The 72,089-nt window shown below is 38.6% G+C and overlaps 2 protein-coding genes across 4 annotated transcripts in view; one reads left to right on the top strand and one right to left on the bottom strand.

Moving 5' to 3' along the window:
• Window positions 1–24,842, bottom strand: part of VIRMA (vir like m6A methyltransferase associated) — a 30,241-nt gene extending 5,399 nt beyond the window's left edge. The window contains exons 1-20 of one of the 2 annotated variants that reach the window (XM_087706853.1): window positions 24,741–24,842; window positions 22,346–22,461; window positions 20,941–21,027; window positions 20,473–20,521; window positions 19,576–19,744; window positions 19,034–19,156; window positions 18,248–18,556; window positions 15,545–16,694; window positions 13,885–14,376; window positions 12,230–12,384; window positions 10,967–11,049; window positions 10,039–10,132; window positions 9,230–9,774; window positions 8,536–8,771; window positions 7,395–7,647; window positions 5,552–5,769; window positions 3,993–4,125; window positions 2,608–2,760; window positions 1,600–1,760; window positions 851–947 (exon numbers count right to left, since the gene is read on the bottom strand). In XM_087706853.1, coding sequence (XP_087562979.1) covers window positions 851–947; window positions 1,600–1,760; window positions 2,608–2,760; window positions 3,993–4,125; window positions 5,552–5,769; window positions 7,395–7,647; window positions 8,536–8,771; window positions 9,230–9,774; window positions 10,039–10,132; window positions 10,967–11,049; window positions 12,230–12,384; window positions 13,885–14,376; window positions 15,545–16,694; window positions 18,248–18,556; window positions 19,034–19,156; window positions 19,576–19,744; window positions 20,473–20,521; window positions 20,941–21,027; window positions 22,346–22,461; window positions 24,741–24,803 — 4,686 coding nt within the window. In that variant the 5' untranslated portion in view covers window positions 24,804–24,842. Of the gene's footprint in view, window positions 1–850; window positions 948–1,599; window positions 1,761–2,607; window positions 2,761–3,992; window positions 4,126–5,551; window positions 5,770–7,394; window positions 7,648–8,535; window positions 8,772–9,229; window positions 9,775–10,038; window positions 10,133–10,966; window positions 11,050–12,229; window positions 12,385–13,884; window positions 14,377–15,544; window positions 16,695–18,247; window positions 18,557–19,033; window positions 19,157–19,575; window positions 19,766–20,472; window positions 20,522–20,940; window positions 21,028–22,345; window positions 22,462–24,740 lie in introns of those variants that run through there. The other variant, XM_087706852.1, reaches the window with a different exon arrangement.
• A 6,357-nt stretch (window positions 24,843–31,199) lies between these two features.
• Window positions 31,200–70,816, top strand: ESRP1 (epithelial splicing regulatory protein 1). Of its 2 annotated transcripts, none has more exons than XM_087706850.1 (15): window positions 31,200–31,627; window positions 32,519–32,647; window positions 35,014–35,127; window positions 41,150–41,264; window positions 48,649–48,747; window positions 50,026–50,080; window positions 52,958–53,068; window positions 53,649–53,781; window positions 53,872–53,914; window positions 56,121–56,422; window positions 57,711–57,929; window positions 60,827–61,013; window positions 62,426–62,594; window positions 65,488–65,592; window positions 69,625–70,816. In XM_087706850.1, the coding sequence occupies exons 1-14, from the start codon at window positions 31,496–31,498 to the stop codon at window positions 65,576–65,578; spliced, it is 1,899 nt and encodes a 632-aa protein (XP_087562976.1). In that variant the 5' UTR covers window positions 31,200–31,495; the 3' UTR covers window positions 65,579–65,592; window positions 69,625–70,816. The 2 variants fall into 2 exon arrangements, with proteins under 2 accessions (XP_087562976.1, XP_087562975.1); XM_087706849.1 differs by having other exon boundaries at window positions 60,827–61,025.
• Window positions 70,817–72,089: the final 1,273 nt, after the last annotated feature.

Below are 72,089 nucleotides of genomic sequence, written 5' to 3'. Positions count from 1 at the left end.
ATACTAATACTCAATATAATTAGAATGGAAAATATTCTACACTACAAAATAAAAGAGGAAGAAGACTTACGAGAGTAGCAATGGGAATCCAAATCTCCTGATCAGACTATTCCTTTAGAAACTATACTATAATAACATGCAGATTAGGTGGAAATTATCTGCAGATATAATCCCTCCAGAATTATTAGTTAAAAGTTTGAGGAATGTGTATTAAAGGCATTCTTTAAAATAAAAGCTTTTCATTTACTTCATTTATTAAAATGAAGGCATTTCAAATTCAAAACACTCAGTAGAATGTACCATTCAGATCTGGCACTGACTGGACAGATTTTCAAACTTGATCACTGACCACAAGAATGTAGAAACAACAGTATCAACTGAGAGGCATAGGACTTCTAATTGAATAGTCACAAATTGTAGCAAATCTCTATAGGTAAATCCCTCTTTGTCAGCTTTTTCAAATCAAAGAGATTTTGCAAAATAACACTGGAATCAGCTATTAGTATCAGCTCTGTCCCCAGGTTGATTGAATATATAAAATTACTACGCCTAGAGTCAAAAGTAGAAAAAAGGTCACATGTACTAAAAAATTACATGTATTGTAGTATAAGAAGGTTTCTATGGAATCTGGTAAATTGTTTTTCAGACCAAAGGGGTTTTCCAAAAAGATGCTGAAATATATAATTCAAGATGGGGGAGAGGATGTTGAATATGAAAAATAGAAATAGAATATAAAATGATGTTGGATAAACCCAAGTGCTAGCAAGATTAACATAGACGTTTGAATGCAATATTGTATTACTCGCAGAGTTGAAAAATATTACCCAAGAATTACTTTTTAATTATTTACCATGTCAAGGTCAGTTTCAATTTCTTCAGCCTGGAATGGTGAGAACCACATAGACTTCAGTTGGTCATCCATAACATCTGCCAAGATGTACATAGTCCTGCAAGGTAAAACACAGCTTTCATTATTGGTCAATATTTGTTGAAGTTACTAAATTCATTAAAAACTTTCAGCTCTTTCCCCAAACTACATATTTACTAACCCTTGTCCTAAGTCCAAATTCTAATTACCCTGACAAAAATCTTCTTGCAGCCCAAACTATTACATCCTTATAAAGATCTGTTCTTAACCAAAAACAAAAGGATAGCCTATAACTAACACAAACTGTTGCCATTTTCTCCTTCAGTTGCAACTATTAGCTATTTTATTATTTTAAAACTATATCACATCATTTTACCTGCCAAATTTGACTTACCTTCAATACATGGTATAATAGTAAAAAAAAAAAAAGTTGAAAAGTAAAAGGAACAGATAGAACACTAGAAATAAAAATAAACTTGTTTGATATGCAATTCTGGAAGAAAATTAACGGAAAGAAGGAAAAGGTTGGACTCCGTGTTTTACAGAGATAGGAAATTAATAATTTGGTATAATAAATATAGTTTTAATAATTATACAATAGTACTTAAGAATTTCTATTGTGTACCACAATCCCCTTGAAAATAATCTGATTTATTTAAATGTGATCCAAATATACCAATTCCAAATATTATAATTCTCTTGTCCATGCAAATGTATTTTTGTTATTTTACCTATTATTAAATAGATGTTGGAGAGATTCTGGAGCAGGCAAAATTGGTTCCACATCTTGATCACTTAGAGGACAAGCCTCTCCAGCAGATTCCAACATCTGTCTAAGTGCAACAACATTATCCAGTAATGCTTCCAGGGTCTCTTCTTCCTTAGAACACTCCTAGATCAGAAATTCTACTGTCATCAATCATATAAAATCTAGCATTCTGGACAGTTAACAAGATACACAGAGAGAGCATTTCACCAGAATATATTTATTTTGGATTCCCGTTAGAGATGATGCACTACAAAACAATACAATTATAAGAAGCAATTGTATTAACGTAATGCAACAAAAGGTGGCATTTTAAAGGTGAACAGGTTTATTAAAAATTTGTGTACCATAGAAGCCATTTAATCTGATATAGTGCAAAATGCTATTGACAGGTTATGTAAGATCAAGAAGATGTGTAGACAACAAGACCAAATAACCATCAAGACTGATAGATGCAGGCAGAGAACTAAATGAATGCAGGATGGTAACCATGATCAAGAAAATCAGGATGGCTGTGTTATCATCCAAAAATGTGATAAGATTAATTTTATATTTCTCTCATTAGCTACAGTAACTATTCAGTCTGAATAATACACACACAATACAGACAGTCTGCGAATTACAACAGTTCATTTAGTGACCGCTCAAAGTTATAACATCACTGGAAAAAGTGACTTATGACCATTTTTCACACTTTACGACCATTGCAGCATCCCCATGGTCATGCAATCAAAATTCAGACAGTTGGCAGCTAACTCACATTTATGAAGATTCCAGTGTCCTGGGATCATGTGGTCACCTTTGGCGACCTTCTGACAAGCAAAATCAAACCAGATTTACTTAGCAGTCATGTAATTAACTTAATAACTGCTAGGGTTCACTTAACAACTGTAGCAAAAAAAGGTCACAAAATGGAGCAAAACTCACTTTATATTAAATGAATATATTGTTTTTTTAGTGAAAGATACATTACCAAAACCAGTTTCTCCAGTTCAAGGAGCAGGTTTTCAGGAGTCTCTTCTTTGCTCTGCAGCTGATATTTTAATTCTGCAGTGCTAAGACCCAGTGTTCTGGTGGGATGACTTCCATCTACTTCCACAAGACTCCCATCATCCCCACAACATCCCTGAAGAACATGAAGAAGTAGCTAAGTGAAAAAGTACTGCAAAAAGTATAAAAAGCCATCTTATATGCAACATAATGTTGCCAATGGAGGACACATAAAATAAACATTCAACATAATCTCTAAGCTAAACAAGAATAAGAATTTTTATATAACAGTGTAAAATATAGCTTTGGGTACACTTGTTTTCATCAAAAAGAATGCACTAATTTGTTAGAGAAATTGCTGAGATATATATTAAGCATGCAAAAGTAAAAAGTTGAAGCTGTAATCTTATTATTTCTATCTTACCACTCTGAAAAGAGTCAGATATTAATGCTTTTTTTCTCCTTTATCCTACACTTCTCTCTCCTCCTTTTACCACTCCCCATTTTCCCACTATTTTCATTTTTATTTGTATTTTATACTTTGGAAAATTTAATAAAAATTATATTTTAAAAAAAGGAGTATGCACTCATTCTGTCCTTTAAGACAAACCTTCTTTCAATACTAAATAGATCAATATGAGATCTCTTTCCTTTTCAGTATCCATGTGGAAACATGCTTACAGAATATACATCACAGGGATTTTGTGAAATGCTTTTTTATACTTGTAGATCCATCATATGAAGCTTTCTCAAAACCATGTTAATCGTTGACAACGATCATACATAATTGTTCTTAGAACTTTTTATTTCTCTATAATCATAATTATGGGTAGTATTTTCAACATTCTGAGAATAGTAGTTTGAATCACTTGATGAATAAATTTATTTATTAAGCAACTCTGGGTGGTTCACAAAGTAAGAAAAAATAACGAACAATATAATAATACAGTAATAGTAAAGGCAAATGAATAAAAAGATGGTAAAACCAATAAGCAACAACAAAATCATGCAAATACTACTCAAAAGGAGCTTCAACTACCTTACCCAAAAGCCTGGAAACATTCCCTTAGTGAAAACCATCTGTTATTCCTTTCATTTTATGTTTTATTATTTCTTGCTTTGATGGGAGTTATTGTAGAGAATTAAAAAGAAAAGAGGAGACATGCCTTGCATATTTTAGCAACAGAAAAGCAAGTTGTAAATTTTTTTCAATGAAATAACATTAAAATCAATATTAAACTAAATTGACACTTTATTTAGAAGGCACCTTAACTATTTACATAGCATTGTGGTCTACTTCAAAGATATTTTGCTAAATTGCAATACAACGACAATATTGCTGAGAAATATAAGCTTGTATTTACTTACCAAAGGATCTGAATTTAGTATCTGTCTCATAAAATCCAGAAAGGAAGAGGCAAGTTCTCCTGTGTCTTTACTGAAGCTGCTTACTATTCTCTTCAGTACTGTTTGCAAAGCACCACAATGTTTTGCCAGAGACCTAAGGTTGTTTCAAAAAAGAAATATTTTACTTTACGTATTAAATTTAATGTAGCTCGTAAGTGACTAAGAGACTAAAAAGCAGTTAGTTCATATATTCATAAAGGAGTATTACTAGATAAAATGTGAAGTAATTTCATTGTACTTAATATTCTTAGGTGTAGCAAACTCTCAGACTGCTACAATACTTTTAGATCAGTCAGCCAATTGCAATACCTAAACTAGATACAAAAAAATATTTTAAATTGCAGAACTGATCAACAGAATCTGTCATCCATAAGGCAATTTTTATCCCTTCATTTGCATAAGAGGTCTCTTCTAAAATATGTGCCATAGCAACTGATAGCCAAAACTGTCTCTATCAATACTCTCTAAAAGACTGGCTGCAATTCTTATTGTTGAGTAATATTCTTATCTCATTTCCTTTATAACATTGAAACCAAACACCAGCAAAAATAAAAATGACAGAGTTGGAAGGGATCTTGGAGGTCTTCTAGTACAACCCCCGGCTCAAACAGGAGACCCTATACCAAGGGTCAGCAACCATAAACACTCAAAGACCCATTTGGACCTGTTTACCACATAAAAGAAAATACTGGGAGACCCAAAACCTTTCCCGTGTTGACTTGAGCAACCACAAAACTAGCATATGTAGTTGAATTAAAAGTTCTGTTTTCTTCTGAAACTTTTCTTTTTTAGGATTTAGCCATGGTTGGCCTACTGGTGGTCAAAAAGCTCAACAAATCGCATGTTGGCATGTGTCACACATTGGCGGTTATGACGCATATTTTGAGCGACAGAGAGCCACAGCAGAGGGATGAAAGAGCCACATGCAGCTCCAGAGCCGCAAGTTGCTGACTCCTGCCTTATACCATTCCAGGCAAGTGGCTGTCCAGTCTCTTCTTGAAAGCCTCCAGTGATGGAGCATCCATATGATACATGAAACCATAAGAGCCAACCCACAATCTTTCCATATTAACCATTACAAATGGGTTCATCCACCACCATGGCCCAATGCATGGGAGAAAAGAAGCAGGATGCAGACTACTTCATTCTCTTTATAAATCTGCAAACTGATGCAAATGGGATAACATCACTGAGCAAAGTACACACAGTCAACTAAGTTTTATAGTCCCAATTATCACCTCTGGGACAGAGTTTATATATCATGTTCTTCCAAGATCAACTTTCAGAATTTCAGGGAGGAATTTTACTGGAATATTCATCTTAAATTTTAATTGTAAGAAACAGGACATAAACAACACTGGAAGATAGGAAGCTCGCTTTAGGAAGCTGATTTTTCAGGGACTGATTTTCACTGTTTCTTTTAGTGTTGAACTAATATGACTAATCTCCACTGAAAATGAATGGGAGTTGCATAAAATTTACAGGTACTTTTAGAAACATTTGAAATGGGGAAATGATACCTTTTCAGGTGATAGAATCCATAATTGTGCTCTGTAAGGAACATCATTGTCCTGATACAAGTCAGCAAGCAGGTATAGCTGCTTTCAGCATTAATAACTGTTTCTATCAGGCAGTCACAGATGGAAGCCATGAGTTCCTTGCCTGGCAATGAATTGGAAAGCTGCTCCAATTCAGAAAGAGTGCTTTCTGAGGAACTGGGCAAGATCAAGGCGATATCCTATAAAAAAAACAAAACACAATGTATTACTGAAAGGCAGGGGCATATTTTATAATTATGGCAATGCAAGCCAATAGCTGGGACTCAAAGAGCTAATTTAGAATGTGCCTTAATTCATGAAGAATGCCTCAAAGATTGTCTTTTTTTTCAAATAGCAGACCAACACGATATAATTCAAAAGATATCTGAGACTCCCTACGGTAGTAATGTTATTGGCACAGAAAACAGATTTACTGCTCACAATAAGTTAATTGACTAATAATAGATAACTCCTTTAGGTTAGTGGGCACATTGGGGTTTTGAGAGCATGTTGTACACATTCTTATAAAATGACAACTTAGTGGAAACTGCCAGTCACAAAATGCCAATTTTGTAACATTTATCTGGGATCCGAAATAAAAAAACTTTGCTTTTCTCAGCAGATGATCGACATGCTGGACTCAACTACCTATCATTTTTACTTTCAAATAATACCTATGAAATGTATAGTTTGGGGGACTTGGGACATCTAGTGTTGGAAGTCTGGCATATATCAACATAAGCATCTGTAAGCATAATGACTGAGGCCTATTGCTGCATTATTTCCAATATAAAATTTTCTAAAGAGGGAAGTCTTTTGGCTCTTGACTAGTGAACTTAAGAATGTCTACTATATTCTATATTAGCGGCTTTTTTCTAAGGGAATGCTCATTTAGTATTATTATTTGCACAGATGCAGCAATTGAGATTTAATTCAGAAAACTCAGCAAAACTAAGCCATCTAAAACTAAAATATCACTAGAATATGCAAAATAATAGAATAGAAAATTTTAATTATTGTAAAACTTCAAACGGGGAAAATTAAAAAAAATTAATATACATAAATTTAGCATATTAGGAATTATGACATCTTAAAACACATAAACAAATTAATCCAATTATTACACAGCCCTTCAGTAAACTGTAAATCGTTATAATTCATTCAGTTGATTCTGTTTCATATGGTAAATTCCGTGGGGGAAACTAATCTGAAGAAATGACAGCATTTAATTTTGGGAAAGTTTCCAAGGGAGGAACACACACATACACAGACAAAAACCAGAATGTAAACATGCATAGGTTGGTTGCACTAACATATTACAATAGACAAGATTCTGAATCTGTTCTGATGTACAACACAACTGTTTCCAAGAAAAAGAATGTCTTTGGAAGTAGTCCTAAGGACCCAAATTGGCAACCAACAACCCCATCACTAAACAAGACATAATGTAACTGCAACAGACTTATGACTTTACTTCCACCTCTAGTCATTAAATAAGACATCATTTGATTTTACTGCTGGATTCTCCATTGATTCTGTTTGTTGGAACTTGGCTGTGAAGCACACAAGTTGTGATTACATGACTGCAGGATGCTGCAATTGTCATAAATATGAGAACCAGTCCTAAAGTTATATTTTTTCAGGCCTGTAATAATGTTTGCGGTCACTAAACAAGGCAATGGTTTAGCAAGTCCATTCTTTCACAGCCTACCAATGTATAACAGTACATTTATGTACCTATGTATGTGAAGACATAACCATGGGAATATGCAAAGAATACAGAAAATTAAATTAAATTCTTCTTTAGATTTTCCATTTTAAATACCTGGTCACAGAAGGACTGTAAAATAGAAGCTAAGTATTCTGCACACTGCTGATGAATTATGTTTTCTCCTGCAGTTTGCATCAAAGACAAAAGTTCCAGGAAAACCTCCGTATATTTTTCATCGCCTTTAGCAGCTCCATTAATCAGGTGCAAAATAGCTAATTTACAAGCTTTGTGGGAAGCCAGGGCATCAAATAAAGCAAGTAAGCGGGTGGTCTGACCAGTGTATTGTTTCTCCTTATCTTCTGGGCTGCTGAAATGGTGAGAAATTTCTTTATTAGAAAGATATCACACTAGGTAGAAATGCAAATAAAAGCAAACATACAAGTTTGAATATTCCCATTCATTCATTCATTCACACACACACACACACACACACACACACACACGATGTTCATTCTTGCATAACTGTCAAACTGCCACCTACATGAAAAGTTACTGGGATTACTAATGACACTAGAAATAATACTATTAGTGGTGTTTAAGTGACTTTAATGAAAAGCAAATATTCAGGAAATAGAATTAAATTTTGGAGGGTTTTCCCCCCCGTTTCACTCACTTCTCTATATTAGTCACTAACTTCTTGTTGTTCTAGGATGGAAATGAAATGAAACGAAATACTTTTAGGTGCATAGCTACCTAACACTTGACACACTATTCAAAAACCAAAACTTAGTCTTGCTCTCCCACCCCACAATACAAATTGGTGCTACAGAATGTTTGGCTGGACAATCACATGACTGAAGCAACAGAAGGCATAAGGTCCAAAGCAATATGTTATGGAGATTCTCAATCATCCATGTCTTGGTTGTTCCAAAGATGTTTCTTCTCATCCAAGATGCTTCTTCAGGTCTCACTTCTGAAAGAAGCTTCTTGGATGAGAAGCAAAATGTCCTCAACGAAAAACAAAGGAAGTTTGGTTGCCTTTTCAAAAAAACCAAACATCTTTAGTCCAAAGCATATGATTAAGTATCGAGTAAGACAGGAAAAGGGACCATAACCACAACAGGACCTTTTAAGTCTACATTCAATTGTGAGCAGGCAAAATGGTGACCAATGAGATCAACTTCTCTACTTTGGACAAATCATTAGACAATAATTGTCTTCTTTAGGTCATATTAAACAAAATATTGAAATGTACCTTTGCAGATCTTCTACAAGTAGATCTAAGACAGTTCTCATAATAAGGAGAGCCGTTGGTGAGGCCAAGTCACACAACTGTACACAAATGCGCCTTAGCATATGCTGAATAGGCTGGCAAGTAGAGCCAGAAAAGGATCGTACTATTTCTTGCAGTAATTTTGCTTGAACATGAAGATGCATGCTCCAAAGTTTTCTAGTATTGAGAGCTACTGATAGGTCATGTGGTTCAATAACCTACAGAAAACAAAATTAATCCCTTGAAATGCACAATAATCATACATTTGCAACATGCTGTGCCAGTCTCCACTCTGGAATTTTATAGAAAATGTATGTGAATAGAGTGAGGAGTTCCAAGAAAAATTGCCAAGGAGAGTATGTCAACTGGCATTCATACTCAAAATTATTCTCACAAAACAGCCCTATAAAGGCACATAACTTGAAACAAAGAGTACACATGAGTATTCAATACAAATATCCCTGTGGTACCTGATCCTATATTTTCCTTGGTTCTCCAGACTATTTTGTTCAATGATTCTAAATAAAACCAAGCTAAGAGTGTATAACAATATAACTTTACTTTATATATACTTTTAACTTTAATAAAAGTAAAATTCATAAATATGTTTCATAGCTCCTCAACTTTCAGGTTAGCTGATTTTTAAAAAAAAAATCATTTGGTAGTTCTTATTTACCTGAGTGGTCTGCATAGGCAGAGGAAGAGGCAGTAGTTCTGAAAGCAATATAAGGCCAGAGAAAAATCCTTCTGGGATTCTTAGAACAGAAGAAAGAACCTCTTTGAGCATTAGTGACCAAGTATTATTGGCTAGAGTTTCTTCAGAAATAGTTAGCTTCTCATTAACACCTTGGGTGAAAGTCAACAAGATATCAACAATATCATTCTGGATTTTCTGTTCATCACTGTCCAAACGCCCAGAGAGGGTTATAGAACATAAAAGCATGTGTAAAGAAATAAGTGCTGAAGGAACACGCATATCTTTAAATTCAAAGGATCCTCCCCGTAGCAATTCAGTTAACATGGTCTTCAAAAGTGTGAGAGTACATCGGGCCATGGAGATTGTAGTGACTCTGTGAAGAGTTGTTCCCATGTTGACATGGAGTCTCCAGGGCTGAATAAGAATGCTGTTTAGTTTTTGCAGAACTCTGATAAATGTGTCCATTCCTTCAGAAGAGAAGAGCTGAATAACTGCAAGGTTCCATTTAAGGTCCTTTTGCTGACCTTTATGAATGATAGGAGAAATAAAAAGAAGAAAAGTCTTTATATTTTATTTTCAACTTCATAATGAATAGAAATTAGATGCAATGATTTTGTTGGTGAAAAAAGGTAAATATTTTAACGTACTTTTTTCACTCAATAAAATGAACTGAGAATTACTCCAGAGTTTATACCATCAGTAGGCAAAGAGCAATATATTTTAGAATGTTTGTGTGATTTAATGCAATACATTCTACTCAATGAGAACTAAGAGATTAAAGATTGTACCTTCAACAGGTGGTGGAGGACAAGCAATATGACACAAGACACGAAGTGCTGTAGGAAGACCAACTCCTTCCTGAGTCATCAAGCTATCAATGTTCTTTAAAGTAAAGAAGTAGATAATGATTAAAAACATAAATATTCAAAATGGATATATCTGATTTAACAGACCAACACTGCTTCTGCACAAGCTATGGATAGATCCATTTAATTATTGTATGTAACCAAAACAATTACCCAAAAGCCGCAGTTCCCCATGTTGTCTAATAGTGTAGATTTTAGGACTTGAAGTTCACTTATATAGAAAGCACAGGGATACGGAAAGCCTGACTTATGTAACTCTTCAGCAGTCCAGCAATGGATTTGGTTCAAGATTTGGTCCTTCCTTATTGTGCAATACATCCAGCTTTGTTTTTAAAAAAGAACAATTTGTATGTGTTCTGTAAGATCACCATTCCAATATTTAGATACCAAACTAAATGTTAGCATGTATTTATTGTTTCATGAATATTTAAGTAAAACTATAAATACAATAAAGGGGACTAGGGTGGGAGGGCCAAACTAGATCCCATAAAGGAGACTATTTGTAGCTCAGAGTTGAAATGAGGGACCAATCTAGCAACTTAAAGTGAACAGCAAACATAGAATTGCCAATCCATATTTTTCCCCTTCCCAAAACATTTTAATTGAACAGCATGTCTATTTTCAACAAAATCTGAATCAAAATTAACTTCAAAATACATTTGTTCCAAAAGATGAGGAGTTTGCTATTCTAAGGTCATACTTATTTTTACTTTTTATTTATTAAATTTATATGCCATTAATCTCCCTGTCCAAGGATGGCAATGTAAACCATGTAAAAATTACGAAATTTGTTACATAGTACAGTGAAAACACACTCCCCCGTATGTTCTTACTTATTTATTTTACTGACCTGTTTAATATATTCAATGAGATTTGGGATACAATTAATTTCAAATCGGATTGTTTTCAATGGCTCCAACCATTTATTAAGTTCTAAAAACAAACAAGATCATTTGATGAATGTTACATGAGGCATTCAAGAAAATGTGAAAACAATTAGAGTGGTCAGCCTTTTGGTTCTAAAATTGATTGAATCTTAACAATGGGAACATATTTCGTCACATATGCACACTAAGAACACAGTAAATATCTCCTTTATCACTGAAATCATATCCTCCTTCTCCAAGATTCTCATTCTGCCTGACTACAAGTCACTGTTGTTCTGAGGTACTACATATCCAAAGGACCAGACTGTATAACTCTAAACATCTCCATTTCAGCCAGTTTGCATTCAAAAGATTGGACCTTTTCTCTGACAGACAGCACTGTTGGACACACTCCCAATTTATTTCCAACCCTTATACTTGATATGTAAAGTTTTAGAACAAAATAATAAAACAGAAATATTGTTTTTCTACCTAGATTTATTTAACAGCAGATGGAAAAATATTCCATACAATTCTGAGACTTCTTATTCATATTGTATTCAAAAGCATCCTTACACCAATTAAGTATAAGGCACATAAATTATATCAACCACCAACCTAGATAATTTATGAAATACCATAAGCAGCTACGGAAATTGGACAGTAGTACAAGTTAAAATCATTAATACAAATAAAATTAAGATGATTTAAAATATTATACTTTAAAGAAAACAAAATGCCTGGAAGTACACTTCATGCATGAAAGAAATCAGATGTATCTATCAGGATTGCTTTTTCCACTCAGTAGCAGAGTTACACAAAGCTTTGGACAGCACTTTTGATATTAACACAAATCAAATTTATAATGTTGAGAAACAGCAAGTGATAACTTCACAAGGAACAAAAATCCCAATACTGTTTGGGAATGTAACACCAGCACACTTCATTTTAAAGCTGTACAGGAGTAGGTGATGTGGAAATAAGAATTGATTTAAAGAATCTGTGATTCATCAATATAGAATACAAGTCTATATATTTCTTTCAAATTATGGCATCTGTCCATGAGTAGTATATTACATAAATCAGGAATATTTTTTTTCTTTAAAAACCAACTTCATAAGAAGACTGCTAAAGATCTTTCAATTATAGTATCTAGTAATCTTAATACATGCAATAGTGAAACAGAGTATTAGAAATATTTCTCCTACATCATTTAAAACATTGTCCAACAATAACAAACAGTGTACCTTGTAACTTGGTGTTATTTTCATCCGCTTTGCAAAGCTTCAGCAGGGGGGCTGAGTACAGCTCAAGCATCTGGACATCACTTGAAGACTGTATCACCAGTAGAACAAGGATGCAGGCGTAATTGTAGGCAACTGACTTTTTTGATTTGGAATCACTGTTTAAAACAAAAACCTACAACTTACTAGTTTGCTTCATATTACTTCATTTCATGTTTTAGTCTTCATACTAAGCATAAAACCCAGAGATTAAGTTTCCATCACAGGTTTCCCACTCTTCAGAGATTTAGTGGGCACACAGAACTCACAGAAGGAAAAACAACTGTGCAAGAGGATTCTCACTTGCCCAGCACAGTATTCCATTTATATTAAACACAGCAGACCAATATAGTTATCATTAAAGTTCACAGAGGTTTTATCAAGCCATCCTATTCTTTCATAATCCTTCTACTTTTAAAACGTATTACGGTCCAAAGAGAACAGTACTTAGAAGCAAGCAGTAATCTTTAGAATAAAAAATTAATTTAAAAAACAGTATTGTTCTGAACTGAGTTGAGAGTTTCTATCGATCCTATTAAAGACAGTTCTCACGCTGCAACTACAATTGGAATCAGAATTGCAGTCACTATGCAATGTGGTTATAAACCATATCATATGACTGCCCCGCTTAGTGACTACATTCCAGGCAATCCTGGTTGATGTCATAATTCCAGTTGCATAGCAACTTAGAAAGAAAGCAGGAGTCCCAGGTAAAGAGCATGGAGGTGGGGTGAGGTGGAGGCAGTGCAGTATTTGCATGAGTTGGGAGAGGAGGGTGTTGCAATATGGCTCAAGCCGAGAAAGATTGGGAGGGGAGGGGGGAAAGTGCAGGGTGTGTATGAGCACAAAGATGTAAGAAAACAGGGTACAGCATGCAAGAGAAGGGCAAAATGAAGACATAGTGCAACGGTTACCAACTGGTGGTCCATGGACCACTAGTGGTCCATGAGAAAATTTTGGTGGTCCTCAGAACAATTTTTTGCATTTTTTTATATTGCACTAAATACTATTTATCTTTTTAAAAAATTCATATTGGTGGTCCACGGGATTTTAAATTCATGGTCCCGGAGGTCCGAAAGGTTGGCGACCCCTGGCATAGTGCATACAAACAAAGAATGTTGGGGAGTTGGGGAGACTTACCAAAGCGACTTCTTTCTCTTTCCTAATGCCTTCCCCATTGACTTTGCTTGGGAAAAGCCTGCATGGAGGCTCACAAATGGCAGTTATGTGACCATGGGACACTGCAACCAGTTTAAGTGCAAACTGTTTGCCAAGTGCTCAAATTTAGTTCACATGACCGCAGGAGTGTTGCAATGACCAGAACTCTTGAGGACCAGTCTTAAGTCCCTTTGTTCAGCACCATCACAAGTTCAAATAGTCACTGAATGAATGGCACAACTTGAAGACTATCTGTACAGGAGCCCTCAGAGATATTGCTTAATGTATTATAACACTTAGTGATGAGGTCAGTCACACTCTCTCCACCCAACCAACCTCACAAGACTGTATCTGTGGATCAAGTAGAAAGAAGCAGCATTGTGTACATTTTTTTTGAGCTGCACAAAACAAAGGCAGAATATTGCGAGCCAGCCCATATAAATCTAATAATAAATCATTACCCTAATGCTTCTTTGGAGTAGAACTCCATTAAAGTAATAAGACTCTGGAGATTCTTCTCAAGACTGAAGACATGGGCAACAGCAGCTCTTCCTACTGGGTTAAAAGTGATCAAGTAAAGATTATGAAGGGTTCCCAGGAGATCTGAATGGTCAGTTTCATCAGTGGCTGTGCAACGCTGGAAGTGGCTGAATAGTTCTGAAATGCACTGCAGCGTCTGGATCGAATGAAGAAGCCATAAGGGAAATGCTTCATCGCCTGCCCCGTCGGTTTGCAGGCCTTCTTCTTGATCAGGATCTGAAAACTGACAAAATGCTCGAACCAGCAAATTGGTGGCTTCATATTCAGAAAGGAAAAAAAGGAGACCTTTCTGTGACTGTGCTAAAAACCTCAGAATATCTCTGACAGATTGAAGCACTCCAGGATGCACATTTGTTATTGGATTGGACAACAGCAAAGTGACAGACTCCAAAAAACTGTGGTTGTGAAGATACCTGAAGAAATGAAGAGAAGGATAAATAATACTAAGAAATAACATCTATCCACTACATTTTCCCATAAGATAGCTAAACTGCAACCTCATACAATTCTGTATTTGTATTACAGGGTACCCTTGTGGTTTGGAATAGAAAACAAATCCCACAAATATGAAGTGGGATTAATTACTATCATACTAATTAATATCTCCAATTTAAAAGGAAAACTGATATCCATCTTCACTGGAGAAAGTAATTATGTTAGAGTTAGAGGTAAAAGGAAAGCAGGCCCTCAAAGAACACGGTGGCTGGACACCATCAAAGGTGACACAAGAAAGAGCACAGAACAATTCAAAAGGAGTAATGCAAGCTCGGAAGATTAGGAGTGATTTGACCAATAGAATTGCCAAGAGTCAGACACAACTCAATGGATAACAGCATCAGCATTATCATTCATCTGAGCCTGAATTTAATTTCAGTAGATCTATACCTGTTTTATATTTTTGCATTAAAAACACAAAAACAATGTTTCAAATTTTTACTGATTGCTATATATTCATTCAATCCAAGAAATCAAGACTACTTGTTAAAAGTTTATTTTGCAAATCAGATGACCTGATGTTCCTACAAACTTAAATTAATGAAGCACAGGGCTAATTATTACTATTTTTATCAACGTAAGTAGAAAGCACCACCATGGTAACAAGGAGATTACTACAATTTTCAATGGCTACAAATTGGAAATACTGAGGATATTCAGGGAATAGATTATGCACAATCTTCTCTTTAAAATTCTGAAACACTCAGAATAGCACAATGGTTAGCAAGTATTAAGAACTTGCAAATTACCTATAGGTACTACCTATTCTTCAATTCTAAGTAAACATTTGAGGACTCAAATCTTTTTAATTTAAATGAGGAAAGTGAAATAACGTTAAGGAAAATGTGAAGAAACAAAGAAACGGAAATGAAAGTAGTAAAGAAATTAAAATATTTCCTATTAAATCAACAATATTTATTAAATAATGGACAAACTAGTCAAGTTTCAACTCCAATTAGACCAGGTTTCGCTTTTAAATATGCTGTGCAGTAGTGAAAATCTGATGAACATATATTGAAGGTACCAACTAAAAAAACCAGAACACGTATAACTAAAGCCATCTACCAAAATCAAAAATATACATACCTGAACAGAACTGGAAAAGGATCATCCCTTTCTGGAGGCCCTGTAATACGTGCTGTTGTTGGAAAAGATTTCACAGGTGGCTGCACCATGCTGTGCGGGGCTGTCTCCATCAAATGCAAAATTTCATCTAAAATGTTAATGAGTTTTTCAATTTCTCCTTCATTCATAGTGGAGGACTCCAAAATATTGTCCATATCCATTGGAGCATCTACATCGTTATCATATTCCTGGTTGCCTCTTTCAGGTCCAGCATCTGGATCCTGCTCAGACTCAGAATGATTTGGAAGGGATGGAGGATTTTCTGCTAGCTGGTCACCAATTTTTTTTACCTCGGACAGAATCTCATAGAAGTGACATTTCTGTAAAATGGCAGAACCTGCAGTGACTACCCTTACAGTCTGATCCAGGAGAATAAGTTCCAAAAGTCTCTGATAGCCACTTTTTTCACTGGCCTCCAAACTACTCCTCAAAAAAACCTCCATTCCTTCAGTCATGCTAATAACACTATCCAAAGCTTTGAAAGCATTAAGTTTAAGGGAAGAGGACACATGATCCGCAAAGAGCAACTCAAATAAAGAATCAATTACTCCCCCTTGCAAGAGTGCTTCTATTCCTCGAGTTCCACATTCTGCCAGTGAAGAGACAAGCTTTGTCCCAGCTTTCAGCTGACGGACGTTCAAAGCAATTGGTTGTCTCAGGGCTACTTGAAGATTTAAAGACTGCATTGTCCAGTCAACCAACTGGCTTAAGTAATCCTGGCTTGTATCCTTTAATTGCAAGTAACTTAGTCCTTTGACTACTAAACTGGGTATTTCTTCCAAAGCTGTGACCCATTTTGCACCTCTTTCCTCCTGATACAATTCAAGGAGCTCAGTCAATTTAACGGAACTCTCTACTGCCCCACTGTTTTCCTTCTCTAGATCTTGATCTCTCATCTTGGCAACTTCCATCTCAAAAGTGGTCTTGTAGGAGCAACTGAAATATAGAAGGGGTCCAAGATCCCTATCAAAAGGATCATAGGTTACAGGTGGCACTCTGGCCAAATCTTCAGCAGTATATTCAATGTCAAAACTTGGGTATTTAAACGTCTCTCGTTCCAAGTCAGCAATACCATCTTCATCACTTGAAATCTGTTCATAACCATCATCTCCTGAAACAAATATTTAAAAACATACTATAAAATTCATGTTTTAACTGTTGATTAGATAAAATACCATATTGGCTCCCACTTTGTATGTGTGTCCTTCTACACATACATACCCCACCGAAGCAATAAATAATGTATTATTAATCAAAGCACACATGAAGAACATAAGGCTATAAAATGCTATGTAATAATCTTCCCACATCTAAGATTGTGTTTTTATTCCAAAAGTTTCTATATGTTTCAATCAAATGGACATCTAAAAAGGTGCATGTACCGCAAAAAGAACGACTGCCAAGTAAACAAGACCAAGGTCAGACTTCAAGCATTCAAAGAGAAAACAGAGAAATACTTTGGCTAGCAATAGTTTCTCATGCTTATAAAAGCTGATGCAACTAACTCAAAATAGAACACAGGTGCTCAAATATACATCAATATGTAGAGACAAATTCCAAGTGTCTTGGCAAAAAATATTTGAATTTACTGGCCTACAATCCCAACAGCCCTTCCAAAGATTGCAAACCATCTTTATTGCAGCCATACTGAAAAGGTTACTAAAGCACAATGAATAGCTTGTTTATTTTCTGGCCCTTATTCAGAAGGAATGCCTATGTTTAGAGCTTTTTTGCTCCTACTGTATCTTTAACAGGACAGGGGAAAAAAATATAACATATAAGAAAATATGTATTTAAAAAGAATGCAGAAATGTTGCTAATCTGAGAACATCTTGTTACTAAATGTCAAAACAAGGACTAATTAGTCCTAACAGAATGACACTAACTAAAACACTCACTAGTTGGTGGAGTGAGGAAGGATATAAATACAACAAATAAATACTGCAATTTAAGCTTTGAAAAAATCAAATATACTTTTAAAGGAAACACTAATTTGGGGCTTATCAACAGCTCACATAAATGACTAAATTATTGCAAATTATTATTTGATTATGTACTCAATTATTCCCTTTTCACTTACAAATATTGGCAGCATCTTATAAAAATGCATACATTTTTTTTTCATCCTTTTCCAGAAATTAACAGTTAAATCTTCCTTCCTAAAATTATGTGTTTTCAAAATTGGTTCTTAAATACCATACTTTCAGCTTGCAGGTAAATCAAAGATTAACTGTTAACACCAAGCAAGGATTCAATTGTATGCATTGCAGTATGAAAAACTCTCTGTTAAGAAACCAAATATATTTTTGTGCATCGTGTATTTGGTTCCCTAATTTAATCATCAAAATATACCATAGTGAAGTTATTTTAGAAAGATGCAAAGTTTTTCCTCTCAGATGTGACAATAATGAGAACAGAATTTCTTCCTGGCTACCTGATACAGGCATTGGCTCATCTTCTTCATCATCACGTGGAGGGAGCCCAGGTGGGGTTCTTGGTCTTCTATGTTGGCCATCATAGACTAAGTGAAATAAAATTTTTATACACTGCCAACATTGTTTCAAGAAAAGGGTCAGACCAGATATTTATCTGCGAGTCAATGATTATCAAGCAAGAACAACATAATGTATGCATGCGTGAATCTAGTTGGTTGAATTTGCCTACCTTCACCTTCTTCCTCTTCATCACCTTCTTCCTCTTCTTCATCATCCTCATCCTCATCCTCCTCATCATCATCGTCCTCTTCATCATCCTGAATACTATCTACTGTTTGACCATCGTCATCCTCTTCTTCATCCTCTTCCTCCTCAACATCCACACCTTCTTCATCATCATCCATTTCTTCTGCTTGTTCTTCTTCCACTTCTGCCTCGTCAGAATATGGTCCTTCTTGATGAATGGAAGTCCGATCAGGAGAAATGGGCTCAAAATAATCTTCTCTGTGATCAACATCGTCTTCTTTCTCTCCAGCAACTGAAAATAATGAAATAGCAGGAAAATAGCAAGAAAACAATGCTTGAGGTTTCAATACTGAAAAGTTACATAATTAAAGTTAAGTAACAAAGATATCTGATTTAAAGTTAAGTTGAAATATAATATTGACCCATCAGATACTGCACCACCAGATTCAGTTTTACATAATGTGGATGGGGGATGTGAAGATTTTTAAAAAATGAATGTCAATTTTTTTTATTAAAAAAAAAATTTATTAAATTTTATTAAACACAGAACCATGTACTCTAAATTATGAAGTACCGTATTTGGGGAGGAAAATTCTTAACCCAATGGCAGGATGCAAAACACTGTCAAAAACCCAAATATACTTTTGTGCATTGTATATTTGGTTCTCTATTTTAGACATCAAAACATGTATTAGTGAAGTTATTTCAGAAAGATCCAAAGCTTTTCCTCTCAGATGTGACTATAAGAACAGAATTTCCTCTTGGCTACCTGATATAGGCATTGGCTCATCTTCATCATCATCCGGAGGAGGGGGGCCAGGTGGGGTTCTTGGTCCTCTAGGTTGAGGCCGGGGAGGGCTGCCATTGAACTGTTCCTCTTTCTCTCCATCAGCTGTAAAAGATGTTTGAGCCAAAGAAAAGTTATGTATTTTTTAAATCGTACTGCATGATAAACAAAGGCCAAACTGTTTTTGCAATTTCATTCAGATTCCAAAGCAGCGGAAATGAACTGCCGAGAGCAGGATGGGAGAAATGACATTTAAATTAATAAGAAAACAAAACCCTGTGTCTGATAACACCACCACCCCCATACCCTTAAGGGTTTAAATTGGAAAGAGAATTATTCGGAAAAATTCTGAAGCATGCGCTACTGTACTGATACTCATACTCATGAACTTACAGAATGAATTCCACTGAAAGTAGTATTGAAAAACAAATGTTTAGGAAACTACGCTTGACTGCTATGAAAGATTTGATTTTCTAACCAAAACATTTTTGAAGAGAGTTAAAAACTAGAACAGAATTGCTCACTTAATTTTGGAGTTCTTTTCAAAGCTTGTTGTTGCTGAGGAGGTGGAGGAGGTGGTGGAGGAGGAGGAGGAGAGTCTCTGTCGTGGCCTACCACTCTATCAACAGAGCCATATATTGCCAGTGTTAAGCAGTTATACCAGCCTCTTAAAACTAAGCCATCAGTGTTAACCTGCATTATTTAAAATAAAACACAAATTAAACATGACTTGCTGCATTTGAATTAACAGTATCAATTTCATCAATTGTTTTATGTATTGTTAAAGCAATACTTCAGCTTTAAAAATCCTATATATCCAAATTCTACAGCAGTTCTGAAATATGCTTTTTATTTCAAATGTTTTCAGCTCTCATTACGAGGATCTATCTAAAAACATGAAGCCCATTTTTGCTAGGAACATCTGTCTATTAAACTAAATATCATACAATGCTATGACGAAGAATGAGATTTGGGAAAAAATATCTTTGCCTCTCTTCTGAATGATTGTAGTATAATGACATTCAACAATGCCATAAAGTATAGAGAAATCACAAATCATCATTACACACAGCATCTCCTAAAATTTCAATTTGGTAACCAATTGCACCAAACGACTCCCCAGTTACATTATAGATGACTCCCATATCCAAAAAAAATGCAAATAAAGTATCAACTCATAAGATCTAAGGTATTGTGTAAACAAAGAAATTTATGTACATATGTATATATTTGTGTGTATATACACATACTTCGTAACCCTTCAGCATCCATTGAACCAACTGATGATTTTGAGAAGACTTTGATGGAATACACTGAAAGTAATCCAGTCTTTGAAGAGTACCTCTGCCCAAAAGGGTTTTTTTAAAAGTTATGATATTAACTAACAAGAGGGACAGCATCACAATTTACATAGTAATTACCTTTGCATTGGGCCTGAAAATAATTGAAGAATTTTCATCATACTCCAGGCTATTAAGTAGAAGAAAATTAGATATTAGGTAATAAACACGTATATTTTTCTCCAACATCTTTTCTTAGTAGCTAGTCTTACAATAGGACTTCTTACAACCTGCACTTTTAGAATTAGGCTAACCATACATGCATTAAGTGGCATAATACAGGAACTCTGTATCTGCATTTTATTCATTTTCTGTAGACTGTGTATCTCAAGGATTGCTTGTTTAATGTTATGCAATAGTACAGTTGGACAGAATTTGGCAACGTGACAGCTGAGAAGACCACAAAAAATAATGGTTACAGGAAATGGTAAGTATGCACTATCAGAATCACTTTTCATGAAAGAAGTAACAAGTTTGTTTTCTGTGTTGCATAATTTTATGGTTTCTGGTATATTCAGTGTTTTATGAAGTAATGTTTTTAGTACTTACCTTCCTAGCCTGTCAAATACAGGTGCACTTGGTTTGCTGACATTGTTGAAAAACAGGTCTAACTGAAAGGTATGAGGAGATGTCTCACTGGGAACAGAGTCAAAGTGGAAAAAATATCATTTTTTAAATCAAAATCTGGTTAATGAGAAAGGCAAGTCTTAAAAGACTGCTAAGCTATCTGCAGGAAGATAAAGAGTTCCCAACTATTAAAAATAGTAAATATTTACATTATTAAGCTATTATAGCAATAGCAGTTAGACTTATATACCGCTTCATAGGGCTTTCAGCCCTCTCTAAACGGTTTACAGAGTCAGCATATCAACCCCACAGTCTGGGTCCTCATTTCACCCACCTCAGAAGGATGGAAGGCTGAGTCAACCCTGAGCCGGTGAGATTTGAACAGCCGAACTGCTGAACTAGCAGTCAGCTGAAGTGGCTGCAGTACAGCACTTTAACCACTGCGCCACCTCGGCTCTTCATTATATATTTTGTAAAACACGGTTCATACTTTTCTCAAATATGAGCATTCTTATCTATGTATAATATAGATAAAACTACCAATACTGGTAGAATAAAAAAATGTTGTTTTTTTCTTTCGTACAACAATTTCTATGACAATTTCTTTGGCAGTGTGTAATACTATTCTTTAATCTCAGGTACTTCACTAGCTTTCTGGCTAATCTTGAGCACATGTATGTCCACATAAAATCCTGACATATTAAAATGTTGTCTTTACATTGAATCCCTTGACAATGAGATGGCCAGCATATATATTAAATAAATCAAGTATTGAATGCAACTGTCAATAATCCCTTTTTCCAACTAGTGGAAACTGCTTTTGAAACGAGTGTAAGCCAAAATCTCAGAAACAAACATCCATTGCTTCCTCTTCTTTTTTTATCTTGAGTCATGATTTGTAATATCTGAATTGGGCAAACAAGAATTGACATTAGCCAGAACTGACTTCAAACTATGGCTGACAAATCCAGAATTGACTCCAAACTGTAGCTGGCAAATCCAGCTCAAAAAATTATTTTCTCAGCAATTATTTTGCTTTTTTATCATCATTTCATACATCCTGCCATTACTTATTCAAAACTGAAAAATTATAAGAGCTATATTTCTTGTTTCAATTAATAAACAAATCCTTTTCAAAGTTCTTTTATATTTTGGTTTCTTAAAGCAGAAGTATATTCCATTATATAATGCTGGATGAACCCAGGAAATCTCAGGTTCAAGTCTATTGCAAATTCGGGCACATACTTTCACTCTCTGATTCAGTACGCCATTTTACAGAAGTTAATATCTCTTCTTATAAAAATAAGGGAACATCATAAAGCACTATGTATGTTAAAAATGACCTAGAAAACAGTGTTAGACAATCTCTTATATCATTTTTGCTTACCCATAAGCTCTACTTTCAGGTAAGTTAGAGTGAGCTCTTATTCCTGGAGGAATCACACGCACTTCATTGATGTAAACTACACAAGGAAAGCGAACCACGTCTACATTAGTGCTTTGCTAGAAAAAAATGAACAAAATTCATGAATTTTGAAGTGCAAAGTATCTTTGTTTTGTTTCATGAGCACTCAAAAATCTGTCAAAATATGCATTTCACATAATCCAGACCTTGCCTAAAAGTAACAAGTGGTATAACCATAACCATCCATTCCAGATGTAACATGCTATTTGCAACAGACAATACAATTAAAAACAATACTGCAGAATTCATTTTAATTTGGTTTTTGTCATTTTAACAGTGCCCCATTTTTTATGATAAACATTATAACAAGATGGCAATGAAGCAGCAGCTTCTCTGCTGAATTCCATATGATACTTTATTTGTGGTAAACAGTCAAAATGATCAAACTCAAATTATAATAGCTCCGAACATTATGTGAAGATCTAGCTGTCTAGAAAAGGCTCTAATATTGGGAAAGGTGGCAGGAAAAAGAAGACCAGAATGATCAAGGTGGATGGTCTAAGTGGCAGTGGCAATAAGTGAACTATTGAGAGACTTGAAAGAACTGATAGATTCACATAAATAGTCAGACAGACATATGCTTTGCATACATTCACAGGACTGCAGTTAATAGAAACTGAACGTAACTAGTGAATATCTTTTCTTTACAGGATATGTGACTGGTTTTATCTGATGATCAACAAAGAAATTCAATTCTGATAATATGTCAGCAAATTCTTTTAACATTAAAGAGATAATTCTTAAAATAAAACAAAAACACTTTAGGAACCTCAACTTTTTATAATTTTAAACATTGAATGCTTTTAAATTCTACATACTCTAAGAACTCTTAATTAAAAGGTGCATAAACAAAAACATCTAAACATTATAAAATCTTTCCCCAAAAACATAGTTTAAGGTTCCTCAGTAAACAATCAATTCTTATGCAATTATATTATTGATATGCTAGTAATGTTAAGAGTATCAATTGGAAAGATGGGGTACTATTTTAACAATAAACTTGTAATAACCAGATTGATCATTTAGTTGGAAGATCTTAGAGGATATTTAGCCTAACCCCCTGCTCAGGACAGGATTCACTACTATTGCATGTTTGATAGATGACTATCCAACCTCTATTTGTAGACTTTCTTATGTCTATCCTGAACCTATGTTCTGAACTAGTTTTGACCCACTGGTTCTGTTCCTACCAATAAAGAATAAATCCTCTTCATGTGACACCTTTCTGATATAGACTAAATGATCCCAAATCATTTAACCATTCCTTGTTTGGCTTGCTCTCCAAATCCCTCACAGTCTTTGACATAATTGCTTTTTCCCCATTTCAATATACTTCATGTCCTTTTTAAAACTGAGATCAAAATAAACTAATGAAGTTTTACAAGCTTATAATAAAATGTACTAAAATAATGTAATAAAAAATCAACATTTGCTAGATATGTATATCTTGATGGGCAAAAAGCATATTAAAAACCACAGGGGCTGGCATTCTCCTGATACATTTTTACTACAGTACCCAAAATAATTTAAGCACCTAACATTGGGCAAAAGGATCCTTTTACCTATTGCTTAGCATAAATTTTAAATTAAGTTCTTATATCAAAACTCCAAAGCTGCATGCATATATCCACACTAATTTCACATAAAGCAGTATACCACCTGCACATGAATATCTTAGAAATCAAATAGCACACAAATCCAATGATTGTATGTTGAGAAATGTATATTCAAAGACATTTGATTTATTTTTGCTTACTGTCTATACAATATTTCATTGAATCCCATGATTTCTTTTATCTTTATCATGAATTTAAGAAAGCTACATGTTTTTAAATGTTGATTAATACTGGATGGTTTTATTGCCGTCATTATTTAACTGAATTAGTCATATACCGGCATTTCGCCCTTCAAAGCTTTACTAGGGGAGAGATAGGAACAGGAATTATATCGCTATGAACTACAATCGGGAGGCACACATTTTGATTGAAAGATAAGATTTGGAGGGGGGGGGGGTGTTGAGCGGCGAGGTTATGCCAAAACAGCAAAAAATGGAAATACCCACCAAATCTATACACGTCCGCATACCTCAACAGTTTGTTTTATTTTATTTTATTTTTAAACCCACTATCGCTACCGTTACGTGAAGCTGATTTCCTTTGTGGAGTCTGCAGACGGAGCTCTGAAATTAAGAGCCCACTATTTCCCTTCTCATAATGATTATCTTCTCTCAGATCCCAATTCCATCCTATCTGGAAGGCTGGGGGCGGCGAGGGGGAATGGGAGGTGGGAATGGAGAGACCCACGTCGCCTCCGTTACCTCAGTGCTTTGGTGTTTGAAAGTATCCAAAAAAAGCAGCTCCGTTGTTGCATCCGCCGCCATCTTGCGTCGGCGGAAGCGCCGAATCTTCCATGGCGAGCACTTCCGGGGCAAAAAGAGACGGGGGGGGGGCGGTTGGCATTTGATTTGCATAGCTGCCTTTGCCCGTCTCTTTTATCTGTATAAAAAGCAAAACAAACCACCAGTGACCGGAGGTTAAAAATCAGGAAGGCGGGCATATTGTTTTTGATTATTTTTCTCCATAGACCAACAGCAGCTCTCCTGCTACAACGTCTGGAGATTGACAGCGAACGGATAGGGTCGACTATATTGTTAAAACCGCCGTAAAAGTCTTCTCTTATTATTTAGGAACAGTATGATTTGCCTAGGATTGGTTCCACGTGAGAATCTAGCTTTAAGAATTTTTTTTAGTAACCTTGCAACGAGTGGGGATGATTTTTTTTTCTTGGTATGTCATTTTATTTCCCTTTTACATTTTAAAACTTCATTTTTTGTAGATCCATTGAAACATCTTTGCCAAGTCATTCTTTTGCATGTCATTTGTTTGAGAATAAGCAGCCCCTATAATAAATTGACTTCTGAGATATCCGGCGCCCGGCTCAGGGTGTCTTCATTCAGGTACAGTATACCTGTAAACTAGCATTGAACTGAGAAAAGCCTTTCTTTAAATCCACCGAAGGAACCGATGGCATCTTTGCGGAGTACCGCATTTTATGAAAAGACACCAGGTTCCCCTCTGTATCGGATGAGGTGAGCTGTAGCCCACGACATAGCTATCTTTTTAATAAAAATGTATTTGGAAAAGGTGCTAACTTCTGATTTTTGTCTATCATTAACATAACTGTCATCCTACTTTAGTCCTAAAGTTAGTTGAAAATAAATCTCAGGCACTGGGCTTAGTTGAAGCTGATCTATGAATATCACTGCTCCTCTGTATTCTTCGGGGATTCTGACTGGTGATGTGTTTGTTCCCTGAGCACTTAACAGCCGGTATAACATCCCAAATAGGATATAATATTACAAGCTAGATTCCACGTAAAGTCCGGAAAGTAATTTAGATACCAGGACTTTTAATGCCAGTGGTAACATCTACACAGTAAATAAGGAAAAATATATCAGCTTGCAAAAGGTGATGATCCGATGGGCTTCTTCATGAGTCAATTTAGGATGACTGGAGACAAGTTTTGACAACTGTATTCTCTGCAGAAATGTGCAGAGCGACTTCTCAGTACAGTACAAGATCTATTCTGATTTATTGTATTTCCTCTTAATCAAGTCTTACCTAAGTTAACATCTCCAAATGTCCTGTAAGGCTCTCCACACACAGAGAAAAGTTTCTAAACTCTTAGAACTAAATAAAAAGGGAGCAATTTTGTAAGCCAACTCAATTGGAATGCCTCGAGGAGAAAAATGAAGAAAAAATATAATACATAAAAAGGATTTCTGCATTTAGATTTTCCCCTTCCGCTAGGCAGATTTGTGTGGGGTTTATTTTACCAGAAACAGGAAGCTTTATAAACAAACCATAAAAAACAGTTGCCAAACCGAACAGCCATTAAAGTGCTTCTGAATACAGATGGTTCCTAAAAATTTCAAACCGGTACCATACCATGCCATACAGTTCCGCCCTTAAACATAAAATGCAAACTGGAGCTATCCCCTATGCTACCCTTTATCAACTTGGTACCTTCCAGATGCTGGACTAACTCTCAAAATAGCTAGGCTAATGAATGTATGGGGGGAGAGATTGGGAAGTTGAAGTCCAGCAGAGAGCAACAGGCAGGGGAAGCATTCTTCTTTGTTGCACATTTATTGCATATTTGTAACCTATACCTATTATTAAGTGTTGTACCTTAGGATTCTTGACAAATGTATCTTTTATGTACACTGAGAGCATATGCACCAAAGACAAATTCCTTGTATGTTCAATCACATCTGGCCAATAAAGAATTCTATTCTTATTCTATTCTATTTAACTCTAATTCATTGTAATACTGGTAATAGCTGTTGCTAAAAAGAAAAAGCAAGCCGGGTAGAAAGAAATCCTCCTTAACGTCTTAAAATCACTCCAGAAACCCACTCAAATCTTCTGCGATCCCTTTTTTACTGCATTCTGTAGCAATCTGGGCAAGGAGCTTAGAGCTCCGTTTCTTTACCCTGCTACTCCCGGGGCAGACGTAGCAGCAACCTGTGGCCAGGAGAGCCCCTGCGCAGACTCCAGAAGCGCGATTGAAAAGATTTTGATCGCTTTCTTGAATGGCAGGCAGGCAATCAGCAAGGGAAGAGCTGCTTCTTTCACCCCGAGGAGGGCGGAGCAAGCGAGAGTCTCCGCCCCTTCCAAAGCAAGAGGCGCTGCTTCCTGCAACGATTTGCTCTGCAAGAAAGAGGTGATTGGTGGGGCTTTAAGCCTCCTGCAGCGACGCTGCCATTCAGCCACCTGTTTTGGGCTACCGCAGTTTCTATCGCGGGCGAAGGTCTTTCTTGCCAAGTGCAGGCGCAGCGAGGCGATGGACAAAAAGAGCAGATAGTTGTAGATGGATGCGTGACCTGCTCCTCAATCCAACGTGGATTGCGGAACCCTTCAAACAAAACGATGAATTCCACCGCTCTGGAGCTTCGGCGCCTACGGTTGCAGCCAAACGAAAACATTCCCATCAAACGGACTTGCTTGGAAGGCAGGGGTCCAATTCCCACCGTCCTCGCCAGCCTCTCCAACTGCTGGAGAAGATCAAAGATCAAACTTTCTCCAAAGTTGGTTGGAGAAAGGCTGGCTCCCCCACGAGGCTTCACCCTCTGGAATCTGCATGCGCCCTGGATTCGCAGTCACAAACCGCCTTGTTCACCTGGGGGAAAGAGAGGGCGGCGCCTTGAACGAAGAAAGCGAAGACAAATCAGAATCTACCGCGCGAAAATGCGCCCTTCGGAGACTTGACTTTTCTTTCCCTGATTGGGCTGGTTCCTTCTGTTGCTTCACGGATGCTTCCTCCGCAAACTCGCACGCTCGCCATGTTTAATACCGTCCAAAAGGCCGAGCTGTCGGCCGTCCCCGCTTCTTGGCTGTATTTTGAGTTAGCCAGCCTATTCGGAGCGAATCTGATGTTCTTTTGGTAATTCAATGTCTTGCTAGAATTCAAATATAACTAGGTTTTACAATAGTACTTTCACTGTTTTAAAGGCAAGCTTTCTGTGTCCCAAGCCTGTTCCCTCTGCTTGTCTTTCAGTTTTATCAGGTGATCCTATTTTAACATTTTATTTCAAAATAAGGTGGGGGAGGCACAGAAGATACCTGGGCTGCATCTTCGGATGAACAGAGGACTTACTCAATTCACTGGAAGAGAGCTCACTGGGAAGCAAATTAATCACCTGCCATGTTTACACAATACATAACTTTAACATGTAGTTAACTAACTAGTTTATGATTCAGTGAATCAACTAGATTTGGAAGACTGCAGGTGCTTTACATTCAATCCGTAGTTGCTCAGGAGGGAGACCTGCTGAGTTGAATGGCACTTATGGATGGCACCCTCAAGAAGGATGAGTTTTAAAAGCAAATGCGATGTATACTTATTCCAAACTAAGTCCTACTAGATTCACTGGAACTTGCATATCAAATCTGCAGCTTGTTAAATCTACTGGATACAGGGCTATTGCCGCCCTGCACATACAATGGCCACCTATTCCACTTCTCAATTCTAAATGCCTTGGGTAGCTACTATAGCTCTTTTTGTGCCACTCCCTTTCAATTTAACCACCTTTTATCTCATGACCCACTCTACGAAAGCTTTTGGATTGCAACACTGAAAGTTTGAAAAGGAAGCACACTCTTCACTGCTTTTACTGCAGCAGACTCAGATAACATCTTACAATATCTAAAATTGAATGGAGTTTGGTTTCAAGTACCTGAAAATAGCTTAAGCCCTCTAGCATTCTCACATAGTAATATATTTTGACCTCTAAGCAAGACTACTATAAGCAGTAGTTTAATGTTGGGTGCATTTAAACAGAGCTTATTTCCACTTGGGATTACTGGCAGCGGTTTAATCAAGTTGACACAAACTTACTCCAGTCATTTCAGTATAACAAATGTCTATATTTAGAGATAAATTGCGTTAATTATATAGGTGCAATTTATATCTAAAGTATCCATTAGCTTGGATTGTTTCCAGCCCAACTTTTCTATATTTTTCTAATATGGATATAGTAGCTCTATCAGGATTATTCATCTATTGCTGCTTAACCAAGCAATTTAACATTTCCAAATTTGTTGAACTTCAAGTCAGAGTTGGCTCCTGGCATATGAGCGGATTAGTCCCTGCAGTTTTCTTAGCAACTTTTTGGAAATAGTTTGCCATTGCCTCATTCCAAGGGCTGAGAGTGCTTGACTGGTCCAATTTTACTCATTTGGCTTTATGCCTAAGGTAAGACTAGCACTCATTGTCCATGATTTTTAAGCCTTGTGCCTTAACTACTACACCAAATTGGCTCTCATAATTATTATTTTAATTAAAATTACAGGAGCTAAAATTCAACATAAAGGGCCTCAGGTTGAGACAACATATTTCACGTTCTTCAATCTTGCTTTGACATACATGGTCTTTGTAACAGTCAGCCTGTTTGTTTGGGTGTAATCATATCGATTTCAAAAACTCAGTTTCAAGTAACTAAGTTTAGAAGTAAAGCCCTATAAATGCCTCGTTAATTATAACTAGCCTCAGGGACTTGCCCACACGCTATTCCCTTTATTTCTCCCATGATTCCACATTTTATCAGTGTCTCTTGTTCTCCATGTTCTTCTTCTCATTTATAACATAAGTAATCATCATGATTTGTGTGGCTCTGTGTCCCACCTTTATGGCATTCAGGAATTTTTTGAAGATCCTGTTGTGCTCCTAGACCTTGAGGTCATGACAATTGTGGAACCCCTTTGTTTGGTTGTATTTGCATTTTATACAATACAGTATGCAGAAAGTCAGTTTGGTATAGGGATTAAATCAACAGATTAAAAACCAGGAGACCATGAGCTCAATTCCTGCCTTAGACATGAAGCCTGCTGCATAGCCTTGCCAGACACTCTCTCTCTCTCTCTCTCTCCCTCTCTCTCCTCTCCCCCCTCCCCCTCCCCCTCCCCAGGAAGCAGGTAATGGCAAGCCAGTTCTCAAGTTGTAAGGTCTCTTGTTAAGCAGCCTATACCCATGATGAACCTATGGCACGTGTGCCAGAGGTGGCACGCAGAACCCTCTCTGCTGGTATGTGCGCCGTCATCCCAGGTCAGATCTCCGTGGCATTTCTTTTGTGACCTTCTGTTTCCCTGAAAATAACTAAATGGAAGCTCAGGAAAGAAAGATTGTACCTTTTGCTGCGCTGCTGGTGTTGGGATGCCCTGCTTCCCGGTGGCCAGCTGGTCTTCGGGTCTCTGCTGCACATGTGCGCAGGCGCGCACATGCATATGCACCTTTCAGTTTGGGCATGGATGCGCAGTTTGGACACTCGGTGTCTAAAAGGTTTGCCATCACTGACCTATACATTTAGTAAGAAAATAATACCCAACGAGGAACCAAGGCTTTTCATCATAATGCATTTCTTAATTTACATCATCTATATCTTCATCTATATCTACCATGTTGCATGTATGAATGGCCTTTCCAGTGAAATTTTCAATGTTTATACTTTCTGCATTTATTATCCTTTGAAAATCATAATTTCCAACTAAGAAAAGACACTACGCACAGTATCCATTTGCAGCATAATGCAAACATATCAACTTAGTTAGTTGGAAATTTGTGGTATTGATAACATATGAATAATAAAATGTCTTTTGAAATGCCACAAGACTCTGCAGTTTTGCAACAGGGCTTGCCACAAAGATGCCAACCAAAGCAAGGCATGGTTTAAACTGCAGTACAATATTTATTTGCAATATAAAATTCTGGCCAAACTTGTGACACAAGTAAAAGTAAACCACTCCTCCTCTAAATTCTAGCAACATTAGGCCAACATCTCATTCTCAACTATTCTGACTGCTTACACACCTGGAAAGCACCTGCTGGGTGGGACATTATAGTGACAATTTCCACTATACAAGAAGAAGGCAATCAGCTGCTTTACACTGACAGTCCCTTTGACCCCACATTCTGCATGCCTCACTAGCCCTCAACCAGCTGCGGTCTTCCTGGCTGGAGCTCTGCTCCCCTATAGTGAGCCCTTAGTCCGCCCCCTCTTATTGCCACGTCCCAATGGGCAAGAGCCAATGGGCGGGCTCCCTCAGGTGTCTCCAGCGCACTCGGTCTTACCTGCACCACGTGGGGAGGGGAGGAGTGGGCAGGTAGAGCCACCTCCCTAAACAGCCAAGCCCGCAGCCATTGCGCGCTTCCGAGGGGGTGTAGCCGAACTTATGCTTCGGAATTGGCTCCCATGTAATTAAGTTTCTCCCCCCGCTCCGAAAGCCACACGGGGCATGCGTCTCTCTCCTAAAAGAAGGACCAGGACGGAAAAGCAGGGGTTTGGTGGCTGGAGGTGGCGGCCAGGGAGGGGGCGCTTTCTTTCCCACCTTCCTTCCTTCCTTCCTTCCTTTTTTTTTCTTACACTAGAATTTGGGCTCCGAAATAGCGGCTGGCTGGCTTTTGCGGGGAGGGTGTTTTCTTTGCAAAGTTTGGTAAAAAGTGCGCGGGGGTGTTGTTTGCCTTGCCTTTCCTCCACCCCAATTTCGGGGGGCTTCTTTCTCCTCCGCCCTCAGCATGACGACGTCTCCCGATTACCTGGTCATACTCTTTGGGGTCACCGCTGGGGCGACCGGAGCTCGCCTGGGCTCAGATGAGAGAGAATTAATCCAGCTCCTGTGGCGAGTAGTAGATCTGGCCAACAAAAAGGTATTTTTGCCCCGCGTGGAAGTTGGTGAGTTAGGAATTTACCTGCACGGAGCGGGGGGGAGGGGACTTTATCTTCCTCTTTCAGTTAACTGGCTCCCGGATCGGTTTAAGATAATAGTTAAAAGAGTTAAAACTATGAGGCAAGTCCCATCCGCGTTTATCGGGGGAGAAAGCCCCTGCTCTCGATTTCGAAAGATTAGTAGAATTTTTGCCCGAGCTGTTGTAAATCGCGGGGATGGATAATTCCACAGAGGAACTATAATCAGCGGGGGAAAGGCAGATAATTTAAACCCGTCTTTTTGCACTGCGATGCGCAACGCTGGTTGGACGTGTTGGGAGTTTTCTTTCGAAGGGGAAAGTAGGCTTGGGTGGGTGGGTGGTGTGGGGAATCGGGGAACGTTGTTGGTTAAATGTGTTTTCCTCTCCCCCCCCCCAAAAAAAGGGGCGGGGTTGGAGCCAGGGACTCGAGATGGAAGGGCTCTATCCCCGATTTTGGATTTCAGTTTATTTTGGGGAGAGGGGTATAAATGAGCCCCCTGATTCTCCAAGGGGCTCTGGGAAAAAACCCGTGGGATGACCAGGGGCCCTGCCGTCCCTCTGTCCCTCGAGCAAGTGGAAGGAAGCAATTCCAAAGGAAAAGCTGAAGTTTTATTGGGAGTCTGTCTTAATGGAGAAAACAACCACTTTTTCCTTGGGCCAAGAGAACGGGCCTTTAGAGATACACACACAAACACACACACACACATACACACACACACACACACACACACACACACCGCCCTAGCTAAGAAAACCACCTTTGCCACCATCCCGAATCCTCTTCCAGATCCTGAGGGACAAACTGATCTCTTCCTTTCCTCCCCATCCCCCCACCTTTATTTTCCCCTGGAGGTGGGCAATCTTCATCACGTCCTGATTGGGCCTGATCGCCTATCGCTGACGGACGAATGCCGAGAGGAGACCGGCCTAGATGAGGACATCCTGGCTCTCGCCCCACAGCTGGAACAAGCCCTGGGGCAGGTAGGCGTGACCCACTAGCCCCTTTTTTTCCTCCAGGGCCGAACCTTGGCTTGCTTGCCTCCTCCTCCCTGCCCTACCGAGCTTTCTGGAAATCGGGGTGTGCAAGGCGCACCAGATCACTCCGGGGTTGGGTGTGTTGTGGGAAGGGAAGAAGATTAGAGGTGACTCACAGCCAGAATACAGGAGAGGCAGATGGCTTCTTGCCCACGTGGGCTCCCGGTACCCTGGCTGCTGGTGCCTGAACTGGGATGGCTAGCCTAGTTGAGTCAGCAGAAAAAAAGAGACTTCTGATGCTAGTGACCTGACTGTCACTGAGGTCAGTGATGCCTGCTGTTATCAGCTCTATGGTACTTACAATCACTTCCTCATTAATGACCCCCAGAGTCTTCTACTCTGACCTAGTGAAGAATCTAAGGGGGGAGAGATGTTCAATAAAGTCAAAAGGACAGTCATGACTATGTGCAGCCACCATATTGATTTGGATGCTCCATGTCACCCAGCTGACCTTGAGTCATATCCTCTTACTGCTACGTCAGAATAACAACGATTGGATGACCCCCTAGGGCAGCGTTTCTAAACCATGGCAAATTTAAGGCAAGAGGACTTCAACTCACAGTGCTGGCTAGGGAATTGTAGAAATTGAATTGGGTGAATTTAAGATCTACACCTCTTAGAATGGCCAAAGTTGAGGAACACTGCCCAAGGATATGCAATACGTCGGCAAGGAAATACCCCCATAAATAGTATTCCATCTCATGTGACTAAGAGCTGGCAGAAGATGTAACTGAACTCTTGAAAAGTTTCTGGTTGGAATAGCAGTGTAAACAAACAAGTAGCTTACGCTGTAATGATTTGGATCAGATGCCTCTTGTTGCTTTCTAACTATCTTGGATTTCTCACTATATTTCCTAGACAGCAGTGGATTTCTGACTCTACAGTCCAGCACATTAAAAAGGCTGAGGAAGTCTGATCTAGTGTCTCCATTAATGACTTCTTCCTTTTCATGGTGCTAATGATGACTTTGCCATGCTCTTGATGGTTGAAGTTGATTACTACAAATCAGAGGTCTTCAAACTTGGCAACTTTTAAGACTTGTAGACTTCAACTCCCAGAATTCCCCAGCCAGGTCTGCTGGCGGGAGAATTTTGGGAGTTGAAATCCACAAATCTTAAAGTTGCCAAGTTTGGGGACCCCTGCTATAATTAGTACAACTAATACAGTTATTCTAGCTTTTAAACTGAAAGGTACAGATTCACTCAACCTGAGGTTAAGCACTGCTGATTGCATGGGAATATCAACCAAGGTTTTTTTTTTTGCAACAGTACAAGAGTGATTTGCCATTATCTTCTTTCTGGGAATATTTTCTGCTTTCCAGTTAGCCTAAAGTTCTAGGGATGTCCCATCTCAGTTTGGTCTAGTGGTTAAGGTACGTAAGACTAGAAAGTGGGAGTCCATGAATTAAATTCCCATCTTAGCCATGAAAGTCAGCTTGGGTGATTTTGGGATCTGTCATTCTCTCTCTGCCTAATCCATCTCACAGGGTTGTTGTGGGGAGTGGGGGGGGGATGAGAGGAAGGTGTGTTGGATATGTTCACCAGCTTGAGTTATTGTAAAAATTCCAAAAAGTGGAATACAAGTAAATAAAAATTAAGTAGTTTTAACCGTGTTCCTCTTTTTTCACCAGCCAGTTAGGATAGATACAACTCCACACAAGCCACCCTGCAATTTGTTGCACCAAGTGTATTTCATTACAATTCTCAATTATTGTGTTTTCTGGAAGACTGGAGAAGGCTGATTTAGGCGATCTTTTTAGATGCAACAGCTTTTTGGAAAAATATTGATTGTGATAAGACAAATCAAAATAATTCACAAGCATTAGCTATGCCCAAATAGGCTGACACAGCTATTGTGTGTTCCAGTTTCTACAATTATTATCAAAGAGTTTGAACTGATACCAATTCCTATGACACTGGAAAAAGGGGCTTCAATTAAAACAGACTTTCTGTGAGATGCTGGGAAATTAGAGGACTCCAGCCAAGATGTCATAAAAAGTATGATAACAATTCAAGTTACTAGAGCAGTGTTTCTCAACCTTGGCAACTTTAAGACAGATAGACTATGGTGGCTGAGGAATTCTGGGAGTTGAAGTCCACACATCTGAAAGTTGCCAAGGTTGAGAAACTATTAGAAAGCTAGAGTGGAAGAAAATGAGGAACTTCCCATTTCAGGTGGAATTGTTTGACATAAACAGTGCCTCCAATTTACATTTAAGATGTGCATCCTTAGCGAAAATATACAAATATTAATTTTGCAGAATGCACTTTCATATCATAAATGGGTCTTTCTGCATTGTATCCTTTTTTTAGTTCAACCAGTCTGTGAGCAACGAACTCAATATTGGCGTTGGTACGTCCTTCTGTCTCTGTGCCGATGGGCAACTTCATATCAGGCAGGTTTTGCACCCTGAAGCATCAAAAAAGGTAAGTGTGCTACATTCAGTCTCTCTCCTCCCCCCATCAAAATCAGGCTGTGATGGAGCACACAGGTTTTTCCTTAAAAACTCATATTTACTGTCACATTTTTGCTTATTAAGGCTTATGACATTACAACTGGAATCACATTAGTGACTCCCCAGCTGAACTTTTCAGGTTTCCTGGTGTTTCAAATATTAAAAACAATGTGCTATATTTTATTATTCACAGGCAATGTTTTTGCACTTCCATGGTACAAAGAACTAAGAACTGATTTAATCTTTATAGATTTGTGTTTTGCATCAATAGCAGATCTTGCCCATGAGTAGGTATTGAGGAGCAGAAGGAAATAGCTGAGCAAAACCATCATGTCTTTTAGATGCCTGGGAAAAGTTTTTAACTGATCTTAGAACAGTGCTTCTCAACCTTAGCCATTTTAAGATGTAGTAGGGACTTCAAAATCCAGAATTCCACAGCCAGCCACAGAGTTTTGAAGTCCCTACATCTTAAAATTTGCTAAGATTGTGAAATAGATAATTCTTGTTCAGACATATTGTTTGGGGCTTATTTGGCTGTACTGCTTTGTTTTGGATTTCTTGCAAATTATCTTGAAATTTAGGATAAATGTGACACCTGTAACCATGGATAATATATCTTTTAAAAGTTTATAACTCAGTAATGATTGCTTGTAATATAACAATTCTCTATAAGGAACTGTTACAATTCGTCTTTTAGATATGGAGTGACTTTATATTTGGCTGCATTTAGTGTATTTCATTGTTTTTATCACTCTTCTGTTCAAAGAGATTAAATCTCTCATCTGCATCTTCAAAAATCACATTGCTGTAGATCTTGAAATTCTGGTAGTGAACAGTATCTATTCCCCAAGCATTTCAACTGTCTCGGTGTTAATGTCTGTGACAAAATTATGCATGTGGCATGAATTGATACAATTTTAGAAAATAAGAAAGCATGCCACTCATCCTGTATGTCATTAATTTGTCATTTTTTCCCTTTATTATAAATAGAGTTGTTCTTAATGTGCAGGTATCATTTATCATAAAACAATTGAGTTCAAACTGTAATTGATAAGTCTCAATCCTTGCTAAGATTCTGCTCTTTGTCCCTGCCACTGAATAAAACACATTCTTGAGGGATTAAACCCAAAATAGTGCTTATTTCATCCAACCAGACTTGGTCCTCTTTTTAATATAAAGGTCCAACAGACTACATATTTTTAATTTTCTCTTGTTCCCACAAAATGAACATATTTTGTTATCTTCTTCTGCATTGTTTATATATTCTAAAATCCTACACACATCTTCCAGCAAAGCTGAAGATCTCTCATTTTATAGTGGCATTGACAGTATTTACTTGGCTGTTCTTTAACAGAGAAAGTGGTGACAAATAAACTGATCTAGCTGGCAAACTCTTGGGGAAAATTAGTTTACATTTAGTCATAGTTGCTACAAACGTATCACTCTCCGAGCATGATGATTTTCTATGCAGCCTCTGAGCAAAATTAAATTGATGACATATTTTCAGTGCTATCCAGATGATTTCATCTATCCTGTGAAGCCCAGCTTACATTCAGCCTGTAACAAATCAGTCTCCTTCAGCAGAGAATTCCTTCCAGACATCTCAAGGGGCTTGAAGCAGGTGTCTGTCAATGTATCACAAAACAGAGATCAATCATTCACAAAAGCATGCACTTCATCTCCACTCCTTTCTCTCAGCCCTGCAAAGAAATAGTGCTTGTCTGGAGTTTATAGTTGGACAGAGCATCAACTAGCTTCAGAAAGCAAGGAAAAATCCCTCTTTACAACTAGAAGATGGAAGACTTCCCGCCCATCTTTTTAAAATGTGGCTGCAAAAGGAGAACAGCTGTTTTCAAAGCTGGGAAACTATGGAGGGATGAGTTGCACTTTTGTTCCACCAAAACAAAAACTCTACAGTGGTTATGTCACAAACATGGCATTTTGAAATAAAATGAAATAAATTAATCTTGAGACAAATCCGTCTTAAAATGACAGGGCGAGAGGGATTGTGTTGTCATTCCTTTGGGATGAGTTCAATTGAACAATCCTTGCATTGTGTCAGTAATGGAAGCTGTTCCATGTGATGGCATTTCCTAATTTCCTAGGGCAACTACATCAAATCATACATCTTTATGTTGTTTTGAATCACAGTGAAATGGGTGTAAAATCTTATGAAATGTTATGGTGAATAAGACAGCATGATCGATCTGGTTAAATATTTTATGTAAACCAAAGAGAAGGCTTGAAATGGATGTTTGCTCATGGGCTTTTTTATAGAAATATTGTTCAAAGTAAATATTAAGAAGGAAGTATGGGTATTTTATTTACTTTTAGTTTAAAATCATTTACACTATAGGCAAAGCCTGAAAAGTCAGAACTGCTGCCTCAATTGCCAATTCTGTGTTTAGACTTTTCAAAGGGCTTTTGTAAAATATATTAGACTCCATACTTGGGTTGCTTTATTACACTTTTTAAAAAACCCAGTGCTAAACAAACCAGAATACCTAGGTACACACAATACACTAAGCCGAAACCAACCAAACCACTTTGTGAATCTATCAGTTTATAACTTGGCAAAATATGTAAGCACAGCAACCATCCTTTTTTTCTGTAGATATGAAATTGGTAATTAAAGAAAACTAGAACCTGAATGTGTTTAAGGCAGATTAGTTTCTCTTTTAGCTGTGTTCTTGAAATATAGACACCTGATCATATATTTTGCCTGCAGGTAATACTTACAACCATTTGTTTGGTAACTGTTCAGAGTTACAGTGGCACTAAAAAAGTGATTTATGACTGGTTTCACACTTATGACCATTGCGGCATCCCCATGGTCACATGAACAAAATTTGGGCACTTGGCAACTGGCATGTATTTATGATAGTTGCCCTGTCCCAGGGTTATGTGATCACCATTTGTAAACCTTCCCAGTTGGCTTCTGACAAACAAGGTCAATGGGAAAGTCAGATTCACTTTAACAACTCTAGCAATTCACTTAACAGTTGCGACAAGAGAGGTTGTAATATGGGACACCACTCACTTAACAACTGTCTTGCTTAGCAATGGAAATTTTGCATTCCAGTGTGGTCATAAGTTGAGCACAATTTGTATTGACAAAAGATAAATCTGGTTTTTGCAACCAGATGGTTGCCAGATACATTGGATTAGAAAGAATCCTGATTGATCCCAGCTAGTAAATGCAGTGATTTGCCAGCTAGGAATAGGAGAGGTTTAATAGATTTGCTGGTTTTAAAGAGGTCTTTTTGGCCAGTGATGTCCAACTTTGCTCTGGGCTGGAATTACTAAGGAGATCGTAAAACCCTTCTTAATAATTGATTCCACTTTTTTTTCCAATTCCAGGTTTTTTATCTTTTTAATACAAATTATACACATTATAGGAACAAAGCATTGTCCAGGTCTTTTTTTTTTACATCCTCTCATTTACATAGTCCATTTTACATCATAGTTTTGTTTTCACTTTCAGCCAAATTATTCTGTTCTATTATTTTCATCTTTATACCTATTGTTCTTAATACATAAACAATATCTTCATTTGTCCAAAGTTTTACTTCTTATTTTCTTCATTTATATATTTTACTATAAACAACAAATATCTTCTGATTCACTATAATTGATTCCACTCTTGCAATGCTCTTTATTATTAAGAAGACTCTCAAAACTTTCAATCAGATATAGCTCTCCTGTAACTATTGTTCAGTACTCTTTTCTAGAATGCTAGAGAACAGATGTTGACTTTTTGTGTGTGACATCCTTTCAGGTATTGATCGAGTTCTATCATATCCGATTTGTCAAAGCTTAACATACCCAATTCCTTTATTCTTCATACCCACTTTCTCCTTTCTTCATCATAAGTTTGTTTCAATTCTCTAATCTTCCACACTGCCCTCCTTTTTTTACCTGTTCCAGTTTCTACTTCAACTGTTTTTAAAGATAATGGAGAGAAGTTAAACCAGACTATCAACAATTTCCTTCAGTGTCCAGATGTAATTCTTATTTGGATTTGTTCAAGGACAGGAAGCATTCCCTGGTTAGAATTCTATCAAACTTGGGATTTTATTCCTCCAGCCATTTGTTCATAAATGCTTAGCACAGAGGTCTTCAAACTTGGCAACTTTAAGACTTGTGGACTTCAACTCCCAGCAGAGCTGCCTGGAGAATTTCTAACTATCTTGGATTTCTCACTATATTTCCTAGACAGCAGTGGATTTCTGACTATACAGTCCAGCACATTTAAAAGGCTGAGGAAGTCTGATCTAGTGTCTCCATTAATGACCTCTTCCTTTTCATGGTGCTAATGATGACTTTGCCATGCTCTTGATGGTTGAAGTTGATTACTACAAATCAGAAGTCTTCAAACTTGGCAACTTTTAAGACTTGTAGACTTCAACTCTCAGAATTCCCCAGCCAGCTCTGCATCCTCTTCTTGAAAGGACCAGACCAGGTTAGGAGCTGACTAGATCTGCCTTTTCATGGTTAACTTTGGTCCTTTTGACCATTTTATTTTTTACAAAGCAGTTGGGCCAGTGATGTTTTTCTCATTCATTTTGAACATATTAGAAGAAATAATTGTAGTTGTTAGCTTTCCTTGTTTATTCAGCTCATTTTGATCTTAACCAACATCCAGGAAAATATACCGTGTTTCCCCAAAATTAAGACAGGCTCTTATTTTCTTTTGACCCCCCCCCCTCCAAAAAAAAATAAGCACTTGGACTTATTTTCAGGGAAGTCTTATTATTTTTGAGGTACAAGAGGCAGCGAGTGTGGTCACTTCATGGCTGCTGCTGTGTTGCAATATTTTGGGGGAGGGCTTATTTTAGCGCATGTGCTCAAAAGCCCGATTGGGATTATTATTCGGGGAGATCTTATTTTCAGGGAAACTGGGTACATTATATAATTTTACTTTTCCTTGATGACCTGTCTCTTTTCCAGTTCCTATATACAGGCAATCCTCAGCTTGCAATCATTCATTTAATGATTGTTCAAAGTTATGACAACACTGGGAAAAAAATAACATGGCTGTTTTTCACACGACTGTTGCAGCATCCTGATAGTCATGTGATCAGATTCAGATACTTAGCAACTGATTCATATTTATGACTTACAATAGTTCAATTAGTGACTGTTCCAAGTTAGAGAAGAACTGAACAAAACGACGTATGACTATGTTTCACACTTAACAACTGTTGCAGCATCCCCATGGTCACGTGATTTATATTCAGATGCTCATATTTATGGCGGTTGCCTTGTCCCAAGGTCATTTGGTCACCGTTTGCAACCTTCTGATAAGCAAACCAGATTCATTTAACAACTGTGTTACTAGTTTAACAACTGCAGTGATTCACTTAACAAATGAAGCAAAAAAAAGTTGTAAAATGGCACAAAACTCAAGAAATTTCTCACTTAGGAACATAAATGTTGGGCTCAATTGTGGTTGAAAGTTGAGGACTACCTATGGTGTCTTTTTATTAGATTTTCACCAGCTTCTTACAGAGCTACACTGCCTTCTTCCGTTTCTTTTCTGCTGGTATTGTGTTTTAAGTGTTTTTGCTATCTATCTTGGATTCCTTTTCCTACACTATTCTCCTGTCATGGAATCCTTCTCTTTTCTTGTGATCATCCTCTACAATGCAATCAACGTCCAAAATCTTCATTTAACTACAGTTAGCTTTAGGTTCTGTTAATTCAGGGATGTCATGATTACATTGGCCACTTTCCTTGAAAATTATGTTTCCACTTGATCTTGGTTAAAGTCAAGAGTCGCTGGTTCCCTTCTGCCTTTCTTCACCTACTGATGAAGAAACTTGCCATCAAGATAGGGCCAGAATTGCTTCTTGGAAGAACTCTGCATGGTAAATGTGTAATAACTCTTTGTAAGTGGGTGGTCAGTTAAGTTAATTGGGTATGTTATCAATTGACAGTTTGCACTACAAACTGTGATTACTTTGGTTTATTAGATGTAACTTGTTTTGCAGAATATTTTGTTACCTGAATGCTTCTACTCATTTTTTGATCTCCGAAAAGAATTCAAGAAATGTTGTCCTGGGTCACCTGAAATTGACAAATTAGATGCTGGTTCCATGATACAATGTATCCTTTTAATGAATATATATCTGTATATTTCTATAATGTTAAATGTTTATTTATTGCCTTTATCTCACCCTAAATATTGACCTGCCAAAGGCTTTTTTTTAATGAAGAAGTAGCTACAGAAAATCAAAATAGTAGATCCAATGATAGGTGTTAAAACATACAAAACTAGAATGAAAATTGGAAAACCGATAAGATGCAGAACCAAATACACTTTGTTTGTGTATGTGTGTGTCTTTCTGTGTGCATATATGTACGGTATGTATGTAACCCTTGGATAAGCTGGCATATTTTATTAATTTATTGATGTTTATTATGAAATCTTCATTGAATAGGCTTATTTTAAAGTCATGCTAGTTGACAGATGTTAATACTGTATGCAACAAAGTGATGATTCTGAACTCACTTTCTAAAAACAAATGTGCAAGAAATAATACCAGTAAAAAGCAGCATTAATATGGTGCCATTTACTAACTATATTCTTAATTGTGAGCAATGCCTATAGCAACATTAGTTCAGCTTTTGGATAATTTCTACATCTTGGTCTGTTGAATGGCTTTGATCCACCATTTGCTTGTATAATGTATCATAGATCTTTTGCCGAATCAGTTGCTTGTCTATGTGCTCTGTTTTGAAATATCAAGGATTATGTGATATTTTCTGTGGATCTTTTAAAAGAAAAATATTGTTACAGATTGTTCAAGTCTGAACTGCCGTCATTGTAAGTGAAGCTGATTTTGTTACATTACCTTCCAAGGTAGAGTAGAGAGCTGAAAAGGCTGCCTATGATGCAGGGATAACCTTAAAAAATTTCAGCAATGGCTTCTCTGCCTGGTTGCTGGGTGGGCCATGGCGGGTGTGGCCTAGTTGGCCTCTTGCACCACAGTGGGGGGAACGTTTTTGCCTTCCCCAGGCTCCAGAGGCTTTTGTCGAGCCTCTGGGAGGGTCAAAACTGCCTTCCCGGGCTCTGGGGGCCCTGCAGAACTTCCAGGAGGCCCATTTTCCCCCTCCCTGAGCCTCTGAAAGGACTCTGCACTTACCTCACATCCAAAATGGGCCACGTGGAGACTCCTAGGAGGGGCCGGGCCAGCCAGGGGTGGGATTTGGAGGTTCTCCGAACTGGTCATAACGTTAGCTATGGATTCTCCCGGACCAGTAGTAGCCCACCCCTGCTATGATGGGTTGCTTGCAAGTCCAGGGTTCCTGCCTATCATCTGAGTTACAATAATTGAAAAGCCTGGTGGGTTGAACCACTGGCCTCTTTCTGCATTCAAGGCAAGCGGAAATTCCTCCATGCCAGAATGAGTTTTTCCTTGGCCCAACAATTTATGGAACAAAAGTAGCATTGAAGTTGAAGCGCCGGTCTGGATAAAACCATAACAATTCACTGTTCCCCATTTCTAGGGGACACGTCCTAACATGTAAAGACCTTTGAGATATGTAACAAGAGGATGGGAGGTTCTGTATATGTTAATAACCCTAAGAACAGAAAGACCGTTGCAGCTTCTGTTGAACAATATGTAGTGGTGGAATGAGATTGGAAAATATGCACTCTAACCGGTTGCTAAAACATGTTTACATGCAATTAAATAAAGCCTTTGTAGGACTTGAAAGGTAGTCCCAACCGGAGACCATACACCTTTCGTCCAGAGGGCCAGGAGATTTGACTTGGAAGGAAAGTCTGATTGAAAGCAGTTTCTCTCCATTTTTGTTCACCATTTTATTTAAAGAGATTTACTTTTAAACTCAACTTCCTTTTTGAAGAAAGATGTTCACTCTAGTAGACATCTCAAAAGTAATAGCAATTTAAACTTCTTTAATAAATGCTGTTAGATTCAGGCATTTCCCATCACCCAGTACAGGTAGTCCTCGACTTGGGACCACAATTGAGCCCAAATTTTCTGTTGTTAAGTGAGACATTTGTTGAAGTGAATTTTGCCCTATTTTATGACTTTTTTCTTGCCACAGTGGATAAGTCAATCACTGTTGTTGTCAGTAACACGGTTGTTAAGCGAATCTGGCTTTCCCATTGACTTCGCTTGTCAGAAGGTCGCAAAAGGGGACCACATGACCCTGGGACACTGCAACCATTATAAACATGAATCAGTTGCCAAACATCCAAATTTTGATCATTTTGAGAAATTTGCCTCCCTCCCGTGCCCCATGTTGGGTGTCAGAGTGTTGCAGGAGGCCGTCCAGGCTGAAAACGGGGTGGGGAGGATGTGTGGGGGCCCCCATGCCCTGAGTTGGCTGGCAGGATGCTGCAGGAGGCATCCATCCCATCTCCTCCAAGGCCGGCCCATGGAGGAGAACTAACATGCTGATTTGGCCCTTGGAGAAATCCAGTTTTACATCCCTGATCTAAATTAAAGTCTTCTCTTTGCAAGATTTTATTAGAAAACAAGACCAGTGTTTCCAATGGATTGAAAGCAATATCACAATTAGATATATAAGCTCTTTATCTATGCATTTATGATTACAGTCTGAGCAAAGTTAGAGAAACTTCATTGCAAATGTTTTATAGATAGTATTTAATGCAAAAGGAACTTTACCTGATAAATTCTAGCATGATACGTTGGAGAAAACATGAAGAAATAAAAACATATCAGGCCATCTGGTAACTTGTTCAGTCAACTTTTGACTGAGCATTTTATTAAAAGTTGCAAATTGAAAATGAGGCTACTCTATTAAGCCTTAAGTTATTACATTGCTCGATAATTGCCATAATATCTAACAGCAGGTTTTCCCCAACTGTAAAGTATACTCTCTTGGGGAGTCATAGGCAGAGTCCGTGAAAAACCTTTACTTTTTATATTTTTTTGGTTCTTAAAATAAAATTTCATTGTATTAATTGTTCATTTGTCTTTGTTACATGTTCGGATTTTTAGGTTAGGTTTAAATTGTAATTAAAATTACGCTAAAAAGAAGTGTGATGGCTAAAAGTTTAGGAGCCCTTACCTTAGAGAGCATGAAGAACTCATTTTGCAAGAGCAGGGCGTTAATTGAAGTCAAACAGAGACCATGGCAAGATCTTGGAGAACTGGAAAGAATTGGTTTGTTTCCATATGACGGCAAATATTTAGGGAAACCATTCTAGTGGAAAAATTTCAGGGGGGGAAACAAGATATCAGAAGTAATGACGATGCAGATAATAACTTTCTTGGTTTAAATGTAAACCATGCTTTATATATAATTGTAGGTAATTATTAACATGGTTGCTATCCAGTTCCAGATTTCTAGATAGTTTAGTTACGTAACCCTATATGTATTCTGCTTTTATTTTTATAGGATTGATTGATTGATTTGATTTATATCCCACTTTTATTTATATCACTCAAAGCAGGCATATGTAAAGCTCCCTGCTCTTGTTTTCCCCACAACAACAACAACAACAACCCTGTGACTGTGAGTGATTTGGACTGACAGGGTCACTGGCCAAAACTGGAGGTCAATAGAGAGGTGGAAATTTCCTGGTGTTTACTCCAGTATCATAGCCACCATATTGACTTTCCAGTTCTAAAACAGTCCTCTTTCAATTACAAAAGTTTGTCAAGTGATTTGAGCCCAGTGACTTGTTTCCTACAGCAATCTACCTCACCGGAGTGGGGGTGGTGGTGAATTTCCAAATAGGATTTCTAGGGAGAATAAATGTAAAGTTAATATTATATGTTCCCCTGTCTTTCACTCATAGAAAAAAGACAGCAAGAAAGCGATGTTTGCACATTATGACAAAACTATCGGGAAGTATCTGGTAGCACTTTTTCCAAATTACATGGAAGCTCACAAGAAGCTTTTGTTAGTCACAAAAGGTACTAATAGACACATCTTACTTTTTCCCCCGAGAGCAAAAGTGGGATATAAACCTTAATTATAGCCTTCATAATATATCCCAGCTTTATTTTTCCTAGAGTGTAGTCTGATTTTCATCATTAAGGTGACAGGTATAGCAGGCCTTGTTTTTAGAAGTTTATAGTCCTACCAATCAGTGGTGGGTCTCTATTTTTTTTTACTAGTGGTTTCTCATGTGTACGCATGCGCTCTCGCATGATGCTTCTGCGCATGCACTCTCGCACGATGCTTCTGCGCATGCGCTATTACATGACACTTCTGCGCATGCGCTATTGCATGACGCTTCTGGACATGCGCAGAATCATCTGGGCAGAGCCTCCCCCTGCCGACATTACCGGTTTGGCTGAACTGGGCCGAACCGGGAGCAACCTACCTCTGATACCAATCAATCACACTTCTGTATGGCAGAAGCATGTTAATAAGATTGGAGCAGTCCCATAATTCAGTGTTTCTTAACCTTGGTGACTTGAAGCTTGGGTGGACTTCAACTCCCAGAATTCCTCAGCCAATACAGCACACTGCTATAATTGATGACTGTTTTCTGGTTGGGAAAAACACTGGCTACTTTTTTGATTGTCCTACAGCTATCCTTTCCCCCTTTTTTTTTTCAATATCAGTGAATGGAAATAAATACCAGATTTCCAAAGGGACCTAACCAGTGTTATGTAATTACATTTGGCTGCTTCTAAGGGTATGCTATAAATGTTCCTGTGTAGGCTAATATTGGCCTTTTGGGTTGCAATGTTCCATTTCTGATTCACGTAGTCTTGGTCTGATAACTCTTGCGTCATTCTTGAAAATATTGTTGTTGAGCCAGTTATCCATTGCCTGTTTCTTTGCTATTTATGTAGTATATTTTACAGTTATACATGTTAAGATTTGGACTTTTATTTCTTCTGCCTGTGTCTTAACCTGAAGGTCTTGTTTTGTTTTACTTTAGAGAGATATTTGCTGAGAAAAGAACAAGGAATTTTAAAAGGTCTGTGTTTCAATTTACCCATAAATACCAGCACTGGAAGATTTGTCAGTCTTCTCTGTTCTGACTAATAAGTTGCAATTCTCAACTTGTGAAGCTTGCTTAGCCGGTTCACAGTAGCAAATGCCCCAAGGGTGGAGTGAATCAAGCTTGCACGGCTACTTATATGTCAAGTGCCCTCAGAGAATGCATTACCCTTATCCTCTAAATCTGTGTTTTTCAAACTTAACAATTTTAAGATATGTGGACTTCAACTCCCAGAATTCTCCAGCATGAGAGTTTTGAAGTCCACACATCTTAAAAAGTTGCCAAGGTTGAGAAACACGACTCTAAATAGTTAGATGTGCAGAAACCGTTATACAGCCACTGATAAGCCTACATAGAACTAGACTGTGTAGCTTACTTGAGTTGTACTTTGAGATGACATCCACATGTGCAGAAAAGAATATTTTAACATTGAGGATGCAATTGGGGAATTTAGGTTTAATACACGTAGAGTAGCAGTGTAACCATATGAAAGCTACTGCAAGTTTGTTCCAAACCAACTAAACATGCTGTCCTGCAGATTGTACAGGTTGTACTTGACATGATCGTAATTGAGCCTGGCAAATACAGTCATGATGATGATAAAGCGGGTCATCATATGATAGACCCGATCTTATGACTTTTTTTCCCATGGTCATTAAAAAAAACTCATTGTTCACTATGGGCAGGTTTTGTCGGAAACCAGAAATCAACATTGAGTTTTAGCAAAATTCCAGCAATCATAGCAGGCTCCAAAGGTTGTAAATGTGAGCCAAATGCTGAATGATGACTACGGTGAAGACAGGGAGGGCACAACCATCAGAACTTTAGAATCAAGATCACATTAGGGCAGTGATGGCAAACCTTTTTTGGCTCGCGTGCCAAAAGCGGGGGGAGTGCAGGAGGGTCACGCACGGGTATGCCACACCCATAATGCTATGCGCACAAACCCAGAGGGCATGGACACATGTCCAGCACTCTCCCCCCCCCCCATTTTTGGCATGCTTTTTACGCCCTCCCCAGGCTCCAGAGCACAAAAAACTGGCCCTATGGGCAAACCAGAAGTTCTGGGAATGGACTTCCAGTTTGCTCGTAGGGTCGTTTTTTGCCCTCCGGAGCCTTCAGGGAAGCCTCCTAAATGCTACGGGGGGGCTAAAACCGGCCCTACGAGCAAACCGGAAGTATGTTCTCAAACTTCCAGTTTGCCCGTAGGGCTGGTTTTTCGCACTGGCAAAAATGGCTTCAAAAGAAGGCCAAAGTCAGCTGGCGCGTGCATGCACATGCCCTGATAAATTGCTCCACGTGCCACCTGTGGCACGCGTGCCATAGGTTCACCATCACAGGTATAGAGTTTCCTGCCTGAGCAAGGGTTTGGACTAGAAGATCTTCAAGGTCCCTTTCAATTCTGTTATTTTATATTCTATTTTCTGAGCCAGGTCTAAACTACTGGCTATAAACTGAGGATTAGCTGTATTACTAAGAGAAAATTCTCCACTGCTGAAACATGTTCACAATCCCAAATCAAGACAAAAGGCACAGCAGAATTCTTCCCTTAATCTGCTTTTCTATTGTCAAATATATATTTATAAGTAATGTTCAAAGGCAGATGTTTATCTTCCTTTGGAATGTTCTTGTGAAATTTATTTGGATTTTTAAAAGAAGCTAATAGCTTACAGCAAAGGGTATGTGCCTCCTCACAGGTTACTAAGAGGCTGTATATTTTGCTTTTATCATGATGTTTCATGATGTGAACTAATGCTTTGGTTAAGCAAAATAATTACTAATGTCACTAAAGTTGAAAAGCTGTAGGATATATTTTAGAACTATCTTCTATTGCCATTGAGGTGTTAAGGCAAGATAATCCATGGGAATGAAGAACGGGAGTGCAGGGACATGGGACAAATTTTTAAAAAATGATGTAATAAGATAAAAATGGGGCATTCTGGTTTTTTTTATTATTTGCACTATCCTTAAACAAGATAATTTTTTTCAGTAAAAGTAGCAAAATTTTGCTACGTTATGTATAAGCTTTGCCCACAAATGAATGCCAATAATACTATTGTAAGCCAAGTAGTTCTTGACTTACAAAAGTAATTGACTGCAGAAATAAGGTTGTAAGTTGTGGCAGTCATTAAGTGGGTCATCATGTTTACTGGAAACCAACAAAAAAAATGCCAGAAATTGTGATCATGTTATAGAGTGGAAGGGTCAGTCTGCATTTCCACCTTCCTCCAATTACTGGAAAGCCAGAGGAGGCTATGTCTTGATGTCACCAAGAAGGGTTTTGGTGAATGCTTTTGGCCTTTGCTGTCAGGGTTTTATGTGCAGGCACGAGACCAAGAAGACAGATTAGGAAACAAGCAACTTCCTTGCCAGCTCTTAGCATCCCACTAAATCCACCTAAACTGGAATCGGCCTAGCCCATATAAATTTGGGGAACATTTTGTGCAATTAAAGATGGGGCAAGGATAGTTTGAGGTGCCAAAGGCCTGAAATTTGAACAACTGCTTTAAGATTCTTGACTATTGTATTCAGATTTGAATCCTGACAAGCGGAGCTCAGCACAATCTTTTGGAATGCAGCAATTGGAAGATATGGGCAATGTGATTTTAGCACTAATTTCAGAAGCCTACAGTAAGCAAAGAGAGTATTCTTTTGGGATGGGATGGTTTAATTTTACATGTATGGACTTCTTCTATATTATTTCTGTTACTGCCTTTTTTTAGGAACTGTTGAGTGGAGTTTTTTTGGAGGTTTGAAGCAGAAATTAGAATTTTGTTTTAGTGTTAGAAGGCACAGTTTTCTTGGCCAGGCATGCATCAGACTTTTCACAGCATGTCAATGGCTGCTCTCCAAAAATGAAGAGCTTACTGCGTTTTTAGGACATGTTAAGGTATAAAATCATTTAAATCTTTGTGATCTTTAAAAGTCAATACTGATTTGATGACACATAATCAAAAGAATAAAATGGGTTTTGAGTACCTATTTTTCTTTAGACCCTAAAAGTTCTAACAAGTAAAAAAAAATTAGTTAACAAAGAGGATGTGGACAGAGCACAATTGGCTACACGTTTTCCATCCAGCTTTAAATATGGCTAAAAAAATTTCTTCTCTTCCTCCTCTGTCCCTTCTCTTCTCTCCTCTCCTCTTCTCCTCCCTCCTTCCCCCCTCTCTCCATCCATACTGGACATTATTGCAGGAAATGATCAAAAGTGGGATATTATTGATGGACTAAAATAAAGAGAGATTCAGGCAGAGAGGTCTTCCTTGTCAGACTATTGACCCATCTGGTGGTAATTGTCAAATATGGACTACAAGGAATGTTCAGTGATATATAGAAGGGCATAACCAACCTTCCTTGGGTGTGTCTAGAAAGGAACCTGACTCTTCCTGCATGCAAGCTTGTGTTGTACCACTCAGCTAATACTTTGTCCCATGGAAAGTACACTTTTGAAGGAGGCAGGAAGGTGACATTGCCATAAATCTACCTACAGGAAGTGTAGGTTCTCTAACTCTGGAGGTTTTAAAATCTGATAGCCAACTCTCAGGAACAGTTCAACTGGTTTTCCTACACATCTGAGAAAGTGGAAGTAGATGAACTTTGCATTCCTTTCCACATCTACAGTTCTGATTCTATGCATGCTATAAATGCTGGGGTAAAAGAAAAGGGCCTAGAGTAGCAAGCATTGCAATGAGATCATATGTATCATCTGTCTCTGTCTATCTCTGTCTATCTCTGTCTATCTCTCTATATCTTTCTATCTATCTATCTATCTATCTATCTATCTATCTATCTATCTATCTATCTATCTATCTCTGCCTGTCTGTCTATCTATCACAGGTGGATAATATTTCATTTTGCTATTCAAACATATTGTTGGAAATAAAATTGATTTTGTTCTGTGTTTTATAGACCACAGGTTTTCAGAGCCAGAAAGGGTGAACTATAAATTTGAAAGTGGAACCTGGTAAGTATGTACCTTCAAATAAAATATGAAAAGCTTTTTAAAGACAATTTATTAAACATATGAATAGGCCTTCCTGAAATTTGTCTATCTTCCTGGAGCCCAGACCAAAAACATATAGAACAAATTGAATAAAAAATTAATGTTGACTCTTAGGGAAGAATCCTAGGAAGTTATGTGGAACTATTACCTATATAAAAATGTAATGTAAGAGAGAGGATCCTTTTAATTAAGTTCAAAGCCTTTCTTCAATGCATATTCATTTGAACCCTTACTCTTTTGAAAAAGACTTTTTAAAATCAACACCGTAATTACCCTTTTGCTGTACATTGCAAAAAAGAAAACTCTTATAAAACTGCAGGCATATACATTTTCTTTCTTTCTATACAGACTGAAGAGAAAGCCAATGAAACCTATAACATATGTCCTGAGGCTTTTCAATCTTCAACCAACAATAAGAATAAAAAATACACCCCAAAGTGATTTTAAAAAGGGGGATTGTTGAATGTGGAGTCCCCCCCCAAAAGGTCTACGTTACTCAGAGCATGATGGAATCTTGCGAGTCCAAGCTGATCGCAAGAGATTGGAAAAAAAAAACCGATCAGTTTCTGCCATCTGCTCACCTTAAACATCTGTCCATAGTACATATGGGTTTTCTGAAGAACTCTCCTTTATCCAGAGAGTATTTCTGGCAACCACATCCAATGAGCAGTTGCTTTTCAGCCACAATGTCTCTTGCATTCTGCAGAATTTCAATTTCAAATGATGTCAAGTGTTGGTTTTTCTCATGACTGGAAATGTGAATACTTTTTTCCCCACCTACAAATATAGAAAAATACAACATATACTGAAAGACAATGTCTGCTACATAGACAAATAGGAAATTAAATCTCAGTTTCCTTCTCTTAGGGCATATCTACACTGCCAGGGTTCTCTGTCATTAGTACAGGCCACTAATTATTTCTGGTACTAAAGATCAATGAAGTTCTCAACTCCTCCACCCCACCATAAATGCAACTTCTGTCCATGTTTTCCTGCTCTACATTGAAAGTACTATTTGATGTCAAGCTTCACTGTCCAGTTTTCTCTCCTGTACTTTATTTTCTTCTGGGCAAACCCCTACACTTTGATTGGTTATTGCATCAGTGGGAAAACTGCCCCTTGCCTGGGTCAATGGCCACTGCCTTGCAGCTCTCTAATATCAGCTTCAGCCAGTTTTATCAATCGTGTTCCAGTAATTTAGTACTCAGAGCAGCATTTCTCATTCTCAGTCACCTGAAGATGTATGAATTTCAATTCCCAAAATTTTGGGTGTTGAAGTCCATATATCTTCCAAATTGCTGAGGTTGGGAAACACTGGGTTAAAAAGCATTTGCCTGATATATAAAACATCCTCACTTCACAGAACAGATGATTTTTTAAAAAAATTACAGTGCTACTTTCCTTTCCATGAACTGTCCACTTTATTTCTATCATGTCTACTGGATCACCATTGAATATGACATAGTGGATCAACCTTCCTTCCTTTTCCAGCTGCATATAGCCCAATTAAATTAGTACTGCACAGGCAACTGGGATGCAATTTTTTCCCCCTTACGACAAGGAAAATGTTGACTTGCTAAAAAGAACAGTAAAATGGGTTGGTTAAAAAAGAAAAATCATTTGTCTTTTAATACAAAAGTTGCATTTTAAAAAATCTACAGTGTGTTGAACTGGTGGTGTTTTACCCATCAAACTTGTATTTTAACCACAACGCCTTTGGGAGATCCAACATTAGCTGAAGCACCCATTATGTAACCAATTCCTGGAAAATAATGGAAGCTGCAAGAATGTTTTTAATTTTAAATTTGATTGGTGTGTGCGCATGTGCGTATATGTGTGTGCGCATATATGTGTGTGTGCATTTTCTTATTAAATTAATGTGCTATCCATCTCAATGATAAGATGACCCTGAGCAGATTATTTTGATGCTTTTGATGTTTGTGTAAACTTAGTGCATACATAACATACATACATACTTACAAATATACATATATTGTGTGTATGTGTGTGTATAGACACAAATATACACATACATGCATATATATGTATATATAATACACACACACATACACACATATATACACATATATATACATATACATACACAATAAGAACTGTTCATAGAAACAAATGGTTGCTTTCTGGCATAGAAAATTTGGAGGGCCTAGTAGTTATAAATTATCCAACAAGAGTAGTGTAGTGGGCATTACAAACTCAGCCCTTGACAAATTGGCTGCTGAAGCATCCAGGGCTGGACAGGATTTTCTTTGTGGTCTCAGGACACAATAGGGACATCTTAAGGGTACAGCCCCAATAATTTAATCACTACATTGCAAATGACTATATTTATCTGTACAGGTGAAGATTAAAATTAGCCAGAACAACAGAAGTGAATTATGAAGAAAGTCATCATGTAACTTTATAAAGAGAGATTAAAATGTAATTGTACCGTACTTATAATTGTGAAGAATATTGGAAGCTACTTTTTAATATCTTTTTTATTTTCTTTACTTATTGCATTTTTAGCTTGTTTGTTATTTCTCTTTTATTATTTGCTCTGTTCTAATTTAGTTTTTATTAGGTCTTATGTTTGCTCTTAAAACTTTTAATAAAAATTACTCCTATCGAAGAAAAACAGAAGCAAATTACATCATACTAGAGGACAAATCGCTAATTTCAAAAGAAATAATGGTGAATTTTAAAGTTTCCATTTAATTATCTGAAAAATGTTCTGATCAGAATTTACAACTATGGGAAAGCTTTAATGTTCGGGTTGTTGTTTGTGATGATGAGAATATTAAAGATATTAATAAAGCTATCCTTGTATTTGATCTATAGCAGCAAGATGGAACTTGTAGATGATAACACTGTGATCCGAGCCAGAGGCTTACCTTGGCAATCATCAGACCAGGACATTGCCAGGTTCTTCAAAGGACTAAATATTGCCAAGTTAGTCCCATCAAAATGATTTATCTGTTATATTTAGATTCGTTTCATTATTCCCCACTTCACCATCCTTTCAGTACCTATCCTTCTATCCCCCCCATCCATCCAGTCACAATTGATGAAGCTTCTTGCATGAGAAGCTACATTTCTTCCTCTTCCTCCTCCTCCCTCTCCCCCTCCCCTCCTCCTTCGAAAAACAGTCCAGTTGCCTTTTGAAAAAGCACCTTTGAGATTATCACACTGATGACACTGGGATTGTAGGTCCAGGTGATTCCACTAAATACCAGAAGTCCGTGGTCATGTGGATTGTCCACAAATCCTTTAACCAAATAATGTGTTGCTCATAGTTATTTTTAAAACCTTTTTAATACACGCAACACCGAACGAACTTTGGAAGTGGGCTAAAATTCACATTGTAGAATTAATTGAATTGTTATTTTTTTTAAAGAAAGGCCTGAATACATCCCAAAATAACCAGAATCACTTTTCCCCCGCTTTCCAGTTTCCACGTAAATATAGCTTTTATGAAAAGGAACATCTTAAGTTTCTTTCTTTTTGTAACCTTTTCTTCCTCTCTCTTCAGAGGAGGCGCTGCACTTTGTCTCAATGCCCAGGGCAGAAGAAACGGAGAAGCTCTTGTCAGGTTTGTAAGTGAAGAACACAGAGAATTAGCATTGCAAAGACACAAGCATCACATGGGGAACCGGTATATAGAGGTGCGTTGGTCAAGTTCTGAATGGTATATTTGGGTGAAATAGTGGAAAGTTTGTCTGGGTTTAATTATCTTTTTCTTTGCTTATCTCCAGGTATACAAAGCAACAGGTGAGGACTTCCTCAAAATTGCTGGAGGTAAACTTTCCATTCCTATAACCTAAATTAACATTTTAAATCAGCTTTCTGTGATTGCATTCTCTCCCCGTCAACTGGCAGTAGCCATGTTCAGAATATCCCAGTTGGGGAAAGCTAGTCCTAAACAGAAAAACCTTCCTTTCGATTAAGTTAAAGAAATTGATTGAATTAGCCAGGAACTTTAGATCTCGGGCTACATAACTGTGTTGACCATTAAGGTCTTCAGGAAATTTTAGGGCAAGAATTGGATAAATACAATTTCTTTGTAGATTGAAGAAGGAAAATAGTTTGCATTGGCCATTAATCAAAAACACCAATAAAAATGTTAATTTTTATTAATTTAGCAGTACAACTTTAAAAATGGGAAGATCTTAATATATTATCTAGCATAATACAGGTTGAAAGCCATTTTAACCATAATGCCATGGTTAAAAGCACCAAGCTAGAAACTGGGAGACACTGAGTTCTAATCCTGTCTTAGGCAAAAAAGCAGCTAGGTCATTTTGTGCCAGGCACTTGCTCTCAGTCCAAGGAAGATGGCAATGGCAAATCATTTCTGAAATATTGTCAAGAAAACTGCAAAGACTTGTCCAGCCATCACCAAGAGTCAATGCTGACTTGAAGGTGCGCACACAGACACACAAATACCAGGGGTGGGTTCCTGCCAGTTCTAACCTCTTCTGTAGAAGAGGTTTCACAAATCTGCAGTGCCATTTAGAATCGGTTCCAGCTCCCTCCCCACCCGTCCACACATCATCAAGATGAAGACTGAGAGGAGGATTTCTGGGAAATCCCAGAAATCCTCTTCCAGTCACGTTGGCTCAGGAACTCTGGCATTGAAGTCCACAAGTCTTAAAGCTGTCAAGTTTGAACACCCCTGTGTTTTTTTTCTAAAGGGTTAGGGGTGCAAGGGTCTTGTATCTTGACAGCTTTAAGACTTGCACACTTCAGTGCCAGAGTTCCTGAGCCAACGTGACTGGAAGAGGAATTCTGGGAGTTGAAGTCCACAAGTCTTAAAGCTGTCAAGTTTGAACACCCATGGGTTTTTTTCTAAAGGGTTAGGCGTGCAAGGGTCTTGTAACTTGACATATTTAAGACTTGTGTCCTTCAAATGCCAGAGTTTCTGAGCCAACATTTTGGTTGCTAAGCAAGAGCATTGTTAAGTGAGTTTCACCACATTTTACAAGTTGGCCAAGCCCACCCAGTAACATGGCTGGCAAACCACTCCCACCCGATCACATAGCCGCCATGCCATTCCCACCCAGGCACATGGCAGGCCACACCTACAGAGCAGGCCACACCTACAGAAGAGGTTCTAAAAAATGCTGAAACCCACCACTGACACATACACATTGCATATGAAACAAGATTAGAGGTGTAGAGCAAGAAACAATGATGGTCCAATTATCCACAGATATTCCCAATTCCAATGTTTAATTAAACCATACAGATGGTGTTCCTAAGCTATGATAGTAATGTGAAGGCCCTTTCTTGAAGCCTTCTCAATGTTTAAGAGAACCAGCCTGATTCAGATACAGTAAGTCGTGATTTCTTGCCCATGATTTATTGAATAAATCAACTGCTGGGATCATGCAACATATAGTACTACAAACTACTGGTTTACAAAATATGTTCCATATTGTATCTGGACAAGAGTTACACTGTGTACTGGGTGGTAACAGTAGGGCTTACCACATGGTTAGAGGACACAGAACCTGCTCTTCTAGGGTGTGTGTAAACCCTATAGTCGTCTAATTTTTAGTTTCTAGTCCAGGAGCCATTGGAATAGAGTTTCTGTACAATAGTGTAGTTCACCGTGATTTTCTGCAAGCAAAGAAACCAGTACAACCTTCCTAGTTTACCTTGGAATTCCTGAACCTTAGTGCCTGTGTATCTGGGGAACATCAGATTGAGGAAGATTGTCTTAGGCACAACTAATAGTAAATGTGGAAATACACATATGCAGATATTTTTCCCTCTATAAAACGAAAACTGTTAAGGATATAAAGAATATATTTAAAAATAGCCAACAAGGAGAGACTTTGTCAATCTAGATGACACCACTGTGCATACATATGTGTATGTATGTCATTCCCATGCTACTAAAAAAAAAAATCCACATTAGATCTATTTTCTTTCTTTATATCATTCTGGGTGATGGATGGGTACTTAGCCTTCTAAATGTTTCTTCTTGTTGTTCTTCAAGGTACATCCAATGAAGTAGCCCAGTTCCTATCTAAAGAAAACCAAGTGATTGTTCGGATGCGGGGTCTCCCATTCAATGTAACATCAGAAGAAGTGTTAGCGTTTTTTGGTCAACACTGTCCTGTGACAGGTGGAAAAGAAGGAATCCTTTTTGTGACTTACCCTGACAATAGGCCAACGGGAGATGCATTTGTGTTGTTTGCTTGTGAGGAATATGCACAAAACGCACTCAAAAAGCATAAGGACTTGTTGGGGAAAAGGTATATAGAACTTTTCAGGAGTACAGCTGCTGAGGTACAGCAGGTGAGAACCAGTACTCACTAATATTATGGTGTGAGATGCTAATTCAAGATAACTATGGAATTCACAAATGCAAGATAAAGCAATCACCAATTTGAATGTCTTTAATGGAAAACTAAACAAGTTCATGGAGAATTAATACAGACTATATATTATTTGAAATGTCTTTGACTATTAGTAGCTTGAGTTGGTAGTTACGTTTTTTTTAACACTTACGTTATTGGTTTGAGCTCTGAGCTTGGCAATTTGGTTGCAAATGTTTCGTCCCCATTTGAGGAGACATCTTCAGTATGCTTTGGATTGTGCTTGTCTGAGGGAGCACTGGTCTTTAAATACCTTGCTGAGTCCTGGTTTGATTTCGGGTTGTGTGATTGGCTGGCTGTAATTGCTGAGTCATAGTCCTTCATTTTAAGTACCATCTGTATATAGGCTGTATACAGGCTGTATATTATCTCTGATACCAGATACAGTCTGTCTTTGATATCATTTGGTGGCTACTATACTTCTAAAAGGCATTTGACTGGGCATTTTGGATAAAGATAATCTGAATTAGGGGGGAATTTTTTTTTAGGTTACGGCCGCCAAAATTAAAGGAACGAATTATAAGCCTGCAATGGTGCAAGGGCCTCCCTGGCTAGGTGGGAGGAATAGTACTGCCATGAATCAATCCTGATACAGCAGAATGTTCGCACAGAAAGTTGTATTGTGTTTTCTAATTGGAGAAATCATTTTCCAACTAGATAGCTTTCATCCCACCTTGATTGGTGGCAGGCACTGAGATAGAGACTTCCATTCGTTGTGGGGATAATGTCCTTCACAATTGATTAGCAGACCATCTCAATGTTAGGGCAAGAAGAGTGTGGATGAAACCTTATTAGGCAATGTAAAATTTACCTTTAAAAAAAAAACAAGTTTAGCCAGTTAATTGGGAAGCAGCTTGGGTTGAGGCAACACCATATCTAATCTCTAGCACTTTTTAAAAAAAGCATGAGAGATGTAACCCAAATTTTAGAGACTTGTTGCCTGTTGGTGTAGATTAGGCATGTGTGGTCTTTTAGTCATGAAGGGCTATGTAGATTTAATATTTTTTGAAGTGATGAAGTCCATAGTGCTAAGGGCTAGGTTTCAAAACAAGAAAAGCCAGATTGTGTACATGGGATGGCTAAGATTTTCTCTCTCGCTCTTGGTGGGGAGTCTTTGTTTTCAAATGCATTAAGCTGACTTTAGAGCTTACACTATTCATTTGGTATGTTTCCTGTCTCTAAACTTGTTTATTATTTTTTGCTTGCAGGTCCTGAACAGGTATTCCTCTGCTCCTCTCATTCCTCTCCCAACTCCTCCTATTCTTCCTGTGCTACCTCAGCAGTTTGTGCCTCCCACCACTGTCAGGGACTGTGTTCGTCTGCGTGGTCTTCCATATGCTGCCACTATAGAGGACATTTTGGGATTCCTGGGAGAGTTTTCTGGAGATATCAGAACTCATGGGGTTCACATGGTGTTAAATCACCAGGTTAGTGAAGAATGTTAACAAGAATGTACTCGCAATGACGTGGTTGTCCCTGAAACAATGAATGGGACTTTGAGTCTTCATTTTGCCCAATGGTAAGGCCAGATATTTTTCAAAGGCTCAGAAATCAAGTAAGGAAGCAAGAGTGACTTTTGCATGGAGTGAAGGCTTTATAGTTGTTTGGCCTAAAAGAAAAGACTGATTTCCTAAAAGGTCCAGCAACAATAATGAGGCTAGGTAGCACCATCAGTACTAATTATGTTACCTAGTTGGGTAATGAAACATCTGAAAACAATAACCGAGCTCAGAAAGTGCCAAGAAATCTGTAATTAAGATAGTTGCAGAAAAGATAGAAACATGGTATATTTAAACTTTCTAGAACATGGGTGGCAGTCAGATGTTTCTGTACTACAATTACCAGAAACCCAGCCAACATTACCAATACAAGAAGTGGTGGGAGAAGTATAACAACATCTGGGAGGCCATACATTATTTAGACCTCTCCTAACTTCATATGCATCCCTTAAAGATAAGGAATTTCCCACATCTGTTTTAGGCTATGCATACTACCACACCAGGACACAAAAATCAAACATCATAGTCATAACCATAATGTTACAAGGTAATCAAAAGCCAGCATTGGAGAAAAATAAATACGAAATAGAGAAATAGACTTCTTCCTCTTGTATGGAGCCTTGCCTAGCAATTAAAGATTCCTCGTAACTTCAACTTAGGAGAGACGTATGTAGTCCCAGGAGGACAAAAAAGTTCATGACTTCAATGGCACTGAATGAAGATAACGTGTCATTGATGGTACCTCTGCCCAGATGTGGGACAGTGAACTAGGCTTTTCTATCAAAACCCCTAATTGTCATAGGGAGGAAATTTAGAATTTGTCAATGCAGTTATGAGATAAAATTGTGGGCTTGATGGGTGCCTCTCAAATGTAAAAAAGAGTTATTTCAGCTACCTAACAATTGTCAAAAGATATTTTCCAGCCCCTATTTGGCAAAGTTTGTAAGTTGTAAGTTTAATTTTATTTATAGGCCGCCCAATCCCGAAGGACTCCGGGCAGCTTACAGAAGGAAAGAGAAAGAAAATAAAAGAAAGTAAAAATAAAATAAGACAGATTAAAACGACACAGATACATTCATTTCAGTCGGGGCTGGACCTCAACAATGAGGTCAACAGCCCCAGGCCTGCCGGAATAGCCAGGTCTTGACATCTTTTCTGAAGGCCATGAGAGTGGGTGAGGTCCGGATTTCTGGGGGTAGTTCGTTCCAAAGGGTCGGGGCAGCCACAGAGAAGGCTCTCCTCCGGGGAGCCGCCAGCCGACATTGTCTGGCTGACGGCATCCGAAGGAGGCCAACCCTGTGGGATCTTACCGGCCGCTGGGAGGAATATGGCAGTAGGCGGTCTCGCAGGTATGCTGGTCCTAAGCCATGTAGGGCTTTAAAGGTAATAACCAACACCTTGAATTGCGTCCGGAGACCAATGGGTAGCCAGTGCAGCTCGCGGAGGATAGGTGTAACATGGGTGTGCTTAGGTACACCCAATTCTGGACTAGTTGCAGTCTCCGAACGCTTTTCAAGGGTAGCCCCATGTAGAGCGCGTTGCAGTAATCCAGCCTTGAGGTGACTAGGGCATGAGTGACAGTTTGGAGTGCCTCCCTATCCAAGTAGGGCCGCAATTGGTGCACCAGGCGAACAAAGCAAAATTGTCCTGATTATCTCTTGCTGCAAACATATTCTAGAAAGACATTGTCTATTTGCTTACTTTAGTACAACAAGAATTAGATGATAAATCCAATAAAATAATTATAGGTTAAGAAACATAAAAGTAAGTCTAATATAATAGAAATTAATGCTTAAGTGTGTTTGGTAAAACAAGGGGTGGATGGATGGTCAGTCAGGTCTGAGCGGATGCCAAGTGAACGTTGACAGAATGGTCAGTATGCAAGAAAGAAATATATTGAAGTGATTTGGTCAACAGAGAATGAATGAGGATTGAATTGTGGAACAAATGTATGAAAACAAAATATGAAAGAATGCACTGAAAGGAAGGAAAAGACTGTTCATGGTGTGAAATTGATGGCAACCTCACAAACAGAGATGTGAAAAGTTTAAAAAGACAAAAGACAAGGTTTCAAATAATATATGGATATAGTGGAGGCAAAGATTGTCGGCATACCTTAAAAATATGGAAAATTATGCATGGTATATAAAACTTATATTTAGGTAGATTTGATTTTCTTTCATCCTTTACTCACTATTTCTTATTCTTTTTTCTGCTCTCTAAAATATTAGAAACAGAAGTTAGAAAAAAGGAGATACAAAAAAGAGAAAATGAATGTGGAGAGCATTTGATGATAAAGATGTTATATGCTATTGTAATTGTATTGACATATACCGTGTTTCCCCAAAATTAAGACGGGTCTTATTTTCTTTTGACCCCCGAAATGGCCTTATTTTCAGGGTGGTCTTATCATTTTTGGGATGCAGAAGGCAGCACACATAATCACCTCATGGCTGCTGCTGTGTTGCAATATTTTCAGGGAGGACTTATTTTCAGGGGAGGGCTTATTTTACCTCATGCACTCAAAAGCTCGTTTGGGCTTATTATCCAGGGAGGACTTATTTTCAGGGAAACAGGGTAGTTATATTATTAATAATATTGTGATGAATATTATGACAAATATGTGGATTTTGATTGTCCAAAACCCAGATCCCACACTGTTTGGTGGAAATGGAAAGTAATATAAATAAAATAAATAAAACATGAAAAAAAAATCAGTCTTCCAAGTTAAGCTGACTATTTTTTTAAGGTAAGGTTATGCTTATAAACTTGCTGAGCAAGTGATTTTGCTGTGATGCTCCACTTCTTCTTTCTTTTGTCCTTAGGGCCGACCCTCAGGAGATGCCTTTATCCAAATGAAGTCTTCAGATCGAGCCTTCTTGGCAGCTCAGAAGTGCCATAAAAAAACCATGAAGGACAGATATGTGGAAGTCTTTCAATGTTCTGCTGAGGAGATGAACTTTGTATTAATGGGGGGCACTTTAAATCGAAATGGCTTATCCCCACCACCATGTAAGTTACCATGTAAGTCTTGCTTGGGTCTTGGTGCTATTGGTATGCTGGTAGGTGCTGGAGCTCCTTCTCTTGACTCTTATGCCCCTCTCTTGGAAAAGTTCATCTGGGGATCTAGAAGGCAAACTTTCCCCCTTGAAATCAGTTGCAGACTTGGATGGTGGTTCTCCTTTGGGTTGTGGACTACTGTGATTCACGAAGGAATTGTCTTCCCTAATCTTGCTTTTCTGCTGACATGCACACTTTTTTTTCCCATTCCTAATTTGCACTGGGCAGGTGTCGATGATTTTTTAGAATAAACTATTTGCAGCTTAGCTACTTAAGTTCACTGCTGGTTATAAATAGCATAATTTAGCTCCTTGTACTGGTGGAAACTGAGATCCCCCGGAACTGAACAACAGACTATAACTGAGCTGTTTTAAAAAAGGTAAACTTGAAACCAGATCAGAAAAATAACAACCACGAAGGCATAGTTTGTCCTGCCTAGTTATTCTGCTTCTTATAAGGAATTGCTCTCCACATGTTGCTGTCATTGTAATAAAAGGGCTATGATTGGCAGCACAGACATGGGTCTTACATGGTTATTTTTTCAGAAGCATTATAGTGGGAGAAAAAAAATCCTACTTTTTCCCAGGTCTAGTTTGTCTCTCCCCTGAAAAATAAAGAGTTTTGCAGTGTGTCACTAATGTAACATGTAGTTTGACCTTTCAATGGCATTTAAAAAATAGAACAGATTTACGGAAAATAAATTTGTCACTAGATAATAGTCCTTGATAGTATCTATGCACCTTCTAAATTTGGAATTGATTTTTTTTTTCCTGGATGCTAACTGGGGACCAACAAAGAACAGTAAACTAATGTTGTTCACAAGTTCTGCTTCTGAACTTCCTAAAACATTTGGCTGACATGAAATGTTAGATTAAATATATATTTTGAACAAATCTTACAGAATCCATACACTTCTGAAAGCGCATTGATATTCTAACCTACAACATTTTATTCAAGTGGGTTATGTTACACCTATAATGTAACTTAAAATCACACACAAATCATGTATCTTAATGAATGAAAGTGCCTAGAGTTTTTAACAGAAAAAGTGAAGCATGCCACATGCAAATGTTTAGAGCAAGGTTCCGTTTTTAATCATTAACTCTTTGTCTAAAATGTTCAGTGTGGTTCAGTAATTCCTTTCAAAAGGAAGAAAAACATTCATCATGTGTCACCTAGTCAAGCTTTCCTTAAAAATGCAAGTATAAGACAAAACAGATTGGAATTGAAGAAAAATCCACATAAATTAATCTCATGAGTTGCAGATATGTTCAAGAATGCTGCCCAAATTTTAGCTAGTGTGCTATCATCTGTTTGCAGGGAATATTTTGACTGATGGTTCCTGTGTCTTGTCCTATTCTTAGGTATTTCTCCACCTTCATATTCTTTTCCAACACCCACTGCAATAATTCCAACAGAAGCAGCCCTCTACCAGCCATCCCTATTCCTCAATCCACGAACCCTCCAGCCATCCACAGCATACTATCCAGCCGGCACTCAGCTCTTCATGAACTACACCACCTATTACCCTAGGTAATTCCTCATCAAGGCAAGGCAATGATGAACAGGACAAGAATCCGATGCTTACCGCTAATAAGAGTGCCTTGCAATAATTTGCCAGTGGGGTTGGACCTTGGATGAAGCAGATTATCTAGATCCCTTTCAGTCTGGATTCAGGCCTGGTTACTCCACCGAAACCGCTTTGGTCGCGCTGATTGATGATCTCTGGCAGGCCAGGGATGGAGGACACTCCTCTATCCTTGTGCTCCTTGACCTCTCAGCGGCCTTTGATACCATCGACCATGGTATCCTTCTGCGACGGCTGGAAGAGGTGGGAGTGGGAGGCACCGTTTTACGGTGGTTCTCCTCTTACCTCTCTGACAGGTCGCAGTCGGTGTTGGTTGGAGGACAAAGGTCGACCCCTAGGCCCCTTAAATATGGGGTGCCGCAGGGCTCGGTCTTGTCCCCCCTCCTATTTAACATCTACATGAAGCCACTGGGTGAGATCATTCATCGGGATGGGATCAAATACCATCAATATGCGGATGATACCCATTTGTATCTCTCCGCCCCGTGCCAACTCAGTGTAGCGGTGGAAGTGATGTGCCAGTGCCTGGAAGCTGTCAGGGTCTGGATGGGGGTGAACAAACTCGCACTCAATCCTGACAAGACCGAGTGGCTATGGATGTTGCCTCCCAAGGACAGTCCAGTTAGTCCATCCTTATGCCTGGGGGGTGAAAATCTACTCCCCTCAGAGAGGGTCCGCAACTTGGGAGTCCTCCTGGACCCGCAGCTGACGTTAGAACATCACCTGTCGGCTGTGACCAGGGGGGCCTTTGCCCAGGTTCACCTGGTGCACCAGTTGCGGCCCTATTTGGATCGGGAGGCATTCCACGCGGTCACTCACGCCCTCGTCACCTCAAGGCTTGACTACTGTAATGCGCTCTACATCGGGCTGCCCCTGAAAAGTGTTCAGAGACTACAACTAGTCCAGAATGCAGCCGTGCGAGCGATATTGGGTGTACCAAGGTACACCCACATTACACCTATCCTCCGCAAGCTGCACTGGCTCCCTGTTGGTCTCCGAGCACAATTCAAGGTGCTGGTCATTACCTTTAAAGCCCTACATGGCCTAGGACCCGGATATCTGCGAGACCGTCTTCTGCCACACACCTCCCAACGACCGATAAGATCGCACAGGGTGGGCCTTCTCCGGGTGCCGTCAGCCAGGCAATGTCGGCTGGCAACCATCCAGGGGAGGGCCTTCTCTGTAGCCGCTCCGACCCTATGGAATGAACTGCTCCCAGAGATCCGGACCCTACCCACTCTCATAGCCTTCCGAAAGGCTATTAAGACCTGGCTATTCCGGCAGGCCCCGGGCTGTTGACCTCATGACTGAGGTCCAGCCCCGATTAGACTGGGTGTATGTTGTGGGTTTTTTTATCTATGTTTCTTTGTTTTTAACTTTTCTATTTTTTAAATGTATTTGTTATAAGCCGCCCGGAGTCCTTCAGGATTGGGCAGCCTATAAATTCATTTAAATCTAATCTAAAAGTATCAAAAGTATCAGATAACTGGTGGATAGACTCATTCTTTTATGTTTTCCGAGTTGGTAAAGAAGCCTTCTCAAAATGTTACCATGCAGGGGGCCCTAATTTGCTCTTTCTTTTTTGCAAGGAGTCTGATTTTTGCCAATTTCCCCCCTTTGTCTGCAGCTCAATGTGGGCTTTTGGGGGTACCACTCCTAAAGGGCAAACTCACAGATGCACATTTTCATGCAGAGGGAAAAGGGATCATGGCCTGTGTGTGTGAAGTAGATCACAGAAGGCTTTCTCCATGGAATTATTCTCTGGTTCCGAACAATAAATTAGCATGAAATTAAAGGAAAGAAGATCAGCTGGATTTGCAAATTACTGTGGAGCTGAAATGTTATAATATTTATTTGGACTAATCCAATCGTAGGCCTATTCAGTAACAGTATTTGAAACAAACCATGGTTAAACATGGTATAAATTCAATAATTGATTCTAAGGCAGGAAATGATATATTACAATGACTTAGTTTGTTACCTAGGTCAGAGACAAGCCATAATCACAACTTTATAAACCACAGTGCCTGGCTACACATAACACATTAGGGATTACTGTCCACATTCAGTAAGTCTGTTTTTGGAGAAGATCTAATACAGGATGATGGTTCCATTTTCAGTTAGTTGGAAACTTGCATCAGGTCTAGCTGTTTGTCACTGCATGGTGTCCGCCTAATGCTAGTCCCATTAATCTGGTTGTGCTGAAGAATCATCCAAGATTTTGAGAGAACACGGTAGGGACAGAGGGAATACATTCCAGAGAACACAGCAGGTTGTAGGAAAAAGAAATTCACAAAAAGCCAGGAAAATTCAAAGACTGAAGAATTGTATAGCAATGAAGAAAAGGAGGATGACATAACAGGAGAAGGACATCCAAGAAGTCCTAAACCCAGAATCATTGGTGAGGGAGTGTGTGCTTAACCTGGAGACAATGAACAGACAAGGCTGAGGTGGGGGAAAAGGGGGTGAATAAAGAACAAATTTGAAGGTTTTTAGAAGATCCCCAAGTATCTTATAAAAACTGACCTTAATGGCCCAGCATTATGTGGAAATGTGGCCATCTAACTAACCTTTCTTGAGCATTGCATGCTCATGGAATACTTTTATTCAAATGCACATAATATAAAGAGAAATAGCATAGCAATGATCAATTTGTGACTAGTGGGTAGCTTTTCTGGAATCTGAAATATGTGTTTCAGACAATTGTCTGCATTCAACAGACAATCCTTCAATTGCAACATCACCCCCGGTCAGTTATTTTTTACCTCATATTATTGCACAACAGACAAGACATTGAATTGTTCCTTTTGCAATCACGGTTCAATTTTGACTTTACAGCATGCAGCAGAGAATGGATCTCTACAGCCAGATGGGTCGGCCAGGTCACTGCCCAAAGAATGGATACCTCTTTAAAGGTCCAAACAGTTAAATTTTCTGGAAAAAGTAAGTCTGCATACTTTTTTTTTTCCTGCCAATTTTTTTCTAAAACCTCCTAATAGTTTTTCTGGATGTAGATTTCTCACCCTTCTCCCATCCATTCCCAGCATTCTCCTGACTCTCAAAATCTGTCCTTCTTTACTTCCCACCTCACTTCCCAGTGTCATTGTGGTTACTGGCCAAGGATTGGCTGCTCCATGTTGTCCTTTTGGGATGGTGAGATCATGGAGCAAATGGGTAATAACTGCATCCACAGGCACCTTCAGATTAGGAAGTCCCAAAATAATCCTTGTGGACCGCCATCACATAAAGGTTTCAATTCAGGCCTTCCAGATAAAAATAAACTTTTCCAGGGGTTTGTTCTGTTTCTGAACACAGAGGTTCCATGTTTAAATTGGCTAAGGGCAAATAGCATTCCTGTCCGCACTTTCAAATAAATGTGTTTAGGATCCTCAAGTGTTGATTTTATTTGACAGAAGATGATGTTATAATATCTTTACCATTGGCTGTAGTTTAGTCCTTAGTGGGCATAAGGTCCCACATATGTCAAAATTCAGCATCTGACTTCCTGTTCTAGCCAGCCAGATGTCTTTGGGAAGGCTACAAGTAGGGCAGGTGTGAAGTCAACTTACCTTTGCTACTGGTTCGGGAGCAATGTGAGCGTGCTCACACGCACCACCTCCACGCATGCGCAGGACCTTCCACATATGCCCAGAGTGTCAAAATGGGATGAGCCTGCTACCGAGCATGCCTGCAAAGGGAAGTAGAACGGGGCGGTAGGGGGAGAGAATCCACTGTGCCAAGCAATTTAGATTAGCTAGAAAGCAGGAAATCTGACAATTCTAGCTAATATAAATCGTGTGTCACAACTGATCGTTGGAAATACCGATTTGCCAAAACCAGTAGCATTTTTTACTATTCAGGCAAACCGGTAGCATTTCACCCCTGAAGTAGGGCCACCTGCCCTCACAGATATGTTCCCTCTGATCCTGGAAATTACCAACAGGCAAGAAAAAGTGGACGAGATAGGCAAAAAAGACTAAGCTATGATTATATCCACCAGTGATGACATTTTCCAATGAGATCCTCATCTGGGTTGCATTTATTTATTTAATTTATGTGCCATTTCTTGGGGTTCAAAGTGACTCTGGAAACCACAATCTTCATCCAACCGTCAGGAGCCTGAGCGGGTAAAACTAACCTTGTTCAGAAGACATCCAAGTTATGACTATTTAAGTGTAGTGCAGTGCATTGTTAATTGTGACCGAGGAGAAATTCCTTAATCCACAGTTTATATCCATGTTTTGGTATATCTACATTTAAATCAGTGATAGCTGTCTGTCCAGACCAAGACAGGTGGAGGCATACGGATGTAGAGTTGTGATCATGTGATCCCCTTTTGCGACCTTCTGATGAGCAAAATCAATGTGGAAGCCAGATTCACTTAACAATTATGTTACTAACTTTACAACTGCAATTATTCGCTTAACAACTGTGGCAAGAAAGGTTGTAAAATGGGGCAAAATTCATTTAATAAATGTCTCATTTAGCAACAGAAATGTTGGGCTCAGTTGTGGTCATAAGTCAAGGACCACCTGTACTTGCACAAGGAGAAAGAGTTCAGAGTGGGTCATGAGCTGGTAGGTTATAAGTAAGTCAAAGAATAGAATAGAATAGAATAGAATTCTTTATTGGCCAAGTGTGATTGGACACACAAGGAGTTTCTCTTTGGTGTATATCCGTGATGGCATAGATGACACACAGAGCCATTTGTCAGGGCACATGAGGCTTGCCCTGTCAGTTGGCCAGCGTGCATGCTGGCCAGCCGACTTCGGCCTTCTTTTGAGGCCATTTTTCACCCTACGGAGACTTCAGGAGCTTCCCTAAAGTCTCCCCGAAAAACTGGCCCTACAGGCAAACCAGAAGTTCGGGAACAGACTTCTGGTTTACTCATAGGGCCTGTTTTAGCTTTCCGGAGCCTTCAGCGGAAAACGACCCTACGAGCAAACTGGAAGTCACTTCTGGGTTGTTCGTAGGGATGGTTTTAGCCCTCCAGAGCCTTCAGGGAAGCCTCCTGGAGGACCCTGAAGGCTACGGAGAACTAATATCAACCCTACGAGCAGCCCAGAAGTGACTTCCATTTTGCTCATAGGGTCGTTTTTCCCTGAAAGCTCCGGAAGGCTAAAACAGGCCCTACGAGTAAACCAGAAGTCTGTTCCCGAACTTTCGGTTTACCTGTAGGGCCGGTTTTTCATGCTCCGGAGCCTTCAGAGAAGCTCCTGAAGCCTCCGGAAGAGGCTGTTTTCTCCCTCCCCAGGCTCCTCTAAAGCCTCTGGAGCCTGGCGAGGGCGAAAAAAGCAGGCCAAAAATGGGGGGGGGTGAAGTGCTGGTTGTGTGTGCATGCGTGCTGTGGTCATGCACATAGCATTATGGGCGTGGCATGTCCACGCCCCACCCCCTACGCTCCCCCCGCTTTTGGCATGCAAGCCAAAAATGGTTTACCATCACTGATATATATGCTCTCAGTGTACATAAGGAGAATAAAATACATTCATCAAGAATAAAAAGATGCACCACTTAGTTACAGTCAAGATTACTAAAAAGCTATCAAATCATATTAGGAAACAATTAAAAACAATATAAATATATATACATCAGTGGTGGGTTTCTGCCGGTTCGGACCGGCTCGGGAGAACCGGATGGTGAAATTTACCAATCCGGTGAGAGGAGGTTCGACCGGTGGACCCAGAAGTAACTTCCGAAACGCCTGCCCCAGCCCCATCGCTCGCTCGCTCACCCCAGCCCATTCGGAAGCAGCTCCATCGCTCACTCCCCCAACCCATCCGCACTATCCTACCCCAATTTGGTGTCAAGTCCCATACCTGGGAGTGGAGGTGGTGAATGGGGAAGAATGGAGAGGTCCAGCGGCACAATCTACCAGACAGCAGCGGCAAGCTCAGGAGTTTTTTCCTGGATTCCTCTCTGTCCTGCCTCCTCCAATCTCCCACAGTTCTTTCCCCAGCATGTGATAGCTTTCTACTGAATTCCCCTCTGTACTGCCTTCTCAAATCTCCCAAAGCTCTTTCCCCAGAATGTGATAGCTTTCTACTGGATTCCCCTCTGTCCTGCCTTCTCAGATCTCCCTAATTTCGGCCCTTAATCCTCCACTTGTTTATTTTTGGAAGGTTTTCCCCTCTCTTCCCCCCCCCCCTCCATAGGAGTCCCAAACATTTTGCCACATGGCTTGGGGGGGGGGTCATGTGACTGAGTGTGCATGAGTGATTTCAAGTTGTCCATACCCTCCTGGTCACATGACTGCCAAGCCACGCTCACAAAATAGGCCACACCCACAGAATAGGTTCTAAAAATTTTGAAATCCACCACTGATATACATATATATAATATAAAAATATAAAAAAGATACAAGTAACATGATTATAGTTATTAGTTGATAGAGAGAGATACTAATAAGGAAGAGAAGAAGAATAGTAATACAGTCTTAATAAATTATTTGACAGTGTTGTGAGAATTAATTATTAAGTAGAGTGATGGCATTCGGGGGAAAATGTCCTTGTGTCTAGTTCTTCTGGTGTGCAGTGCCCTATAGTGTCATTTTGAGGGAAGGATTTGAAACAATTTATGTCCAGGATGTGAGGGGTCTGTAGATATTTTCACAGTCCTCTTTTTGACTCTTGCAGTATACGGGTCCTCAATGGAAGGCAGGTTGGTAGCAATTGTTTTTTCTGCAGTTCTAATTATCCGTTGAAGTCTATGTTTGTCTTGTTTGGTTGCAGAGTCAAACCAAACAGTTATGGTCCTCAACTTACAACCACAATTGGGGGTCAGAATTTCTGTTGCTAAGCAAGGCTATTGTTAAGTGAGCCGCCTCCAATTTTATAACTTTTTTTCCAGTTGCTGAGTGAATCAGTGTAGTTGTTAAGTGAAGCGTGCAGACATTAAGCAAATATTTGTAGGTTAAGGCTTATATGTATGTAACCATACGAATTACATGATCCAGTCCTTTTGTATTTGTTATAGGCTCCAGTTCACATCCTATACAACTTCACTGAACAAAATGGAAATCCCGCTGAGCAGGCTCCAAATTCTACATGGCTCCACCATCTTGGATATCTGTTGATATCAGGAAATTGTGTGGTTTTTTTTTTTTAATGTTACCCCAGAAATAGCATACATGTCACCCCAGAAATAATCTTTCTCCATCTCTCATTCTATACTTGCCACTGAAAGCCTTGGGGACCACGTAAAAGCACTACCGGAAATCACAGCTGCCAAATTCACAAGGGAAGAATATTTGTAGCTATCTATATCCAAACATTACATTTATCTGTGATCACTAAAAGTATCCTACCAAAGTTAAGGCACTCCTAACATTTGTTGATACAACACATCATGGCAAACCAACTTTTCTAGTTTCATGCACATTTTAAAAATAAAATAAAAAGGTCTGAAGACCTTCAGATTTATGCCATTGGTGGGGTTGTTTCTGTGTGAATGTTGCATTTGTATTTGTGTGTATATATGCCGATGTATGTGTACTTGGGTGTGTAAACACCTTGATTCGTGTATATTTATTTGTTTAACAATATTTTTCAGGCTCTAGGCAGGTTTACTTGTCAGTGTAAAATGCAGTATGGGGTGAGGAGGGGAGAGTATGTTGTATCATTTTGTAAAATATAGCTTATAAATATATAAATATATATAATAATGTAATGCTCTAAAATTTGTATATTGCACATGACTACTGTATATTTAAATTCCTCTAGTCAGATAATGTAACAGAGGAGAAGTTATTAATGGTGTACAAATCTTTAAACAATTCTACTCTTTCCAGAAGCCAATATATAACTTATAAATATTAGTATTAATTAAACTTGGACAGTTAGAAAGTTTCTCCCCACAATTGTCTTTCCTATGGAGAAAGGAATTAAAATGTGTGCAGTAAAATGTATAGATCACAACACTGTAAGGGGCTGGGATATGGAAATTCTCATTTTAATGTTTTACATCATTTTTTCTGCTGGTATCCCTGATGAATTATCAAAATCACACAGTTTTTATATCAAAAGCATACAGGGGCTATGTCACTGTTGTAAAAATAGATTGGAATTGTTCTTGCTGGATTCTGTTCAGACCTAATGAATGAATGTTATGCTCTTTGACTCACATTACAGTTTTGTCTTCCACAAATATTAAACTCTTTTAAATCAGTTTACTGAATTATTGAATTCTGTACATGGGCAGGTAGGGTGGGTAAATAAACAGTTGGTCTTTCAAGTTGGGTTTTTTCCTCTCCCAAAATCTATGTTGGACCTGTTTTAAGAAAGACTGAGAACTGTATCCCTTTCCCCCCTCACAACCTATCCATCAACTAACGATTCAAAATTATGACTCTTCAAAATTCTATAAGACACTTTTTATTTCCTTAACTGCCATCCTTATCATCTAGGTCGGTGTTTCTCAACCTTGGCAACTTTAAGTCCTGTGGACTTCAACTCCCAGAATTCCCTAGCCAGCTGCTTAAGAGCCGAGGTGGTGCAGTGGTTAAATGCAGCACTGCAGGCTACTTCAGCTGACTGCAGTTCTGCAGTTCGGCTGTTCAAATCTCACCGGCTCAGAGTTGACTCAGCCTTACATCCTTCCGAGGTGGGTAAAATGAGGACCCGGATTGTTGTTGGGGGCAATATGCTGACTCTGTAAACCGCTTAGAGAGGGCTGAAAGCCCTATGAAGCAGTATATAAGTCTACCTGCTATTGCTACTGCTATTAAAGTTGCCAGGGTTGAGAAACACTGATCTAGGTGGCAGCATCAAACTGACCTTGGCTGATCTCAGAAAGTGAAATACAGTTAAGACTATCCCAAGTGTGATTTTTTTCAACTGGACTTTCTGGTTTTTCTTTTGTTTCGCTTCTCATCCAAGAAGCTTCTTCAGATCTTTGGTTAAGACTACGATAGTTAGTACTTGGACAGGAAGCCACCAGAGGGAATCCCAAGAATGCACAAATAAGGTACAGCAGTCAACCCCTCATGCATTGCTGCTGATGTATCTGTGGTCATCAGGAATAGAGTCCAGATCCACACCTTTTCCATTTTCACCAGTCCAACTGATTTACTGGGTTCCACAATATCTTTTATTGCATCAGCTTTAGGAACATTTAAAATTTTAATCTAGAGAGGGGAGCTTTTTTCATTAGGAATAGGTCGCAACATCCATTTTCCCTATGAGCAAAGATACTCTTTGCCAAAGAGACGGGCATGGATTCTTGCTCACTGCTGGGATAACGGACATTAATTCTGGGCCATTCCAGAAGAGGGAGCTCAAAATCAAAATCCCTAACCTGTCCCTCATCTGATCTCAGCCTTTCCTTCATAACTTCTGTAGGAAGTTAAAACCCACACCTCTCCTAGAAAAATGAAATATCCTGGGAAATGTTGAAAAAGGCAGAATATTATATTTCCCTGTATAAGAAATGGACAAACATGT

Source organism: Thamnophis sirtalis, unplaced genomic scaffold, assembly GCF_051295495.1.
Source record: "Thamnophis sirtalis isolate CommonGarterSnake01/CBP01778 unplaced genomic scaffold, rThaSir2_p1.2 scaffold_2, whole genome shotgun sequence".
Lineage (NCBI taxonomy): Eukaryota > Metazoa > Chordata > Lepidosauria > Squamata > Natricidae > Thamnophis > Thamnophis sirtalis.
This window is presented reverse-complemented; position numbering and strand designations above follow the sequence as displayed.

Bases quoted from the DNA above. Each gene is read 5' to 3' on its own strand.
- ESRP1 (XM_087706849.1), top strand. From the start codon at position 31,496: ATGACGACGTCTCCCGATTACCTGGTCATACTCTTTGGGGTCACCGCT. The intron at 53,915-56,120 runs GTAAACTTTCCA...TTGTTCTTCAAG, and splicing joins CTTCCTCAAAATTGCTGGAG to GTACATCCAATGAAGTAGCC. The intron at 62,595-65,487 runs GTAATTCCTCAT...TTGACTTTACAG, and splicing joins TACACCACCTATTACCCTAG to CATGCAGCAGAGAATGGATC.